This window comes from Camellia sinensis, chromosome 3 (genome assembly GCF_055761805.1).
Source record: "Camellia sinensis isolate YWXY chromosome 3, ASM5576180v1, whole genome shotgun sequence".
Taxonomy (NCBI): domain Eukaryota; kingdom Viridiplantae; phylum Streptophyta; class Magnoliopsida; order Ericales; family Theaceae; genus Camellia; species Camellia sinensis.
In genome coordinates this window covers 140,037,783-140,109,871 of record NC_138963.1, presented here as the reverse complement: position 1 = coordinate 140,109,871, position 72,089 = coordinate 140,037,783, and the positions used below count along the sequence as shown (strand labels likewise).

The window sequence follows — 72,089 nt, the reverse complement described above, 5'->3', positions numbered from 1 at the left end:
TTGCCAAGGCTGCCCTTTCTGGGTTTTCAACCTTGCGAGCTTTGTTCTTCTTTTCTTTTCAATTCTTTTCATTTCTTTTCTTCTTTTCTTTTTTTCATTCTTTGTATTTTTCTTTTTTTTGTTCTTTTTCTTGCTCTAACTTTTGCCTGGGTCGCCCTTCCGGGTTTTCGGCCCAGGGAGCCTCTCAAGGGTAAAAGTTTAGCTTTGTCCATGTTAAATGGTTTGAGATCTCGGAGCCATCTGAATCAATGAGAATGGCTGTTGTTCACTGATGATGTAGAAGTCCATCCAATGGAGGGCTGAATTTGCCCCTAGTGTTGTGGATAGGAACTCGGTTATCCTTTAGCAATACTTTCTTCTTTCTTCCCTTCTGGGATTTGGCATTCTTGTCGATCTTCATTAGCTTGAGCAATGACCCCATTTTTGACTTTTTGAGCAAATCTGACATTTTTGGCCCTAGTTCAAGGGCTGCTTTTGATCTAGCTTCGCAAGCTTCCTTTGATCACATCTGATATTCTCGCCCCTAGTTCATGGGCTGCTTCTGATCCGGCCACACGGGCCTTACATTGTGGTTGACCGTTGAGCATTCTGAATTCGGCCACACGGGCCTTACATTGTTGATGAAAGAGGTACAAGTTGTTGAAGACAATTTTACAAAGTGTTGGGTAAATTGTTTGGTAATTTTATGTATTTTCATTCTTCATAATGGATTGATTAGTGGTGTTTCACCCGTGATTTTTTTTTTTATCATAATTGGAAGTGCTCCAACTATGATTTTTTTCATGTAAAAATTGTTTGTGTCAATTTATTATTTATAAAATAACAATCTAAATTACTTTCGTATGTGCTAGATGATTTATATTGTTATTTTTTGATTATTTAAAAATTGCTGTAATTAAATCTGTTTCGAATCACGAAAATTTTCAAAAAGTACTTAGATTTACATTCCACTTGTTTGTTCTTGCCTTTTAAATATAACATAAAAATTATAATTATATTGACATGAAATCTTGGAAAAACAACAAAAATTTTACACGACGGTTCTTTAAAATTAAGAAGCAAATTTGACAGAATTTTGTTAATCATGAGATTTTTTTTGTGGGCTTAGACTACCACAATTTGAAGTTTGGGATTTGTGTGAACAAAATTAAAGCACGCAATGAGAAGCTATGGCACCACTCATTTGACTAAACCTTGCAATTAAATGTGGCAATGACTAAACATATATGAGAAAAGTGGTGTCCTCCAACATGTCCCCCCTATGCTTCATTGCATAAAGTTGATCTTAATTTTTGATGGTAAAATTGATGCCAAAAGCAAAAGAAAAAGCATTTTCAGTTTTAAGTCAACAAGGACTGCTTTTAAATGCAATTTATTATCCACGTGCCATGATTTAGGACCACTTCCAATCTATATATATATATATATATATATGAAACAATGTATTTTTAACTATAAAAATTCAAAAGCTTCGAAATTCAAAACCAATTTTGTTGATTTTTGGTTATTTTTTAGAGAAAAATATTAATAGGCTATTAAAAATTGAAATTTAAAATTTAAAATTTAAATCACAGTCAACAAATCAGTAAATAAATATTCACCTATGATTTAGGGATTCAAATTTCAAAATTTGCTACATAATAAAATACACATGGTTTAAAAAATTGCTTTCCATAATAAAAAAAATAATACTATATATATATATTACCTAAGCTAATTAGCCTCTTTTTTCAGCAGGAATTAATTTTTTTAATTTTAAAATAAAAAATTATTGGCTAACTCACCATATTAATTACTTAAAATTAAATATTATATGATGATTTGTGGAATTTGAAAAGGAAATAGAGTATATAAACTTTCTTACTTATGCTCTTTTCTACCTAACCTTTCTTCCATTACATATTTTGGTCAATTTCAAAACCCTACAGCATTATAACTTCAATACAGCCATCATAACCCTTAAACATTACAGTTTATTCATAAGGTATAATGGTTCTAGTTTAGATCTGACCCATTTCTTACTTTTGAATTCGAGAATCCAAGTCCTTAACCGTTGTTCATCTCATTTTCATCTTGTTACTGGTTGAGTTTTGTTATTTAGGAGTTGTGATTGCGTTTGAAACAGGTTTGGGAGTTAGTTTTTCAAAGAGTTGTTGCCTAGATTTTTGCCTGTTCGCTCGAGCAGTCTTTCTTTCGCTCAAGCGGTCTTTTACAGTCTGCAAACCCACTGGAAGTGTGGTAACTTCGCTCGAGCAGTCTTTTGTAGGTCTGAACTTCTAGGAGGGGATCATTGTGCTCTCGAGCGGTGTTTTTGGTCGCTTGAGCGATTTCACTTATTGTGACACTTGAGCGGTGTTTTGGTCGCTCGAGCAGTCTGTCCGTATATTAGTCTGGGAGCGGGCCATTTTGAGTCACTTTCTCATCTCTTTCTGTCTCTAAACATTTTAAAACCCTAAATCTTCACACTCTCTCTAGTTCTTGCACTCTAGCTCCAAATACTCCCAATCCCTTAGTTTCCTCACCCTAACCCTTTGGAAAAAAAAAGGTTGAGCATGCTGAGGGTTTCGTTCTAATCGGATGAGTTGTTGTTTTTGACTCTATCAAGCTTCTACCTTTTACTCTCTGTTGTCTTTTACTTTGAGGTAGGGATTTATTCAACCTTTAATATGGTTCTTAGCTTAGTTATTTGCTCTTTGCTCTTTGAAAAGGGGATTTGGGGATTTTTGGTTGAACCTAAGATTTGGTTTTGGAAAGTAAAAGAGGGGTTTTTCAAATAAATGTTTGAGAATGTTGTGGAAGGTGTATATTGTTGGGTTGTGTTGAAAATTCGGAAACCTACTCATTAAATGAGATTTTAAAGAACAAATGAGATTTTGTTGGAAAATCATTGATATTTGGTTTATAGAATTAAATAGAAAGATGTTGGGCTTTGAAAAGCTATGGAGAATGTATCCATTGATGATGAGAGTGGAGTCGAATATTTATTATCGCTTCCATTTTAAAATTTATGCGATTTTATTTGTTGTTGTAAAATTATTTGTTGAGCAGAAATATCTGTTTGGGGCTATCGGTAGTGAATAGTCTTAATTGTTGTAGAAATTGCATGAGGATTAGGTTAAATTGAAACCAACTTCTTATACATTATGCATCGAGTATCGTTTCATTCTTGAACATTGAAAATGTATTTATTTTTAAGTAAAAAAGGAATAAATACCTTGGTAAATCTGGTTAGGGGGTATGGTTTTGGTTTATATTGTTGGCCTTTGTATCCTGGGTGAAAGTCCAAAAAGTCACGCGGTTAGGTGCCGATCCTTCAAGTTAGTACTAGTAAAATGACTTTGGTAGTACTTGTATAGCCTACTGGCAACACGTACCTAGAGATTCGGAGTGTTTTGTATCCACTGCTCTATTTTCTGATATAAAAGGATTATTTTCATGAATTGATTAATAATCTGGCATTGCATAATTTTGAGATGAAAAATGAGGAATGTTTGACAAATAGCATACATGTGCATTCACATTATAATTTTGTTAAGTTTCATATATTGTGTTAGAGTATCTCTATTGGGCTTTGGCTCACCCTATGTAGAAAATAATTTTCAAGTGCTGATGATATGCCTCCACCAAGGACGTTGCTTGAGAGGACATGGAGCCAAGGGTTTCATTTTGTTTATTTGATGTAATTATTTTTGTTTAGGTCTCGAGCTTTAATTGTATTGAGTTAAACTCATTTTGTTGTACCTAAGCATCGACTTGAAAAGATATAGCGATTAGGGCATATAATTATTTCGTGTTACTTCTCCCTAATAATAAAGTTATTGATCATTGTAAAGAATGTCATGAGTTGGGCATTGTTATTATTTAGGGGTGTGACAACTTGGTATCAGAGCTACCGGGTTTGAATACTTTGGAATCGTGGGGTGTGGTTTTTATCACAATGGGTTATTTTGCTAGATGATATTAGAAATAGACCTAGTATATTATGTGATAACATGCTTATGTGACTAAATAAGTATGAGATTTAATTTCTTAGATATTGATTGGATCTATGAGTTTATAGAAGTCTTGTTAGAAGAGCACTTGATCACTGCTATTTCTAATTGGAACTCTGGCAATGTCGTGGGATGATCACTATCTAGAAAGGAAGTTCGTTTGTGTTTATGTGATTAAGTGCTTATGTGGAGCGAATTATTTGTTGTCCATCGTATTAGGACATGAGTGAATTAGCTTCGACACATTTGTAAATGTGCTAATCTATTGTGTTACCTTTATTAGGATGTCAGGACGTAGACGTAGACGTAGACGTAGTGGTGGTAGGCGTGGTAAGCTTAGACGGTAAGAGGTGTCATTATCGAATGATATTCTGGCGCAGGAAGAGGGAGTTAGTCAGGCCAACGTACCCGAGCCAATAGGTCAGCAAGCTATGGGCGCTTTGGCCCATGAAATGGTTGGAGCTTTATGGGAATCTATGTACATTCTCAAGGTTGAGAATCAAGTCCAAGCCTATGTTGTTGAGACTTGGCTGTCCTTTCTGAAGAAGGAGTTCCTCTAGTCAAATCTGGAAAAGTTTTTAGGGGATCCGAAGGAGCCACTGAAGGCAGATGAGTGGCTTGAGTAGATACTGAAGACATTGGAGATGCTTGGCATTGAGGACGACAGTTTGAGGGTGACCTTGGCATCCTTCCAAGTGAAGGGAGATGCGGGTCAGTGGTGGAAATATGTGAGAGGACGCATTGGGGGGATTTGGGAGGCCTTTGTTAACTCCTTCTAGGACAAGTTTTTCCCTTCCATTGCTAGGATGAAGTTGAGGGATCAGTTTTTGAAGCTCAAGCAGCTAAACACACTAGTAGCCGAGTTTGAGGCTACTTTTACTAGTCTCTCTAGGTTTGTACCAGAACTTGTAGCGACGGAGGAACGCCGTTGCATCAAGTTTGAGGAGAGGTTGAGGACCGGGCTCCTTTTCAAGGTAGCCTGGTCCACTTTTTATGTACCGAATTCTAGCTCAAGGAGATGTAGTCAGGGTGGGATCACTTGTTTCAAGTGCGGTCAGCTAGGCCACAAGTCTTCAGTTTGCTCACAGAGAAGAGAAGGGCAACAGTTTGCACCGCCTTCGGCTCGTCCTCAGAGCCAGAGTCAGGGGAGAGGACAGCCGCCTACCTCTTATCAGTGTGGATAGTCGGGGCACTTGAGGAGGTTTAGCCCTTAGGCAGGTGGCACATCTTGTGTATCTGGTTCGAGGTAGACACAGAGCCATCGACCTACCCATTCAACATACGCCTCGAGGGCCATTCAGAGAGCCTTTTTGGCTCAATCGTTGTACCAGTCTTATTCTCCGAGGGGTAAGCAGGTAGAGTAGAGACCCACAGGGAATGTGTATGCTGTTACCACACCAGATCAATTGCCAGCACCCTTTGTTATGAGAGGTAACTTTCTGTTATTCAATTCTATTACCAATGTGCTGATTGATACTAGTACATCTCATTCCTTAATTTTATCTACATTCGCATCAGTTTTACAGTTAGAAGTGGCTCCATTAGGGTCTCCACTTAGGGTAGAGTCACCAGTTGGGGATAAGGTTATCTTGGATTAGGGATGTCGTGGTTGTCAGATAGAGGTTGCCAGTCGCCAACTTTCTTTTACTTTTGTATTATTAGACATGTTGGGTTTCGATGTCATTTTAGGTATGGATTGGTTGTTTTCGTATCGTGCTGTTATAGATTGTTACCGTCAGAGAGTTATGGTGTGCATCTCAAGAAGTGATGGTCTTTATTTTTTGAGGGACCAAGCTAATAGAGTTTTGTTGCCAGTATATGACTCATATGGTCGGGGCGAGCTTAGTTGTCTTTGTGCAGCCTTCTTAGGTAATGAGAGTGATGTGGTCCGAGTTGATTTGCCGAGGGCAGTTTGTGAATACCCGGATGTCTTTTCAGAAGATCTTACTAGTTGCCACCCCACTGAGAAATTGCGTTCTCCATTGACCTAGTGCCCAGCACAGCACCGATTTCCATGGCACCGTATAGGTTTGCACCTGCCAGGTTGTATGAGTTGAAGATTCAATTCAAAGAGCTATTAGATAAGGGCTTCATTCGCCCTAGTACATCGCCTTGGGGAGCACCGACTCTCTTTGCTAAGAAGAATGATGGCACTTTGTGACTGTACATCAATTACCAGAAGTTGAATCGGATAACTGTTAAGAACAAGTACCCATCACCTCGTACAAATGATCTGTTTGACTTGTTCAGGGGGTCTTATTGCTTTTCTAAGATTGATTTGAGATTGAGTTATCACCAGTTGAGAGTGAAGGAGGAAGATATTCTGAAGACGACATTTTGTACGTGGTATGGCCACTATGAGTTCTTAGTGACGCCTTTTGGGCTAACCAACGCACCATCTTCATTTATGGATTTGATGAATCGAATCTTTCATGAGTTCTTAGACCGTTTCGTGGTTGTCTTTGTTGACGACATCTTAATCTACTCACCCTCCGAGGGGGAACATGAGGAACACTTGCGGGTCGTACTTGAGTGTCTTAGAGTCCACTATTTATATGCTAAGTTCAGAAAGTGCGAGTTCCGGTTAAAGGAAGTTAAATTCTTAGGCCATGTGGTATCTAGGGAAGGGGTGACTGTAGAATTTTCTAAGATAAAGACAGTGCAAGATTGGGAACAACCTAAGAATGCCTTTGAGATTCGGAGTTTCTTGGGCTTAGCTAGGTATTACTGACGTTTTGTGAAATACTTCTCTTGGCTGGCCTCACCATTGACTAGATTGACGAGGAAGGAAGTTAAATTTGTGTGGAGTGAGACTTGTGAAAAATCATTCCAAGAGCTTAAGGTTAGACTCACCACTGCTCCAGTATTGATTATTTCGAAGAGGGGTTTGAATTATTCAATTTATTGTGATGCTTCTTGAGAAGGTTTGGGTGGTGTGTTGATGCAAGAGGGGAAAGTGGTAACGTACAGTTCGCGACAGTTGAAAACACATGAGTGAAACTATCCTACTCACGACCTAGAGATAGCGGCAGTGATATTTGCCTTAAAGATCTAGAGGCATTATTTATATGGTGAGAGTGTTTTCCGATCACAAGAGTTGAAAATATTTTTTTTTACAGAAGGATTTGAATTTGAGACAGAGGAGGTGGATGAAGTTTATGGAGGATTATGATTTCGAGTTGTACTATCATCTGGGGAAGGTCAATGTAGTGGCTGACGCCTTGAGTAGGAAATTCGTAAGTAGTGTATCTTGTATTGACATCCGGGAATGTGAGATGTTGGGGGCTATTGGCGAGTTTGACTTACATCTTGGTGAGTCTGTTGAATCGACCGTTTTGTTCATTGTAGTTGCACAACCTACACTAGTGAGCCGAGTTATAGAAGCACAGCGGGGTGATCATGAAGTAGAGGCTATCTGAGGAAGGATAACTAGCGGAAAGGTAGAGAAGGGCTTGAATGTCTATTCTGACTTGAGTGTAAGGTATTTGGATCATCTTTTTGTGCCAGAATCGCATAAAGAGGAGGTACTCTGATAGTTTCACCATTCACTCCTTCTGGTACACGCGGAGGCACAAAGATGTACCACGACCTTAGCCATCAACTTTCGTGGATGGGGATGAAGAGAGACGTAGCTTTGTATGCTTGTGAATAAGTAAAGGCCTGAATAACCGCGACCTTCTCCGTTATTTTCTAGACTAATTCAAGACCTAAAAAAGATGCATCACCCTCCTCTGGCCAACATATTGTAGACCTACACAGTCGGCCATAAAAGGCCTAAAATGGTGTCATACCAATACTCACTTGGAAACTGTTATTATAGGAAAACTCCAGCAAAGGTAAATGCCTCTCTCACGACCCCTTAAAGTCAAAAACACAACCCCGAAGCATGTCTTCTAAGATTTATGTGGTTCACTGAGACTGCACTTCAGTCTGAGGATGATAGGTGGTGCTAAACGTCAATCTAGTACCCAAGGCATTCTGTAGGCTCTACCACAACCAAGTCATGAAACGAGGATCTCTATCTGAAACGATAGTAATAGGGACCCCATGAAGTCAAACTATGTCCCTAACACAAAGGTTAGCAAGATAATCTACCGAGCCACTTGTGCGTATAGGTACAAAGTGTGCTGATTTAGTTAACCAGTTGACTATCACCCATACAGCATTATTATCTCGTTGAGTCCTCGAAAGACCTACAACAAAATCTATCGTGACATGCTCCCATTTTCACTCGGCTATAGGTAAGGGTTTCAACAAACCCGCTAGTCGTTGGTGCTCGACCTTTACTTATTCACAAGCTACGTCTCTCTTCAGACGTAGCTTTGTATGCTCCCATCATGACGTGTTTCATATTTGTATGCTCAAGAAGTACGAGCCTGATCTTTCACACGTGTTGGATAGGACCGAGTTAGAGGTAGATGAGGATGCCTCGTATGAGGAGAGACTGATACGGGTTTTAGATTCTCGAGACCAAATCTTGCGAGGCAAGACTATTCCATTAGTTAAGGCGTTGTGGCGACACCATGGGGTTGAGGAGGCGATTTGGGGGCATGACATAAGCTATTTACTATCATTTCTCACTTTATTTCTCGCTTTATACCTACACAGTAAGAACAAATCATGGCAAGGGGAAAATAACACTGTAGAGAGCAAAACTAAGGAAGGTGGTTATTAAAAAAATTATCATATTATTCTATTTTAGAATTTCACTTAGTATAACTTGATACCTACTCAATCTCTTACCCCATTATGAACTTTGTTTTACTATTTTTGACAATGACAATGTGTACAATTGTTGAAAAATGAATTTGTGAGTAGTAGGGGTGATCGCGGATCGGGTTGGGTCAAGTGGCGTCGCATCCACCATCCATCCAAAATTAGGTAGATTGGAAAAAGTCAATCCGCATCCGTCCACCGATTTGGTGAATGTAGATTAAATTGGCCAAGCAGGTTGGCAAATGGATGTGATCGGTTTGGCAATTTGGACTTTACAAATTTTAGGAATTTTTTAAAAATTATAATTCATAACTTTTATAATCTCTAATAACTAATAATTTGAAAAAATATGTATTATTAGTCTATAATAGGCCATGGCACAACGCATGCATATGTTTAGGTTATTGTTTTTTATTTTCACAAAATATATATTTATTATTTCTAATCTATGTTGTTACTCGTTAGCAGTTTTTTTTTTTTTTGGAACTTCATTTTCGGGCGGATCGGGTTCATGTGGGTGTGGGATGATTGATCCGCCATCCGAATCATATCCGTGAATTTTGAAATATTTCATCCGCATCCGCTTGCCAAAGGCACGTATCCACCCAAAATCAATTGGGTTGGTTCGGTTGGGTTGGACAGGTTAGCCAGATCGATGATCACCCTTAGTGAGCAGTAAATGGATGTATGTAATTAAGTGTTCAACTTTTAAACAATTTTTATTTATTTGTTTTGATTTTCTATTCAAATTGTTTTTAATTGGAGTTGTATGAATTCCAATATGAGAGTAGTGAATGGAGGTATGTAATTAAGTGTTCAACTTTTAATATTTTTTGCTTTAGTTTTCCATTCAATTTTTTTATTTTATTTTATTTATTTTTTATTTTTTTTAAGGGTTGTATGAATTGTAATATGAGAGCAGTGAATGGAGGTATGTAATTAAGTGTTCAACTTTTAAACTTTTTTGATTTATTTATTTTGATTTTCTATTCAATTTTATTATTTTTTTAATATATTTTTAAGCTCCAAAATTTCAAACTAATTTTCTTATTTTTTTATATTTTTAAATAATTAAAAAAATTCTATTGGTTAACCAACTATAAAAGAACTCTAATTATCCTTTAAATTTAAATTTCAAAATTCAAATACCATACTAATATGGAAAATCATTGACGAATCTCATTTATTTGCCTCATTCTCAACATTTTCAAGTAATGCCAATAAAAAATAAAGTAAAATTTAAAAATATAAAACTTTAGTCCATTTAATTATATCTAGGGTTTCAAAATTTTAAAATCTTAATATAGAAAGTAAAAAATAAATAAAACTAAACAAGAAAATTTCGAATATATAATTTCAAATTTAAAAATATTTATTTCAAAATTTTCTACTTTTATTTTTGAAAACTAAACAAAACATGCGGTATCTAAAGAACTAATAATTTTTTAGGCATCAAAATATTTATTGCACATTGTAGCTCGACTTTTTCGCACCCCCTTTCGGAAGATGAATAAGCCTTACAGTATCAGACTCCTGCGTTTCTGAATCTAATCTCACAAATGCAATCCGAAATAGATAAACACCAAAGAGTCCAAATTTGGCAAATCTTTTGAAAAATCAATTTTGAATCAAATTGCAAAAAATGGACTGCTTTGTTAGATATAGGGTCACCACCTAAATATTTTTTGAAAATTTAGGAAACCCATGATTCGTGCCAAAGGCCACGTATCTGTCACCACAAAGATTGTCTCGGCTCGGGAACTTAGGTACAAGAGGGGAAGGTCATGAATTGAGCACCCCTGCTCACCCAATCAAAGATCGGCCTCTACTAATCATAATATGAATCTTATTTACATTATATGCTCTTATTCTGGTTTTATTAGACTAACATTACTATGTGATGCGCACACACACAAGTATAGACTAATTTGCAAGAATTGAAACCTCTCGATTCATGTTTGTTTGTAAAATTGTTTCGAATATGTACCACTTAAAAAAGTGATCGCATATGAACATTACTCAAATTATTCCAATTCAAGCAGCTAGCCTTCATCCACAGGCATTCAAACAATTTATGAATTAAGCACTTAACCTCATGGTAAACATGCTTTGACATGGCAACACTAACATACGAATGCAATATGCTAAAACAAAAATATTCGCCTAGTACTCCAAGGCAAGCTAAAAGAAAAGAGTTAGAAAACTGCTTGCTCTAACTAATGCAACACATGTGATATGAAATTAATAGGCTCGGCTACTAATATGGTATATGAATCAATTTGATAGCTTTCAAAGACATATTTTAACTAACAATGCAAGTTAGAATGATGAACCGAGCCTCGGTGCATGCAATAAAAGTGGATGCAAACATGCAGAGTGCTAAATAAAACATGATGCCCCTAAACTAACCATCATAAACTAGTAAATAAAAGGAAGAAAGACGTGGGGTTGGAAGACATACACATTATTACAACATTGCGCTCTCACGAAGGAGAGTCTGAATAAACTAAGTAATTAGCTAAACTAATTAACTAGCAATTACAACAACAAATGAATAATTTAGCTATACTACTTAACTAATTATTACAAACTGAATTAATTAACTAATCTAGCTAATTAAAATAATTACAACATGAGACGAATTAGCTATTCTAACTAATTAATTACAAAGCCACTATTTTAATCACAACACCAATATGCTTATAACACGGATCCCGAGGATTGATGAGAGGGCTCATGCATGAATGCGGTTTCCAGTTGAAAAAGTCACCGTTTCTGCTGTTGAATGCCTCTGTTACACAATAGAACATTTAAGCTGATTTCCACCTCCAGACCAACTCTGTTCTACTGGGGGAGTACACTATTGGATTTTACATTGGTGGCCAGCAGAGGGCCTGCAGTCCACTGATGATGGCCTACCGGCCACTGGTGACTGAACTTCCTTGCTATAACAGAGAGCAAATAGAGCAGAGACAGTGCATTCTCAAGGATTTGTTTCCACAATTTACCACTCCTTATCATTTGAACAGCTCAAAAGAGTAGTAAGCTTTGATTCACAAACCATCAATCTGAGCAATTTCATTGCATGATCGCTTATGAACCAAGTGTGCAAATTCATTGAATGCAACAAAACAAGACCCTCAAAACCACATCCCTATCGTGAAAGATCAAGGGAAGTAGTTGACAATGACTCTTGAACAGTTTTCATCACTAATGAGTATGAAACGACTTAAGACTCAAGGGTTCAATTAATGTCTGATTGAACCCTAACCAATTATTATCTTATACCTTTTTTAGCCTCAATTTTATTACTCCATTTTAGATTACCATCCATTCTTTAATCAATTGAGTCCAAGGGTGAATTTAAGTCCTCTAATAGAAAGATGGCTCAAACCAAGTGTTGCTTTGGACATGAAAGAGACATTATACCATTCGTAATAAAACCCCAAAGGGATTAAACCATTAAGCATGGCATCTCAATTTCATGCTTAAACAAACAAGTAGTTTGAAACTACTTTCGAAGCAAAACAAAAGATAAGAAAGGAGAGGGGTTGTAGAGATGATTAAGAGTGATCACAAGCATGAAAAGCCATAAATAAACACTATCAACTCAAATAAGATGATGTCTAAGGCCTAAAACACCAAACTCATGTGGACAATTACACTACAAGCATGCAAAACAAAGCTCAAATGCAACAAACACTTAAAAACAGTCCTAAAATAGTTTTAAATAAGTCCTAAAACATGCTGGAATTAAGACAAAAATAGCTAGAATAATAAGCTAAAACATGGATCATGCTAGGCTAGTAAGCAAAACACAAGGAGGGAAGGCTAACCCCACCAATTGTGGACTTCACACCATGGTTTTAGCTAATGAAATAACTCTGAAAATGAGTATTTGAAAGCTCAAAAAAAAGATAATGTAAAGGTGGGAAACACAAGAGTCAAGGCCTTGAGAGCAAGGTGTAAAGAAGGGTGAGCCACCTCTAAACCTTTATTGACCTTCAAACCCAAGTTTCAGCCAAAAAATACAGAGTTCTTACAGCCCAAACATAGTTGGAAAATAGCAAGAAAAAGAGTAGATACAACAAGTAAAGAGACAAAGCTTTATACCTCTTGAAGAGGAGATCACTTCTAGGCAATAAAACAAGGCAAACACACCCTCAAGAGTCCAAACAAGGCTCACAGATACCTCAACTCAAAGATGGAGAGGTTTGGTTAAAAGTGTATAGGCAAAGGTTAAGAAATTTGCAAGAGAGAGAGAGAGAGAGAGAGAGAGAGAGAGAGAGAATTGTAGAGAGAGAGGAAAAAATTTGTTCTAAAATTTTTCTAACCCCAAAGCAAGAGGGGAGGCCCTCTATATATAGAGAACCAAATAATTCCCTCAAAAACATCTAGGCATACATGTGGGAGCAAATGCAAGCATCTGTGCAAACAGTTGGCTCAACTGTCACAAACTATCTGCAAAACACATTGGTGGCTGACAACCAAGAGCAATGGCCGACAGCCTAAAGCAGTGGCCGGCAGGCCACCAGAGGTTGCAGGCTTGAAAATCACTAGGTTTGATCCAAAACAAGGCAATAGGGGTGCAAGGTTTGAAAGGCTCAAAGTTGTGGCATTCTGTTGAGGACTTTGAGCACTTGACAGGCATATGCACCCATCATTGGGTGTGTAAGCGATGATGTCCAAGTCGCAAGGGTCGTCAAAAATGGGGTGTCTACCCACATCTATTAATTAAAAAAGAAATTCCCATAGCACATGTAAACATAAATTAAAAAGGTCCATGTGTCGTGTTTAAAAATACATATATTTTTAATGGTATATTTTAACCCATCTATTAAAAAAAAATAAAAATTTAAAGTGTTTGGCATAAGATATATATGTATAAAACTACTGGTCTATCTAATCATTTTTTTTAATTTAAAAATTTGTAGATGAAAAATTAAAAATATAATTTTAATCATATCTAAATTGCATCTAATTTGAGGTTTAAAAGAAGAGTCCAAATAAAATTTATTTATTTTTAATTTAAAAATATTTAAATAAAAAATATGAATGAAATTCTTAACTATATATAATTGGACAAACTCTAACATAGAGTAAATTGAAACTGAAAAACTTATTGTAACGCCCTAAAATGATAATGACAACCCATCTTATGATATTCAATAGAAACACATGCGAAATAATAACCTTTCATTTGTATTCTTTTACGATACAAAAGAGGACATATGCGAGTATACATTCATAAATCCTAGATCTTGAATCTATAGTATATGCCACATATGAGTGAATTGAAATAAAAGATTATACAGACAAGTTTATGTCCTAGTGGTTACATCTTTCCAATATGATACTTGGGTACAACTAAAATGAGCTCAACTCAATACAGTTAAAGCCCAAGGCTTGTACAAAAATAGTTATAACAAGAAACAAAAATGAGCCTTCAGCTCCACGGTTCTCCCAAGCTAAGTCCTTAGTGGAGGCATATCATCACCCTCAAATCCTTATTTGTCTTCAATATTAGTTATAGAGTCGAAAATGCGCGCCAACCAAAAATTCGAAAACCCCAATTAAACCTAGAGCTCAGGAATCATTTCCAAAACCCTAATAATAATTAAATTAATTTTCTAATTATATTACACGCACAAAAATCCTAGGTTTCCGGTTCTTAGTATGATTCACTGTTTAATTCGAAATAAAGAAACTTTAACCGAATTGAATTTTCAAATCCTAATTAAATTAAATACTACACTTAATTAAATGTTCCAAGTCATAAATTAAACCCAAAGCCCTCACATTTTTATTTAGTTACTAATTGACCCCAAATTAGTACTATTATATATATACAAACACTTGTACCTTTAAACCTATTTTATACACTTGTAGCTTGCTTTTCGTGCTCCTCGGAGGGTTTACTCTCCTCAGATACGATAGCCCTACAGTTCGGAATCCCGTGATTCTGAATCTGTTTCACAAGTGCAATGTGAAACGGATAAACACAAAAGAGTCCAAATCCGACAAATCTTTTGGAATATCGATTTTTAATCAAAAATGTGAAAAATGGACTGCATTGCCAGATTTCAGAATCGCCACCTAAATATTTTTGAAAAATTTAGAAAACTTGTGACTCGTGCTAAAGGCCACGTGTCTGTCATCACCAAAGTGTCTCGGCTCGGGAACTTAGGTATGAGAGGGGAAGGTCATGAATTGAGCACGCCACTCACCCGATCAAAGATCGGTCTTTACTAATCATGATGTGATTTTTATTTACATTATATGCTTTTGTTCCAATTATTAGGCTATCGTTACTATGTGATACACACAAGCATAGACTAATTCACAGAAGTTGTAATGCTTTGATCTCATGTTTGTTTGAAAAGTGTTTTGAATATGTGTCACTTTGAAAAAGTGATCTCATATGTACATTAATCAAAATTATCCAACTTAAGCAAAATAGCCTTCATCCACAGGCATCCAAACAGGTATATCAACTAAACACTTAGCCTCATGGTAAACATGCTTGACATGGCAACAATTGTACGCATGCAATATGCTAAAGCAAAATGCTTACCCCAAATATCCGAGGCGAGACAAAAGAAAGAAAATAATTAGAAAAAATGCATGATCCTGAACAATGCAACATGACTAATGCAATGCATATAACATGTGATTAATTGGCTTGGCTACTAGCGTGGCATGCGAGTTAATTCAAGGAACGCGATAAAAGCACGTATTCGATTAAGGAAGTTGAAATTGACATGGATTAGTATGATAAGCCAAACTTTATGCGTGCAAACATGGATATATACATATGGTAATGATATGAAAATGTAAAACATGATGTTACCATTATAAGAAGGGAAATAAAAGGGAGAAAATATGGGGGTTGGAAGACATACATGCATTATTACATATTTGGTCTCGCGCAGGAGGGTCCGAATAAATATCTGAATTAAACTAACTATTACAAGTCCAAATTAACTAATTATTACAAGCTCAAAGGAATCTAAGTAATTAATTACAACACACTTCTATAGCACTAATTTCACGAGCCACCAAAAGCAAAGAATCGCACATGCATGAACATGAATTTCCTTCCAAACACTCTTCTATTTTGTTACCAGAATTATTTTGTTTTGCAGGTAGAAAATTAAACTCTTTTCTCCCCAGCCTCTACTCTATTTTGCTAGGAAAATACCACTGCTTGCTCAACAAAAGGTGGCTGGCCGGCTAGAAAAAGTGGTCGGCCGGCCACTAGTTTGGGGGTCTGCCCTTTTATAACAGAAAAGAAACAGAGCACAAACAGAGTATTTCTAGGAGATGTTGGTCCTTTCTGCCTCTCCCTGTCATGAAACAGATCAAGGGAGGAGGGAGACTCAATTCACAAACCGTCAATTGAAGCAAACTCGTTGTGTGATGATCTATGAATCGATGGGACAAAGTCTCAATAAATGGAAAATGAAAACCAACAAAACCTCCTCCCCATCATGGAGTTACCTCAAGGGAGGTGGCAGATATTGATTCTTGAGCCATTATTATCACTAAAGAGTATGGAATGACTCAAGACTCAATGGGTACAATTAACGTTCGATTGAACCTGACTTGATTTTATTACTCTTGTTACCATTTTAGTCCAATTTTATTAGCCTCTTTTAATTACCTTTCCATTCTTTAATCACTTAGTCCAAAAATGAGAATTAAGTTCACTAAATGGAGGGAAGTGTCAAATAAGAAGTTGTTCTTGACATAAGAGAGATGTAATGCCTTGGTAATGAACCTTCGAAAAGATTAAACCATTAAACATGGAAGGGTTTCTTTCACATTCCTTAAATAACACTCGTTTGAAATGACTCTCAAACAAATAAAACTAAGAAAGGAAGGAGGATGCAGAGATGGTTATTGCAAGTATGAGCACATGTATGAAAAGCATCAAATAGAGGCTATCAACTCAAATAGGTTGGTGTCGAAGGCTTAAGCCACCAAACCTATGAGGACTACAATATTACAAGCATACTATATAAGGCATGAATAAAGTAAACACATTAAAATAGTCCTAAAACTCACAAAAACAGTGCTAGAATTAGTATGAAAAAGCTAGAGAAAGTGAACTAGAATAATGGAGAAATGAAGCTAGCAAACAAGCATAAGGAGGGGTGGCTAACCCCTCCATTTTTGGGACATCAAAATCACATTTTTAGCATCTTAAAAACTCTAAAAAAAAAGAAGGTAAAAAGTTAGAAAATAGATGAGAAACACAAGGACAAAAGCTTAGAGAACAAGGTTAAAAAAAGGGTGGTTAACCCCTCCACCTTTGATAGCCTTAAGTCATAAGTTTTAACCCATAAAAATAGTGTGAAACCAGTACAAAGATAGCAGGAAAAGATAAGGGAGAAGCAGTGTAAAGAAGGCCAAGGTTATACCTCTTGAAGAGGAGTAACTCTTTGATTCACAAACTCACAAGTAGGCACCCTCATGAGCTAAAATTTAGATGGAAGAATCTCAGCAAGGAGAGCTAAAATATTGGTTTAGGAAGTATAGGTAAGGTGTATGTGTCACACCCCAAACCCGGGTATGACCGGTCGTGGCCTACAGGGCCTTAGCCCAAGGCGCACGTAAGCTTAAATACGTAACCATACACATTGAATAACTATAAAACAGTCCATTAATAAATAACCAAAACTCAATCCAGTGTCATGCCACAAGTATAAACGGAAAAATCAACCGTAATCAATACCATCCAAACTTATGGGATAAAAACAACCCACATATCAATATAATCCTAAATGAACCTCAATAAAAATAAATATAAATATAAATATAAATATCCACAAACTTGACATAACAGTCTAAAACAAAATAAATGAATGTCCTAGAGGTCCATGCAATTGAGTCCCCACTACGCCATGAGTCCACTCTAAGTCCTTCTAACACCTGGAAATGGTAAACAACTAAGTCAGCTGATAGGTCAGTGAGTAGCAACATGGATAGTATATACAGTTTTGAAAACAGGGATCAATTCCAAAATAAGATATATATTACAGAAACTAGATTGGCATACGGTTTGGTAAAGATAATTTGTTTCACAAAAGAAGGTTCCACAGTTCAACAGTTAAAATACTCATATCTCTCGAGAACATGATAAATGACATTTTTCACTTAAAATAGATTACAACATGAACACCAATGATTTTCTGGATACCAAGAAATAACAAGTAACATGCCACATAGTTCTCAAGGCTATAAGCCTCGTTGGATCCAATACCGAACTAAGAGTTATCCTCAGGGTGGCAACCTGGGCCTTTTCTCTAAGACGATCTGATTGAAGGTCACCTAGCTTAACCTAGGTTTTTTCCTTACAATCGTTGAGCACTAAAATCATCATGGCCTGACCTGGATCTGTTCCCTAGTGGCCAGAGTCACCACACACAGTGGAATAATTTCCCTGGACTAAATACACATGTGGTCCCAATAATCAATACACATCAGTTTCACAAAACATGGTAGTTCACCATTATAAACATGAGACCAAAACAAATAGTTTACAGTATGCCAAGTTCACACATGTTTCAGAAATAATTTGATTACATTGACAATATAATAATTTATCAAAACAGTTTAGTCCTGAAACAACAATTAAATTTTCCAACAATTCAGGGTAGGGGAACATTTATAAAAATATGTAGCATGAAACTACTCACCTGGAAACGAAATAATGTAATCCTCGAATAGAGTATAAAAGTCCAACTAGTGCCCTGAACCAAGTATAGAAACTACACGTCACTATTAATTTAAAATACTAAAGAATATGAACTAAGTAATCTCAACTAAAGCGCACTAACATGGCTCAACCCAACTCACCGTTACTCTTAAATATTACCTAAATTCATGTTCTTCAAGGTCTAAAATCACCCAAGACATGGGTTTCGGTCGAAACTTAATTAATGTGACTTTGAGATAAAATAGAATTTTTGATAGGTTTTCCCAAACTGTTCACTAACTCTGAAAATTAAAAACCCACTCTACACCATTCGAAAAATTCCAAAACCCTCCAGATATCAACTAATATATCCTAAGTTTCAAATCCAATTGGTTTTACTTGATTTTCTTATCAAAATAATTATTTACAATTAATTATGCCCAAACAGGTTGTTTTCTGTAACACTTTAAATAAATTAATGGTTCTCTTAGTATATAGGAGCAATCAACACAAGGCCAAAAATGTAAGAAACTAGACTCGTAAACGGTTCTAATGACGCTAATTTGAAAATTTTCAAATTCATACCCAAAGAGAACAACACCCCCGAATTTACTGTTTAAACCAATTTTCTGGACAGATTTGAACGCATCAGTTTATATGGATTTTGACTCCCAAAAATTATGAAAAAAAATTCAGATATGCAATTCAATATGCAATTGATCTACTGTAAAAATGTTAGTTCAAAATTCATTTGTTTGATATGGTTTCATGATTTCTAAAGTTTGCTGGCAGATTAATATTCTTAGGAGCAACATTATGAATTCAATTAAAATTTCTAGAATACTATACCAATCTACCAATCCTTTCCTTTTTCTTCCACCAACTCACAACACCCAAAAGCACCATAACTATGTAAACAACATATTATAATAGAACAAGAATAGATTGATTAATACCTTAGAGAGTTGTTGAGACACAAGGGTGCTTTCTCTCCCTCTCTCTTTTCTATCTGTTGCTCTCTCTTCCTCTCTCACATTTCTATTGCTGCTGCTGCTATAGTGTTGATTAGGAACCCTAGGGTTGTTATATATATATATATATAAACAAAACTCTAAATAATTATCCCTTGTTTTATATTATTTTTTTCTCTCCATTAATTTAAATAAAATACAAATATTATTAGATCAACATATGCTTACTAATTTGACACTTATTTATTTATTTATAAATAATAAATTTTGCTTCTAAATTAAAGACTTTCACCATAAATTTATTTTAGGTTTTAAAATTAGTTAAACGACCCTCCAAATTTTTAATTTGCACTTTATGATTCACCATCAAAATATTTGAGATTGTAATATTATTATTATTTAATTATTTACTAAATTTTATATTCGGGTTCTCACAGTATGTGCATTGCAAGATAAAGAGAGAGAGAGAGTTTTTGAGCTTTTGGAATTTTTTCTAACTTAATTTCAAGAGAGGTGGTCATGTATATATAGAAAAACCAGTGCCTCTGTCGAACACAGCTGTATAGAGACAGTTGGTATAATGCATACACATGGGGGGACAACTGGCAACAAAATATCTGCCAGCCGAGAAACATGGCCTGCCGGCCAGCTATGGGACGACTAGTCACCAATTTCTGGCCAGCCGGCCACCTGTTGGCCTGTAGGCCTCTGGGTGGTTAGGCTTGGAAAAAACAGGTTTGGAAAAAAAAAACAGGTTTTGGTCCAAAGGTGGTACAAGATTCTCCAAAGTTGGAAAACCGAAACTCTTTTGCTGAGGAACTTGCACAATTTGCACAACGTAGTACTTTATCATCGGGTGATCAACTTGAGGCACCAAAATCTTAAGGACAGTAAAAAATGGGGTGTCTAGAATACTGTATTTTGAAATTTCCAACAATTGTACACAAAAGAAAAAAAAAATCCCCTCAAATCATCATCATGTAGTTGGCCATACATATATAGGGACTGTTTGTTATAGTTTTTTGGGGGTGATTATAGCTTATTTTGATTTAGGAGTCTGTACCAGACTGTTTGGTGCAGTTTCTGTTTATAACTTATTAGGCAACCCAAGGCATTTGAGACCTCAGGTTGAACGTAATTCGGCCTTAACCAGGGGCTTATGAAGCCGAATATACGAATCGGCCGTATAAGGAGCCAAATGGGAGCCAACACTCAATTGGAAGGCTGACTAAATAACTATGTGGGAGATCAAGAGTGGGCCCAACCCTTGGGCCCGGACGTAATATAAAAAGAGAGGAATGTCAACGAAAGTGAGGTATGTAAAAAAAGAGATAACTTGAGAAAGAAGTAAAATTTGAGAGAATACTGACTTGTCCGTCAGAGTGCTAATTCCGGCACCCATGACTGGAGTGTTCATCCATTTTTCAGGTAGCAATCAAAGGATCAAGATCGTCTAACTGGATCCAAGAGTATTTCCAAATCACTTCACCACAGGTAGAAATATCTTAAATAAGCTGAAAAAAAGATGATTATTTGAAAGCTAGGGTAGGGGTGCTTTTAGCTTATGCTTTTTGATTATCAGGCTTTAACTTAAAAAAAGCTCTACCAAACAGGGCCATAGATACAATAGGTGTACTTTTTAAAACAAACTTGCATAAATTAAGGAAGATCTTTCACCTAGGTGCAAACCTTATATATATAGATTCATATATGCATTGTACTTGTAACTAGGATAATTTGATTAAGATAAAACCCTAACAAGATGACACTTAGGTAATCAATTAATGCCTCTAATTGTCCACTATTCCATTGAATTCAAACTAAAATCAAAATATCCAATCCATTTCCAACCAATGGGCAATTTGGACATTCTACACCAATTTTATTATAAATACCACCTCTTCCTTAGCATTTTGGACACAAGAACACACACACAAACACCCTATTCAGCTGAGAGAAACAGAGGGAAAAAGAGTAATCTTGGTGGAGGAAAGGAGAGAAACAAAAGTCTTGTTAGCAAACCAACCAAGCCTTAAGTAAGCCACATCACCATCTCTCATTCTATTTTCTTTTTCAAATACATGTTATTAGAGATTTAAAATCATATTTTTAGATGTGTTGTAATGGTGCTCTTGTGTTCAAAGTTGATGAATTGGGCTTTGACATTTCTTTTACTCATATTTCCTTTTAATAGATGCAAAACTACATTTTTCTTCCCATATCCCACATTATTTTCAAAGGCATACCACCACTCTAAAAATCTGAGTTATTAATACATTATTCAGTATGTTTTCATCACAAAAGAAGTGAAATTTTTTCCTTAGTTGGCCTCTTTTCTCACCAATCTTCTTATTTTGAGTATTGTGTATGAAAAACCAGTTTTATAACCAACTTTCAAAAATTCTATAAAAATATAGAAAATTCATTTGGACCTCAGTTTTATGTCAAAAACTTCCTTAAAGAGTTAAATTTCATGAAATATTGGTTTCATTGAAAAAGAGTGAGCGGTTTTGTAAAAAAATCTGATTTTCGTAACGGTCAACGAATGTGGACAGCACTGGAGTCTTTCTTAAATAACTAAAAATCTAGAAAAGCTATTCCATTTCCAAAAAATGTTTTGAAAACTAGATAAAATTATCTACGAACCATAGGAAGGCCAGGCTCGAGAAAAATCTGAAATGGTTCTTTTGATTTAATCTTTAAATGGTACTGAACCCGAAAATTTAGTTTTGCATTGGTATTCCAAGCTCTTGTCTTCATGAATATGCGTATTAGTATATATAGCGATCCCGGTTATCCCTTTACTGTTCAGTTGTTTTTCGGACGCGGTTCCGTGGAGTTAGCAGTTGTACCTATCGTGTTGTCAACCTTTAAACTCTTTTGTTTGAGTTTTAGAATGTGTTGGGCTCGGTTGTTTCAGGTTGGTAGAGCTTTAGCTCCCATTGTTGTTGCCCAGTTTTTGAACGGTCCGCTCAAGCGGGTCTTCTTGCGCTCGAGCGGGGTTTTCACAGTTTCAGTATTTCGTGCCTCTACAAAACTTCTGCAGATGTGTTTTCTATGCTCGAGCTGGTTTCTTGTGCTCGAGCGGGTCGCGCTCGAGCGTACTTGTTAGCGCTCGAGCGGGTGGTACTTTTTGGTGTAAGTTCTGGGAGGGAGAAATCTACGCTCGAGCGGACTGGTTTTCCCGCTCGAGCGGATGTACTTTATTCTTGTGCCTTGGCGCTCGAGCGGGCCTTATTGCGCTCGAGCGTACCTAGCTTTTTGTCCTTGACGCTCGAGCGTTGTGTTCTCCGCTCGAACGGGAGAGTCGTATATCAGTTGACAGCTAGGCTATTTTAAATCACTTTTTACATCCACACTCTCTCTCTTACTTTTCTAAAACTCCATTGGAGAGCTTCTCTCACTAGAAACCTAACTTCTCTCTAGGGTTTGATCTAGCTAGGGTGTTCTCCTTACCTTTGGTCTTTTTAAAAGTTGGGTTGATCGTCGAGGGCTACCTTTTGATCCGAAAATATTGAGCTTTGGAGCACGTTGAGTTTCTTCATCTTCCCGTTGAGTGCCAGCTTTTGAGGTAGGGATAACCTACTCCATCTTATGAACTTTGTCTTTAAATTTTAGCATTTTGATATGTTGGGGGTTGTTGGGTAATTTTGAGAAAGGTTGGGCCTTTGTGTAATTTTACAAAAGTTGGGGTTTTAAATATATAAACCTATATGCATGTTAGGCATAGAGAAATGAGATTAATGTTGGGACATTGATGGAAATGGAACCTTAGGGTTGTTTTGTGAATTATGGTAATTTGTCCTGATTGGTTTAATTAATTAACACATATAATTAATTGAAGAAAACGAGGAATTGAATTGAGAATGTTGAAATTGGGAATGTATGGGACTAAAGAGTGTAGCCGAATCTTTTATTGCTCATCTAGTCGAAATGTTGATGTATTATCCATTTGTGCATTTATTTCCTACTTAGAAATAATTGCTTGGGGCTACCGGTGGAGGGTAGTGTTGATTGTTGTAGACAATGCATGATGATTAGGCAAACTAAAACTAATCAATTGGATGTGTCATAGAGTATGACGGTTGATAGAATACGTTAACTTTTTGTATTGATTGATTGCGTATGTGATTCTGTGTTTATATGCATTACTTGTGTATGGGAGGAGATGGGGGATGTACTCCACGATTTAGGGGAAGATGGGGGGATGTACCTCTAAACCGGTTAATGGTTTAGGGGAAGATGGGGGATGTACCTCTAAACCAGTTTATGGCTAAGGGAAGATGGGGGATGGACCCAGGGATGCAGCTCATATGCTCTCCCATTGTAATGTTGAAGTGTTGATACAGCTCATATGCTTATCTATTGAAGTGTTGATACAACTCATATGCTTATCTATTGAAATGTTGATATAGCTCATATGCTTATCTGTTGAAGTGTTGATACAGCTCATATGCTTATCTATTGAAATGTTGATATAGCTCATATGCTTATCTGTTGTAGTATTGATACAGCTCATATGCTTATCTATTGAAATGTTGATATAGCTCATACGCTTATCTGTCGTAGCATTGATATAACTCATATGCTTATCTGTTGTAGTAGTGATATAGCTCATAAGCTTATCTATTAAAAAGTTTGTTTGATTTGATATAGCACTAAAATGTACATCATTATCGTTTGTGAAGTGTGGAAGTAGTTTATGTGTTATTGATACAACACCAAAATGTGTATCCACCTTGATTTTCGAAAGTATTCTAGTGATGAACTACAATCTCATCAAATGTTTTGGCCAGAGTACTGAGCCTTGTTTTCAAACTCAAAGTTGAATAAGAAATGAAAAGTGAATTGTAATATAGAATTGTTTGTCATGGAATTATAATAAGATGTAAATGGAAGTGTAAGTATTGACCATCCATCAGTTGCTAATCTTTTAGGTATTGTTCATAGTCAGTTTAGTATATTCCTACTGGGCTGCGGCTCACCCTTTATGGGAACATCATTTTCAGGTACAGGTAGCATGCCACCTCTGAGGACATAGCTTGGGAGGCTAGGGGCAGACATACTTTTGTTGCCTTTTTTTTTTCTTTTGATGTATTACATGTAAATTCAAGCCAAGGGCTTAATGTGTAACCGAGTCAGTACTCTCTTTTGTAACCAAGTGTTAACTTGGAAAGTTGTAAGCCCGTAGGGCATTTGCTTTTGTTGTTAACGTGTAATACTTTTGTAATGAAGTACTCTGATGAATTGAGGAAATGTGGATCTATCGTATATAAATGTATGTTTATATTGATGGGTTTAAGTTATTTTTATTGGGGCGTGACAGTATATGATCATGTCTTGGTATGATATCGCATGTGTTATGGTTATGTTCCTTATCCTCATCATATAATGATGCTCATGCTTATGTGGATATTACTATCTTGTTAGGTTGTTCTAACTTTAATTTAAGACATCTAACTCAAGAGGAACCTTAATTGGAGTGGTATTGGGTTTTCGATCACTTGAATAATGAAGAGATGTGTTATGTATGGAATGATGGGATGTGCTCCCTAATTAAAGGATAAGTCTTGTGCAAGTAGTTATCGTGAAAACCCTAGAATGGAACGGATTTATTCAGACTCTTTGTAATGATTTGATTTGGTGAGATAAGGTTGGGTTCAGATGAGACACTCAGGAGGATATAACTTTTTTGGAAAGATAAGGTTGGATTCGGGATGATAAGACCTTTTTCTTTTCGCCGTCCCTTTTGAGGTCCACCGGCGCTGCGCGGTATGTAACCGTTGCAGGCATCTGTGGGAAGGTCTGCAAAGCAGCAAAATGGGGAGTTCTGAATAGTCTGGTGTCCAATTCTTGTGGTTGGGAGGATGAAATCTCTTTGGGGGATTTCTAGATTACTAAAATCTAACCTTGTAATCCTTTATTATTGAATGATTATTATGCTTCATTACTTACTTGTTATAATTGTGATGGTGTATTGGATTGGGAAAAAGAGACGGGGTGTGTGCGCGTTTACTGGGCATTTAAAACTCCTGGCATTTCATGCCAGGTATTGAAGGCTATTAGACCAGTCAAAGGCAAAGCTGAAGTATTTTAAGATGTATGGTTACCTTATGAGAGTTAAGAACTAGTTTTGTAAACACATTTTGGGATTGTAAGTGATTAATTGCTTATTGTAATTAAGACATGATTTTGTAATTATTATATATATCATTTGTAACCTATCTTTATAATCCGTCAACTCATGTAGGTCTTGTGTTAATACTTTGTCAAGATCTATCAAAAAAGTAGCTTTGCTATCTAAGGTGGTGGACTTAGAAGGGAGGCTATATTGACTCCTCCGACCTTCCTGGGATGTTGTTTGGTTATTAGCCAAAGGACTCATTAGTGACGTTTCCTACTCTTGTAACCTTAGATAAACCCTGTATTTACTTGTTAATATATTCTCTGATGTTCCCGATTTTTTGGACATCACAGCCAAAGCCCAGTAGAGATATTCAAACACAACGTATAAAGCTTAACAAAATCACATGGTGAATGCAATGCAATGCCATGTTATTTTTCCAAAACATCATGCTTTCTCTTTCAAAATAATGCCATGTTTCAATAAGATGTGATTCTGTTCAATGATGATACTTTTCCAGTTAGAAAATAGGGCAGTGGATACAAAATACTGGGAATCTCTAGATACGTGTCTCCAAGTAGGCTATACAAGCACTATCAAAGCCATTTTATTGGTACTAATCGGAAGGATCGATAGCTAACCGTGTGAGTTTCTGGACTTTCACCAAAGACACACAGGCCAACATAATAACCACAACTGCACCACATAATCAGATTCACCAACGTATACACCTCATTTTCTCAAAACAATACATTTTCAATGTTTAAGTACGAAACATGCTCAATGCAAGATGTATGAGTAATTGGTTTCAATTAACCTAATCCTCATGCAATTTCTGTAATAATCAAAACTATCCTCCACTAATAGTCCAAAACAAGTATTTCTAATCAATAGATAGTTTTTCAACAATAATTATAGTCTCATAATTCTTCAAATGGAAGTGATACATATATCCAACTCCACCCTCATTATCAACATCACATTCATTTCTTCCTTTCAAAACCCAACAACATTAATTTTTCTTTCATAAATCAAATATCATTTTCAAATCACATACCTTTTTCTTCCAAAAATACTTTTAAAGAAGATATATCCAACCTTTCAACATAGCTCAACAATAAACATATTCCCACAACCTTTCTCAAGGACCCATTGGAAAACCTCTCTTTTATATTTCAAAATCTAAACCCTAAAACCAAAATCCCCATTTCCCAAATTTCAATACTTGACAAAGAACACATATTTAAGTTAAGAATCATACTAGAAGGTCAACGAAATCCATACCTTATGATTAGAAGAGGAAGAGAGCAAGGATGAAACTTTGATGGAACCGAAAATGAGATATTCTTCGATTAGAATGAATCTTTTGACGAGCTCTACCTTTTTCTCCAAGGAGCAATGGTGGAGAGATCAATGGATGATGGAGTATTTGAGGTTTTAAGTAATAACTAGAGAGAGAAAGTGAAGAAATTAGGGTTTGAAAGGTTTTAGAGAGAAAGAGAGAGGGGAAATGAAAAAGTGATTGAAAAATCCCATTTCCCGAATTGATATATGCGCTAACTGCTCGAACGACCAAATCACACTGCTCGAGCGACCAAAACATTGCTCGAGCGCACAATGACCCCTTTCCAAAAGTTTGCTGACTGACAAAGACCGCTCAAGCATAAGAAATACCGCTCGAACGAGGATACCTTACTCCCAGAACCTTTGGAGACCTGCAAAATACTGGGAGATTTCAAAAACCGCTCGAGCGACCAAAACATTTTGCAGGTCTCCCAGTATTTTGCAGGTCTCCAAAGGTTCTGGGAGTAAGGTATCCTTGCTCGAGCGGTATTTTTTGCGCTTGAGCGATCTTTGAGATCTCCCAGTATGTTGCAGGTCTCTAAAGGTTTGGGGAGTAGGGTATCCTCGTTCGAGTGGTATTTCTTGCGCTTAAGTAGTAACACTTCAAAAAAACTCAATTGAAGCAAAAATCATAGTATGAATTTAGATATTCATAAAAGGTGCCAAAAATTCGAGTTTAGCTTCAAAAAAACTCGATTGAAGCAAAAATCATAAATTTATCAATAGGACTTAATGAGTAACAAGTTTCAAAAGTAGGACATATTGGTAATTTAGATATTCATAAAATACCATCTTTCGATTGAAGCAAAAATCATAGTATGAATTGAGACTTGTGCATAAGTTTATTAACATTAAACTATAATTCATTCTTAAATTTTAAGAAGTTTCAAAATTATCATGAACCAGTCAAATTAAACTCATTGATAGAAATGTAAAATATCTTTATAACTAATCTAGTTTCTCCTACCTAAATCAACACTTAAGCTAAATACATTTATAAAATTGAATTGTTTATTAAAATTACAAAGAAATTTGAAATAATATACTACGAAATCAAAATTAAGATATCAAGATTCCAAAGAATATTACAATTGCTAGCCATAAGCCCTCACCGCTCATAATAAATTTTAAACTAAAATTTTGGATGAAACACCAATCAATCTTAAATATTGATCTTATGAATTATTTGGTCCTTCATTTTTTCTTATAGAGTTATTTTAGAATGAATTACATAAATGGCTAAACATAAATGCCCGTGTGTCATGTGTTAAGGAATAAATGCAGATTTTCTCATAATGTTAAAATTACTAACGTAACACTTCAAAAAAACTCTTTAGTGTACTTTTCCCAAATATAATACTACAACAACGTAACACTTTAATGCAACACATTAAAAAACTCTTTAGTGTAATTTTCTTAAACGTAACAATATAACATTTCAAAAAAATTCCTTAGTATACTTTTCTCAAACGTAACACTCCAATCAATGTGGCACATAAAAATTTCATAGTGTATTTTTATTCCAAATGTGACACTATGAAAACGCAATACTCCAATGTAACTAAAAACTCTTTAGTGTATTTTTCTCAAACGTAACACTCAAAAACTTCTTAATGTACTTTTTTCAAATGTAACACTCCAAAAACTTAACACTCCAACGTAACATACTAAAAAACTCGTTAGTGTACTTTTCTCAAACGTAATAACGTAACATTGAAAAAAAAAAAACTACTTAGTGTATTTTTTTTTCCAAATGTAACACTCCAATCAATGTAACACACAAAAACTCTTTAGTGTAATTTTTCCAAACGTAGCACTTTAATGTAATACTCTCATGTAACACCAGAAAATCATACTAACATAAATATAGATTTTCCCGCTCGACAACCAATACTTCAGCCACAAATCTCTCAAAAAAAATCTTCCACATCTCATCTTTCCATTCCTATCCCAAAAACAAATCACAAAAATTGGAAATATGAATCACAAAAGGACATTCACTTAAACTCGAATAACACCAAATCAAATAAATACAATTTTTCAAAATAAAAAGGACTAATTAGTTCATAAGAAAACTCTTAGAACTAATGAATCAATATTCCTCCATATAGGATTTATGGGTTAATTTTCCTAAAATTTTTACACAAAAAAAAAAACACTAAATTAATCATAATTAAATGATTATGTTACTTAATACCAAGCTTGCTAATTAAATCATATTATATATTATATTAAGGTAATAGAACGATAATATTTGAAATTTAATTTCTTTGTTATGACAAGTTTTTTTTTTTTTGTTTTTTTGGAAAAGGTTTAAACCCATGAACGAGGGTATAAAATCAAGGAATAAGTCCATACACAAGTTTTAATTTAATCAATTTAGTAATAATTTGTTTGCAAATTAAAATTCATTATTATAAACTCTTTTTCTGAATATAAATTATAGTACAAGATGATTTTATTATCGATAACAAGAAATTAAATTTGAGAAATTTTTACTTTATTTAGTGTTATGTAATGTAATTTTAATTGACATAATTGTGTTAGTATGATTGATGAGATAAATACATAGTTTTGGACTTAATTAATATTTTTAAACTTATCAATTTCATTAGTTAAGATTATGTTTGACACATTCTTTATGATAACTTAACCTATCATACTATTTTACTTGTGATTAAATAAAAAAAAAAATTACTTTCTTCATATATAAAATTGAGTTTATCTTAAATAAGATCACTATTTTTAAAGGAAGCCAATCAAAGGCATGTAATATCTTATCCATAGTATAATATCACAAATAAGGTTAATTTAAGCATGTAGCGATCCCAATTTCGACCCTTCTTTCATATTTTGCCACTTTGACTGGGCCGGTCGAGGATCGAGCTGCCCGATCAGCTCGCGAGGTTCGAGGAGGCAGCGCCCCTTGGCAGGTTAGAGGGCAACGCCCTGGCGGGGTCGAGGGCAGCGCCCTCGAAGCAAAAATGCAAAATACATTCGAAGTTGCTTGCCCGCTCGAGCGGCCGTTTATGCGCTCGAGCGGAGAATGTTTGGTTTCAGAAGTTCGACCTGTCTGCAAAAGTACTGGGTTAGTGTATTTGATGCTCGAGCGGGGCTTTCCACGCTTGAGCGGACCATGTTATATCAGTTCGTGAATCTGATATTTCAGATCACTTTTTTAGTCCTCTCTCTCTCTAAAACTCTCCAGAATTCCAGATCGGGAGCTTCTCTCTCTAGAAGTCATCTTCTCTCTTTGATTTCTCCAAATTCATTGGGATTTAGACCTAAGTTTTTCACCAAAGTTGGTTATCATCTCGAGGGCTTCGTTATGTGCGGTGAAGATCGAGTTTCGACACCGTTGATTTTGCGGGTTTCATCTCATTTCTTCTTCAAAACTTGAGGTAGAGATTTTCTTAGAGTTATATATATATGTTTTTGCAAGGTCTATATAATTTTCGAAATTATCTTTCGATAGCTTTGAAAATTGATTGTTGATTCAAGAAGTTGAACGATTTTGAAAGTGGGTTTGTCTCTTATTCTTTTAAATGATCTTATGAGTTTTGATCTTCCTTGATTGAAGAAAAGACGATTTTGGAAAGTTTTCTTTCAAAAGTTTTGAGTTGTATAGTTTTGGTGAGAAAACCTAGAATTTGGGATTTTTTTTTTAAAAGAATGAAAATCTATGAATGATATTGTTATATTTATTTTGTGTGTCAAAATAAATGGATCTTTGAAAAATTTCTTATTTATATTTATATAAATGATGAATTTTAGGGAATATGAGAATTATTGTTCATTTTAGAAAATTATTGTTCAAAACATTGAAATAGTTCTGAAATAACTAATTGTTGAGGATACTTGAGAAGAAGGAATTGTGTTATTCCTTGGATAATGAATTGGAATAACAGTATTTATATTCATCCTGCGTTATTGGCATATCAATTCATTTGATTACATTAAACTTTGAAAGTTGATTTGAAAACTGGCATTGAGAAAAGAATGTTGAGAAACAAGTTTTCATGGAATGGTTTTGGGATAAATACATTGGTAAGTCTTGATAGGTGGTATAGATGATATTGAATAAGTTGGCCTGAGAGTCTGGGGTGAAAGACCGAAAACTCGCCCGGATTGGTGTCAAGACTTCCGGTTAATACTGGTAAAAATGACAAATTGATAACACTTGCATAGTCTACTTGCAGATATCGACCTAGGGATTTCCAGAGTTGTATTTACTACTCTTGAAATGAATTGTTAAGTTTTGAAGAATTGAAATTACATGACATCATTGAGCATGATGGTTTTCAAAGATGAAGATGTGATTTTCTTTCAAAAGGGCATAGGATGACATGTGTATTTCATCTCTTGAGACTTGTATAAAATGTATATACTTTGTTAAGGATGTCCTACTGAGCTTTATGCTCACCCTATGAGATTTTTGTGTAGGAAAAGATGTGGTAATGCCGCCTAACTAAAGGCGAGGAAATGTGCATTGAGAGTACGAGACTCTCATTTTGCGGTGATTTTGTGTGTAAGCCAAGGGCTGTATGTGTGAGAGTTTGAATAACCGTTTTATGTAACTAGACTCAAGCCTTGTAAACTTGTAAACCCTTGGGGGTATTTATTTGTTTATTTCTTGTTGTTGGATTAATGTATTGTTGCATGAAGAACTATTGTATCATGTAATGTAAGTTTGGAGATTTATATTCGATTTTCTTTGAAAAAGCTATGATTGTTGTATTATCATTTGGGTTAGAAATTTGGGGCGTTACAAAGTAAGTATGTGATAAAGTAAAAATATTCAATCGAAATTTAGATGTGAATACATAGTTCATTACATTTTTTATATTAGGAACATTTTCATAATTGAAAAAATAAAATTTTTAAGTTAGATTAGACTTGAATATATTTAATAAAATAAATAAATAAAATTCAAGTAATGAATTAATAATGCTATTTTTTAAATAATTTGTAATTAGTAGAACTTAATTTTTTAATATTAAATAAAGAATGATAAATATTTTATTAAGATTTAATATAAAACTCACATTGAAGTATTTTAAACCTTTAGATGAATTTTCAATGTATAATTAAGGATAAATTACAAATACACCTCTCGGGATTTGCTTAAAGTACAGATTGCCCCATATGGTTTGAAAAATGACAAACACCCCTTTGTTATAATTTTTTATTTAACAGAATTAATTAAAAAAATAAAATTCATAATTACTCTCCTGTATAATAATAAAATTACCTAAATTATTAATTGAAACATATTTCTAACATTATTAAAAATTATTAATTGACTTGATGATTTATTAATAAAAAAATATAATTTTTTATGATATTAGAAATCTCATAGGGTGGAATGTAATTTTTAGAACCACAAGAGACGATTCATATTTTAATTAAATCTTAGGGGGTGTATTTATAATTTAGTAAGTTTTTAAACGCACTAACACTACTTTCAAATGTTTATATTAAAATGTAATATTTATTTTTGCAAAATAATTTTTTTATTACATTAATAAATTAAAAAAAAATTCTTAACAACATATAAAATATTCTACATAAATTATATTGTTAGTGTAATGTTGAAACATAAATAATATAGCACTTAAATTTTTATTAAAAAAAATATAATTAAATTTATTATTTTTATCCCGTGGGTAGTATAAATATATACAAAAATAAAGAAACAACTCCTTTTTTATGGTAAAAGGAAATAACTCTTGATTAATACCAAAAACTACAAAATGTCAAGGGTAACCCTTATAACCAAGTCTCAATTTTTTTTTTTTTGGGGAGGGGGGGGGGGGGGATGTCCATGTGAAATCGGGTGTTTGAATGGGGATAAGTTTCCCTCCATAACTCTTCATATTCTTTTTGTAAGTTTCAATTCGAATCCGCATCGATAATCTAAATCGTTTATCTCGTAAATCCCATAATAAAGGTCATTCATGTAAAAAATCAATTTCATCATAATATTATAAATACAAAAATAAATTGCATATTGTTTTATACAATGAAAGTAAATATAATTAAATTTAAATAATCGATTTTATAAAACAAAATGCGATTTGTTCCCATGTTTATAGTCGTCCGATGAAGCTAATTTTTAGCATGGATGACCTTCAATATTGCGAGGGTTACAAGATAGACGATTTAGATCATCAGTGCGTGTAAGGAGTATAAAGAGGTATGGAGAGGAGCTTATCCAGTTTGGAGTTTGCTTTTTTGGTGAGTTATTTTTCACATGCGAGAATTACATAGAAAAGCCTAGGGTTTGACTCTTGTAATAAAATAAATATTGAATTTTTAATTTTATTAATTTAAATTCAATTATTTATTTATTTATTTATTTACTTTCAACCTAAACCAACTGACTATTTTTGCTAAGTAAAATTAATATTTTGGTTATGAACTCAATGAAAATGATATTTTAAATATTTTATATAAACGTACATTGAATTTAATGGTTAAAATATTTCTTTTTTGTTGGTTTTACTCAACAAAAATAAACAGATGGTTTAGATTGAAAATAAATCAAAAGATTAGAGTTTAAATTGATAAAATTTAAAATTTAGGGTATATTTGTTACAATGATCAAAGTTCAAACCTTGAATATATATATATATATATATATATTTTGGGGTGTAATTACCCCTTTTAACTTTAGTGAACTTTTTTTAAAAAAAATTCAAAACATTTTAGACTTCTAGATTTTGCTTGATGAGACAAATGCAAAAATTATTTTATTTTATTTTTTGTTTGAAAAAGTCTAGAAAAGACAAAAATAAGCAAAAAAATAGTGGACCATTTTCGCTTATCTTTGACTTTTTCAAATTTTCTTTTAGTTTATTTTTTTATATTTATTTTAGATTCATTTACAAAAAATCAAAAATTATAAAAATTTTAACTTCAAAAAAAAAAAAAAAAAAAAACGACTTGCATGCCTTGCCGCTTATAATCTAAAATGTCACCTCAGTTATAACTTGGGAGAAACAATTATCTTATAAGATTGTAAAAAGACAAAAATACCATTGCGAGAAACGTTTAATTCATGATATATTAATAACATTCCATATTAAAGGCTTCCCTTGGCTATTCCATTGAGACTAAAAAAAATATAAAAGACAAAATAAGTTAAATAAATTGATAAGATAAAATATCACAATCAAATCATATTCATTTCATTTTTTTTCTCATAAAGAAAAAAAAAAAAACCAATTTAAATGAACTTTTTACTCCTAAACAAAAAAAAGTCTCAACTCAAAAAGTGAATTAAAAAAGTTTTTGCCAAATGACAACTAAAAAGTTAGTAGATTATTTATAAGTATTAAAAGATTTATATCAAATTAGACAATTAACTTTATAAGGAAGTTTAATAGGACAAATCCACAAGTTCAATTCCAATAATCACTATATCAATACAAGAAAAAGTCTTATAATAAATAAATAACTAAACGAAGGCTCTGTAAAATAGAACATAAATAATTAATATTGGTGTTTAATAAGGATTGACTCTTGACCGACCTTTCAGTTAAGAGTGTATAAGAGTGACAAACTAAACAAGTCCAATTAATTTAGAGTAAATTACTGGATTGCCGGAGGAGTTTATTAGTTAACAGATTATTTAATTAGGCCTCGACACAGTTTTGGCCAGCGAGTCTTTTCCTTACATTATTTTTAAACTGATAAGTGGTTGATTATTTTTGAAATGAGAGAAATCCTTCAAGGCAGATAGGAATTTTGAGCTATTTCCATATTCTTTGTAAAAGAAGAGATTAGGTCAATTTTGATACAAATGTATTACATCTTTTTGTCCCCTTCCTTATTATTTTTTTGGTTAGGATGTGAAGGTATATAGGTCCTTTTGAAGAAAGAAAAAAAAAAAGAAAAGGTTTACAGGTTCAGATATTGACATAAAGCCATGTCTTTAAATAAGAGAATTAATTAGTGATACATATGGTGGTTGACTTCATTGATAACTTCCCATGAAGACTCTTGCATTTTCAAACCAGCCTCTATTTGGGTTGTGCAAAATATTAAACAACATTGTGCATATGCATTAGGATCCAACTAAGTTTTCTAAGCTTTATTAACTAATTTCATTAATACACTAATTAATAAAACCCATTTACATTTTTCTTTTGGGGGGCTCATGACTTTGCCCCGACTATTTTCTTGAGTACATTTAATCTTTCATCTCACATATATCACATAATGATTGAACAGAAGGCTTGTGGTTAATCTCGAGAGAGTGAAAAATAGAATATTTAATGTTATAATAATGCATTTGGAGTAAGATTTTGCTACTGAAATTCAAAACCAATATAAAAAAAAAAAACATTCAGTGTGTTTCGTTAGAGTTTTTTGGATTAAATTTTTTAAAAATTGAGTTTTTTGGTTTTCGTATTTTTTTTTGTTTTTGGTGAGTATTTTTAAAATTTTAAACATTTTTTTTACTTTTTTAGATGCACCTTATTTAGATGTATCTAAAAAGTAAAAAATTTATAAAAAAATATTTTAAAAAATTAATAAATACATAAAAATATAAAAAATATACTGAATTCTCATTTTTTTTGTATTTTTAGTATTTAGTGAATTTTTAAAAGGTTTTTTTCACAATTTTTTTTACTTTTTAGGTATATTTATGTTAAGTATGTCTAAAAAGTAAAAAAAAAAAATTGCTTAAAATATTAAAAAATTCAGTAAAAAAAAAAACGAAAAATAAGAAAATAAAATTTTTTAAAAAGTGTTTTTTAAAAAGTGGGACCAGGCAAAGTGTTAAACTTCGAATGTCCAGCCAGAATGGAACTAAAAGGACATTGATTTTAGCCCAAAATTTGTTGATGCAAACCAACAGCAAGTGGTCTCAACAAATAGTTGGTGCTTATGAGCTAAGAAAATGACATAAAGCTGTGCCTTTAAATAAGACAGCAGTGATACCAAAGTTTGGAAGAGATTAATGCTCATCTTCTTTTGCACTTCTGGCATATCCAATTTCTTTTATGGCTCTTGTTGATGACGAGTTCAGATCCTCTCCTTGCAAAGACTTACGAGCATGCGTCCTTGCAACGGCTGAGATCAGCCGTTGCACATCCAACGGCTGAGATTAAAAAAAAAAAAAAAAAATTCCCATTTCTATTCTGTTCGTTCCCGCCCGTCGCTATAGTATGAGAATCACTCTCACTCCTCAGTTTCACTCCGCCTTGCACTCCTCCCACTCACTCGTCCCCCTCCACTGAATCTACTCTCACCGGCGACCAGTCCCCCAGACGGCGGCACCGGCGACCCACTTCCAGGAATTGGGTTCTGAGACCATAGAGGAAGCAGTTTAGTATTCGAAACTCTGAACTGAAGATGTTAGGATTGTGTGATTGAGATTGAGAAAATATGTTTTAAATTTGAAAATTAGGGGCTTCGATGTCAGATTCGAACAGAAAAAACTGGTTTGATTTGGCTTTGATTCGAATAGGGATTCGAACAGAAAATAGGGCTTTGATTTGGGATTGAGAAATTAGGGTTTTGATTTCAAATCTCTGAATAGGGCTTTGATTTGGGATTGAGAAATTAGGGCTTTGATTTCAAATCTCTGAATAGGGCTTTGATTTGGGATTGAGAAATTAGGGCTTTGATTTCAAATCTCTGAAACATTGACATGAATAATAAAAATCAGTGTTCATTTGGGCTTTGAATTTGCTTTCAGTGTTAATGAGTTTGTTCTGTGTATGAAATGTTATGGCAACTAATTCAGCATGAGTATTTGCTTTCAGTGTTAATTAGTTTGTTCTGTGTATGAAATGATAGTTGAACTAATTATCTGATTATGGCAATATGATAGTTGAAGTAATTATCTAAGTATGGCACATTTTGGTTTAGCTGAACCATTACTTAAAATCATACATTGTAGCAATAATCAGTTAGATAGGAGGAAAGTAATATTCAGTTACCTATCAAGTGGGTGAAGGAATATATTAAGCAAGTAGATAAAGAATTCCTCTTGGTTTGAAGTGCTATGCAAGTAGATAGGAAGCTCAACTTGTTGCATCCCACCCCTAGACTCTCGTGTTCAAGTAATCACAAGTAAATACTCATTTATTCATAGAAATATAGATATTTTGCAAATAGTGAATCACAATTATGAATGAAAGTTATGGGTGCTTAATAGTAAAATAACAGTATGGATGGATGGAATGTGAGAAAGTTATGGGTGCTTAAAGGCCGCCTCAGGGGTCCTCTCTCTGAGTGTCTCTCTCTCTCTCTTCCATACACACACAGGAGAGAGATGGCAATTATGAATGAAATGAAATGAAAGAAATAGTTGAGAAATATGGAAACGGGTTACGGAATTTGATATAATTTTATTTTATTTTATGAGATGAATTTAGAATCGAACACAATCTTACCACGCTAAGTGAATTATATATTTTTATAACGCTTACATGTTAAGAAGATTGTATCTGATTCCGTCATTCATTTGAGTACAAATTAAAAAAACTGCGAAATGAAAAAGTAGGGGAGGGAGGGTTGGGTTAGGGTTGTGGCAGCTGGACCAGATATGTGATAGTGAAATGACTTATGTCCAACTGGGCATGAATGAATAATATGATATGAATAAATGGGTGTGGAGAGGAGCTACATGTGGGTTTTTTGTCACACCCTTTGTCAGATTTCACCTTCTTCCACAGGTGTTCTCTTTAGGCAATTAGCCACAGCTAAACCAAACCAAACCAAGCCAAACCAAACCAAGTAGAAGAATATTAATGAGAATGAAAGGGTATATCCCTGAAACTGCTAGGAACTACCATGGTTCAAATATTTTCATCTTCCACAGGTGTTCTCTTTAGTCAGATTTCACCTTTTCCTCTATGGAACTACCATGGTTCAAATATTTGTCATGTATGCAGATTTTGAAAAATGGCATCTTCCTCTAACATTAGCAACATAAGACTACAACCAAGAGTGTGCAATTGTGGAAGAACCGCTGCCATACGTATTGTAAAAACCAATGAGAATGGAAATGAAGGACGTTTGTTCTTTGTTTGCCCATCAAGATATGTAAGTTTGTAATTCTAGCTGTTTTCTTCGTTTAGTAGTCAAATTAATATTTGTCTTCTTTGACTAACTTATTCTCATGCATTGCAGAGTAAGACTCCCACTCCCCATTGCAATTACTTCAAGTTCGTGGATGAAGATGATGAAGACGTTACGTCCAGAATCCGTACGAACTATACAGCTTGTGATGGTATAACAGTACAAGACTTTAACGATGTCAGGACGAGGCTTCATTCCATGGAAACGAACTATGGTCGAAGGCTTCAAAGGATGGAAAGGAATATCAAAGCGATGGTGTACTTCATTGTATTTGCTACGATTTTCTACTTTATGATGTAACTTGGAAGTTTGTAGCATTTTGGCTTGTATGTACATGAAGTTGTTAGCTTGTTATCTATTATCTATTTTCCTCAACTTGTGGCCTCAACTTTCGAATGAATGAATGGAATGAATTTTGGAATGAAGTATGGTACATTTTCGAATGCATGAATGGAATGAATTTTGGAATGAAGTATGGTACATTTTCGAATGAATGAATGAATTATCTATTAGCTGCTGAATGAAGTATGGCATATTTTGGAATGAATAAATGAATGAATGATGGAATGTTATCTGTTATCAATGAATGATGGAACCAATGATGGAATGTTATCTGTTATCAATGAATGTACCATATTATCTGTTATGAATGATGGAATCTTATCTGTTATCAATGAATGATGGAACCAAGACAGCTCTGTTACCAACCATGTATGGCATTTGAACCATTACTGTTATCAATGAATGATGGAACCAAGACAGCTGTGTTACCAACCATGTATGCCATTTGAACCATTACTGTTATCTGTTATCAATGAATGTTATTATCTGTTATCTGTTATCATTATTATCTGTTATCATTGAACCATTAATGTATGGCATTTGAACCATTACTGTTATCTGTTATCTCTTATCTGTTATTATCTGTAGATGATGTAGACCAGACCAGACCAGAAGCAGACCAGAACCAGAACAGTGATGCAGACCAGACCAGCAGAGTAGCAAATGCAGAGTAGCAAATGCAGACCACAACAGATGCAGACCACAATAGATGCAGAGTAGCAAATGCAGACCACAACAGATGCAGACCACAACAGATGCAGAGAAGCAAATGCAGACCACAACAGATGCAGATTCAGACCAGAGCAGTCCATTCCCAACAGACCAAAGCAGACCATTATTTATGCTATCTGATATTATTTAGTGCCAAAACAGTATTGTTGCTATCTGATACCTTTTTGTTGTATAACAAAACCATTATTTATGCTATGTAATACTATTTTGAATTGTATCAAGGGTTGTGTTGAACTATAGCAGATGCAGACCAGACCAGTCCACAGTAGCAAATGCAGACCAGACCAGACCAGAGTAGCACATGCAGACCAGAGCAGAGCAGAACCAGACCAGAGTAGAAGATGCAGACCAGACCAGCAGATGCAGACCACAACAGACCAGAACCTCTCTTATCTGTTATTATCTGTTATCAATTAAGGTTATCAATGAACCTATCTGTTACTATTTCAAAACACAATCACAAACCAATACAGCATTGTTGAGTGCAGATTCAGAACAGAAGCAGACCAGACCATACGAAACCAGACCAGACCAGACTAGAACATAGCAGAACCTCTCTTATCTGTTATTATCTGTTATCAATTAATGTTATCAATGAACCTATCTGTTATGGCACATTTGAGATGCAACACAATTTGTTTGTTTCACAATTTGTTATGGCACATACGAAACCAGACCAAACCAATAGTTTGTTTCACAATTTGAGATGCAACACATGTTATGGCACATTTTGGTTCTATCATTAGCATACCATTCCCAGCAGTCAACAAGCCATGAACATACCATCAGAATTTTAACACAAGCATTCTCATTAAACTAAATCAGAATTTCAACACACATACAACAGTAGTTTGAACACACATGTTTAACACAATTTCAATAGACATTGGAGTGGAGTTTGAACAGCAATTTCAACATTACTTCTGAGCAACATCAAAATTTGTGCACCAATTCAGCATGAGTTTGCTTCACAATTTGAGATGGTATCACTTCACTTTGCATGCCATTTTCATCTACAGTTTGCTTGTCTTTGTGCTTGTCCATGGCCTGAAATGGAGAAACACAGAATTTAATTGGAAAAAAAAAAAATTTCAAAAAAAAGCTACTTCAAATACAAATTTCAGCAACAGATTCAAAACACATCAACGACAAACCTGACTCCACATTGGACTGTTTGATTCTTGAGAATATCGAAACCCAATGTCATATCCATATGAACCTTGAAGTAGTGACTGGAATGTTGGTTCAGCAGGATACCGTTGCGGCATTAAATTTGGCACTGAATTATGCACTACGTACATGTCCTGCAAATTGGCAAAGAACAATGTCATATATTACGCTTCGCAATTACGGGTTGAGTCACATATTATATCCATAAAAAAACATACATATATTGTACTAATACTTACATGATATGTGGGATTCATCAATGACGGAGGAATAGAATTACCACCCATGGGCAAAGATGGAGGAAAATGACGACGGGGAGGAAGAGGTTGAAGAGGAGGAACATGTTGACGAACATAGATCTCTCCTCCAATAGTAATGGAGAAGGTGCAACTGTTGGACTTGCAATAGATTGTGACGAAGCGAAGCTGTTAGCACGGGATTTTTTTTTGGAGTTCGCTATCAGCGCCACTTCGAATCCACCTTTTACCCTCCTTTTGCCCTTACTAGTTGCCAGTTTTTTCTTAAATCCTTTTGGTTGCACAACATGATTCACATCTTCGCAATCCACTTCAAAGCTTTGGGTGTCATGATCATTACTTACTTCATTTCCAGCACCAAAAAGAGCACCTAACTTGCCTTCAATATTTGCACCTAATGTAGCAAGGTGTGCAACACAAAAATCATAAGTTTCTTCAGTTTCAGCAGCTCTACTTGCTAGTGCTCTAAATGCGGTCATCAATGTCTTATACCGCGAGGCTTGCTGGAATTTCACATCCACTTGAATGTCATTCCCCTTAATGTCCTTCACAGTTTCGGCTCTTGCTTGTTTCGTCCACCTCTTTAGAATGTATTGTGGAGGAACCTCTTTCATCTTCAATATGTCTCTAATAACCTTCAATGAGTGACAACACAAGATTCCTTCCCTTTCAAACTTTGTACAATTACAACACAATGACCCATCCCTCTCCATCTTCACTTTCCGTGCATGTTTGTTACCAACATCAACAACTGTGTAAATGGTACTAGCCTCGCCATATTCAATTGCTTCTATGTCCGATTCAATTGATCGAAAGTACTCATTTTGAAATTCTTCAAATATCTTTTTTGTGTAAACATTACCCATTTGAATTAACATTCTTATTGTTGCTTTCACCTTTGGCAACCTTTGGCACAAAGCATATCCTGCTTCTAACTCCTTGTATCGCTTCTCGTAAAGTACCCTTTCGAAATGCATGAAGAATTCATTTAAGTTAAAATCAGAACGAATGTAATCCTTCAAAAAAGCATTAAAAGATTCACTAAGTTGTGTGGTACTCATTCCCGCAACCCATGTTGATCTAACATATGGCCAACCCCATTTTTCTTTCACCGCAAATGTCAATTTTAACCAATGGTTTTCATGCGCATCATATTTATCAAGCATTTCTGCCCACTCTAACTTCCATTGATTTGCATCTTCAATGTCAAAGAAGAACTTATTTAGTACACCCTTTACTCCCTTATCTTGGAACAAACAATTAACATGCTTCAATGCATTTTGCATCAAATGCCAAGTACACAAACGGTGACTTGTGTCCGGCATAACGATGGGTATGGCTTTAGCCATTGCAGCATCTTGATCAGTGAACAGCGTTTTTGGTGCCTTTCCTGACATAGCCTGTAGAAAATTTTGAAACAACCATACAAACGATTCGGCGGTCTCATCATACAACAAGGCTGCACCAAATATAACTGTTTCCCTATGATGGTTGAATCCCACAAAAGACGCGAAGGGTCTATGTTCTTTGTTTAACTTGTAAGTAGTATCAAAAGTGACAACATCACCAAATTGGGCATAATCCATGATCATTTGTGCATCAGCCCAAAACATATTCGTTATTTGTTCTTCATTATCTAACTGGAAAGCATAAAAGAAGGAAGGATTCTGCAAAGATTTTTCTTTAAAGTATTGCAATACATTGCCTACTTCCCCATATGCTAAACTTTGTTGTCTTTTGGTTCTCAAATAATTTTTCTGATCTAACTTTGTAAACCCAAGACATTGCCTCCCACCAGCTTCCCTACCCATGAGTTCAAAAGACTGGCCTAAACGAAGACCAGATTGTGCCGCCAAATCTAACTCAATTGCTTGGGTAGTCGATATCTTTCTTTGTGACGGCAACATGTGGGCACACTCGGGTGATACAAGATCATGGTTGTGTTTTTCTTTGAAATCAGTGACAACATATTTCCCAGTACCCTCATCTAATTTGACATAAAGTCGAGCCTCACAACCGGTCCTAGTTTCAGCTCTTGGGTTTTTTGACAATGGGTCTCGTTTGTCACCCTTCCAAAATCCCTCCTTGTTGCAAACCAAAAGTCTACAAATAAGTTGGTTATTGATCTTGTTCTTCCTACAGAAATCCCTTCTTATGCTAAACCCCATTCTTCCTCCATATGTATTATAAAAATCATACACACATTGTTCAGAATCGAATGTCATTCCCTGTTTTGGCTTCCAAGCACAATCATTCTCAGGTTCCATATCCATATGAAAATGCAACTGAAAACCCATATAAATAAAATCTTAGCTACATAAATAAAAAATTCATCACATTCCAGTAAACACCTTATCTGTTCACATGACTGATTAAATAACTTATGTTACAAAATCATTTGGCAAACCTCTGATTAAATAGAGTAATCTTCAAAATCTGTGTTACACCAATGAAATCAATTCAACATATTTACTTTATAGAGTGCAGATCAATTATATTTCAAAATCTGTGTTAGAAACAAAATAGAGTGCAGATAGTGCAGATGTTGAATTAATTTTGGACATATTTAAAAACCCTATTGATTACATAACAATGAATGAGTGAGGATTTGCTGCTAGCCTACTCACAATTTTTGAATGTTGAATTAAAAATAGGCAATTTTGATGAGGATCTGCTACTAGCATACTCACAAATTTTAAATGTTGATTACATAACCACGTGGTAACATACCCTATTGATTTCATTAACACAGATTTTGAATTAAAAGTAAAATCTGTGATTTCAAAATCTGTGGTTTAACACAAAATAAATTAACACATTTGTCCATTAAAAGTAATCTTCAAATACTGAAACTAATTAAATAGATTTTGAAACTGATTAAAATCTTAAAATACAGAAACTGATTGAATATTCAATCTGTAGATCTTCAAATACAGATTTTGTCTCTTAACACATTTGCCCATTAATTTTTTATCTATTTTTTTTTAATCTTAACAGATAGGTTAATCTTAACAGATTGGAAATCAACCTTAACAGATTTGTCCATATTTTTTACCCGTTAAGGTTCATTTCCATTACGCCGTTAGGGTTCATTTCCATTACGCCGTTACTATTTTTTTTATCAATGAACCTATCTGTTAAGATTAAGCTTCATAAGGAAAAAACGCAGCAGTCTGGAGAGAGTAAGTCTGGAGAGTAGTACAGTATTAAGCTTGATATACATTAATTTCTGATTTACAGAGGCAAAGGGGAACTGACCTGTGGCGTCGTCGGTCCTTGCAACGGCGTGGAGACTGGGTACACTGGGTCGCCGCCGGTATTGGGTCGCCGTTCAGTCGCCGTTCGGACAAGAACCACTGACTGTGTTCAATGAGTATGTGTTTTCCCACGAGTTCAGACCAACTCTATGTTTTGTTTTGGGCGGGAACGAATAGAATAGAAATTGGAATTTTTTTTTTTTTTTTTTTTTAATCTCAGCCGTTGGATGTGCAACGGCTGATCTCAGCCGTTGCAAGGACGCATGCTCGTAAGTCTTTGCAAGGAGAGGATCTGTACTCGTTGATGACACGAGATCTTATGTTCTAAATCAATGCATTCTTGATTATATAATTGTATTATGAGATTATATTATATTTTGAAATTCTCATCATATGGCATGGCTAGAGTGTACTAAAGGAATTTCTTCTAATTTGGGGGTATACTCATGAAACTGATTTGGACAGCTGTATTACTAATTAAGCACATTGAAAATATAATAATCTTTTGCAAATTGAAAAAGACAATGATCTTTTCAGTTAAAGAGTGCTTAAACTATATATCAAATTTGAGAGTCTGAATCATTGGGCACCATGTCTCTTTCAAATTTGTTTTAATCTAGTCTCTGGTTAAACTGCTCAGTCTTCAAGTTCTTATCTAAGACACATACATTTATCGCGATTAGCTAACAACATGATAAAACTCACTTTGGATTAATGCAAAGTGTTGTATGGACAGTTCGATCCATTGCAACAACACATCAAATAATAAACATATTTAATATTAAAATTTGAGTAACGTTATATAAATATAATTTGAATATAAAAAAATCATACATAATGGGTTTCATTTATGTCCATTTATTGGAAGTCAAAATGACCATTACAAAGATTCATTATTACAAAAATATCATTGTCATATCACATTATTCTTGTCTTAATTTCTATATACATATTTTATTTTTGTAAAAAAAATTGGTTATCACAGCATTACTTTAATTTAAATTAATAGGCATATAGTAATGTTTCCTTTGATTGTGCATTGTAGTTCATGCAGTTACTAATTTCATTGGAACCGATTAGCCTATAAAATCCGAAATCTACAAAGCAATTTGTAAATTTCTATGTTAGTGTTAGTATAGCTTGTGTTAAGTTGGTTATTTTCAATAAACAAAATCTCCAATGTCTATATTGAGTTGATAGGTTTTTTTTAGTTGAGTGTGTGAGATTGAAGCAATTACTTGGATTTAATTTGAAGGCTTAAATTTTGGAGTTTAGGCACAAATACATAAATGCTTAGAATTTCAGTTACAAAGACTAAAAAATATTTGAAGGCTTAAATTTTAGGGCTTAGATCGATGCATTCAGAACCATTCTAGAGAGGCTAAACATTAATAAACTTTATTTTCTTATAGTGAGAGGTCATCTCTTATGATCAAGTTCACGTTTATAAATGTTTCGCCAAAAGAAGAACAATCTTTAGGTGTAATGGTATTTGTTAAAGAAGTTATGAACTCTCAAGCTTGGATACGAGATCTCACTTCCACTCTTAATTTGGTTTAACAAAGAAGAACATTACTTCATAGGTTGTTTTTGCCGATACTATTTTTTAAGATTACTGTCTAAAAAAGTCATGTATTTTTTTTTTCTCTCTAAAAAAGTCATGTATTTTTTAAGATTATAGTCTAAAAAAGTCATGTACTTTTTTTTTTTCCCCCCCCTCTTAGGAGAAGCAAACCACATTGTTATATAAATAAAACCAACAAAATTAGTTGTTCCCATGGATAAATTTTCAGTGAAAGGGTGGCTATTGTTTGTATCCATTTCATTCATGTTTATTGCATTGAGAACAATTTCTCTATAGTCATATATGTGGACTACACCATGCAATTTGTATATTTATATATATATATATATATATTTCTATTTCTAAATCATTACTTAAATCTGTGATCTAAATATATTTCTTTCATCTCGTTCTTGTCTTCATCACATGCGTGTGTGATTGGACCAAATAAAAATGTGCGATTGTGAGATTTGTTAGCTTGAATAGCATTATATTTCACTTAATTTTTCACTTCTCTTGTGACTTCTATGGAAGCTAAAACAAATCAGGCTAGGGTAGGACTGAAAGTCTTGGACTAGCAACCGGAAGGTCATAACACCAGCAAAATGGAAGGTTAGCCCAGGATAATTTGGGTTTGGCCTGAAGGCCCAGGACTAGACCAGGTTAGGAAATTTTAGGACAGAAAAAAGGCGGCAGTAAACACGCCTAGGAAGGGCGCAAACCTAATCAACCCACGTCCTCCATCTTAGGCTAAACCAACTCCTAGAAATTCGCATCTAGCGGAACATAATCCCTAAAGAAATAGTGTCAATGTGAGGAGTGGGAAGAGACCTAACAGCCCACAACAGCTAGGAGGAGCCAACTACAAAAGGGGAAGTAGTTAGCACCATTGAGGTAGACATTCACTTTGACCTAAACCCTATTATTAGAATCTAGCACCTTTGTCAACTTTATCTCTGACTTAGGCATCAGAGGGTTCCCAGGCTACTCCAGCTGCCCCTTTTACCTTTCTCTAAGTATTTTTCAAGTTAGGAATCGAGCTACATCCGCCGTGTCATCGCCGTTGCCTAGTAGTTCGATTTTTACCCACCACAATTTGGCGTCGTTTATGGGAATCCTACAGCTAAAAGCCTTGCTCCATCTGCTAAGATTCCAGTCTATCTATGACGGCAGAAGACGCCAACCAATTCACCAAAGGCGAATATGATGGAAACCTCTCCCAAGCCACCAGAGGCGTCCTTTGAATGCTGGAACATCGCAAGAACAACGTGAGCAAGAAGAGAGGAAGTTACTCACCATTGAAAGCTTTGAAAACAACAACTGGATGCAAGAATTGACCAGTCGCGACCAAACCATATGCATTATAAATTAGCAGCTCAAGGAACTCGCCAACCAAGTCAAAACCTTGAAGCAGGCCTATAACCAACCATTGGCACCTCAAGGACTGAACAATGGAGTCTCATGCCCCCCTAAAAAGAGGTACACACAACGGTCCAAGGAGATGATGTGTACTGAGGCAATTCCAAGGTGTAGACGTCCCCGAACGTCCCGGGGGGGAAATCCCGTTTTGTTCATTATGGGCTCACTACAGTTTAGGACTCAAATGTCATGAAAACTGTATCTAATCTCGCAGAGTGCAATGCAAGACCGATGAATCATCAAAGAGTCCAAATCTGGCAAATTGTTTTTGAAAACAGATTTTTTTTTTTAAAGAAGTGCCAAACATGGACTGCTTTGCCAGATATAGAGTCGCCACCTAAATATTTTATTTTGGGAGATTTAGGAAACCCTGACTCGTTTGCCTAAGGCCACGTGTCCGTCATCACCAAAGTTGCCTCGGCTCGGGAATTGGGGTACGATTGGAGAAGGTCACTTCGTGAGCACCCCCGCTCGCCCGATCAAAGATCGGCCTCTACTATCCATGATATCAAGTTTTGAAAATATTATGTGCTCTTATTCCGGTTATTAGCTTAGATTTACTATGTGATGCGCACAACATACAAATATAGACCGGATCGCCTGAATTTGAACAAAACATCTCATGCTTGTTTCAAAAATGGTTTGCTACTCGCAAGTAGGCTAAAATACAGATTTTGCCACCCTCGGGTGGGCTTAGAAAATATGATTTTGCCACTATCTAGTGGGCTTAAAACTCACAGTCAATGCATTATTCCAATTCAGATAACCCAACCTTCACCCACAGGCATTCAGGCAGGTATATCACATAAGCACATAGCCTCATGGTAAGCATGCTATCATGGCAGTCACTCACACACATGCAAGGATGCTAAAGCATAAACACTTACCGAGTACTCCAAGCCAAAATAGAAGCCATGTTAGAAATCCATGCATGATTCTAACTATGCTGAAATGCCTAATGCAACACATGCAAGAATGCAACTACAATAGACTCGGCTATTCTAAAGACGGCATATGAGATGCTATAGCTAACACGTATTCAACTTGGATTTGAAATATGATGCAGTTAGTATGATGCGCCGAGCCCGGTGCATGCAAGATAGATGAATGGATGCAAACATGGGAGCATAAGTATGCTAATTGAAACATGCCCTAATCTAACCATCATAAGCTGGTAAATAAAAGGGAGAAAGAAGTGGGGTTGGAAGACATACATCACACTCACGCACACTTATTACAACATTGCCCTCGCTCGGAGGGTCCGAATAAATAATACAGTCCGAATAAATAATTACAGTCCGAATGAATGATTAAATATTACAAAACCCTAATTAATTAACAAATTAACTAGGAAAGGAAATAAACTAGCATGCAAATTCATGGACCGCCTCAGCTCTGTTCCGAATGATGAAAGATGCATGCTCGAGTTGCCTTGCGCAGAAATCCATTGTGATGCCCTAATTCGCCTCTGTTTGCAATTAATCCCAAAATGCTGTTCAAGGCTTTAGAAAGTTGTTGATTTCTAATTTGTTGCAACAGAGAGCAAGAAAGGGGCATGACAAAGTATTTTCACATATGTATGCACACCTCGATCCTCGTGCCACCAATCATGCATCTCGATGCACGATGGCCGAGGAGTCAAATTGCACGAATCAATGTGAAATGAATGCACATAGAAACACAACAAGGCCTAGACTCCATCATGGTTAATCCGGAGTGTCGACGACCGGGAATTGAGACACGTTCCGTCACTTGGAGTACGAAACGTCCCTCGTTTCCTGTGCTCGGGCTAACTCCTATCCCAAACACAATGCAAATGAGATGGCACACACAATGTGACTAACATGTAACCTAGCATACGCAATGCTATGGACTAAAATGGCATACACGATGCACGTGATGTAACATGGCATACACAATGCTCTAACATGCAACCTAGCATACGCAATGCTATGGACTAAAATGGCATACACGATGCACGATGGACTTACACCAACATGAGTGGACCTCATCCACACTCACATCAGTGGCCATATGATGGAGATGAGACAACCGAAACACATGCAAACATGCACGATGCAAGGGATCGATCTTAAGGCATCAAATGCCATTCTACCAAAGCATGAAAAATGATGCAATATGGCATACAAACACACAAATTCTAGCTCTAAAACATGGTATAAAATGGTCCCGAAACATGCAAGCATGGCACACAATGCAAGCTAGGGGGCCCGGGTACCGAAACTAGTGAAGTGCGTTACTCTAGAGGTACCCGAAACAATGCACTAATTGAAAAATCAACCCCAAATAGACCCTAGGCAGGTCTGAAACAGTGGGGAAATGGCCTAAAATGATGGCTCGGAATGCAGCGAAATGGAGCTCATTCAATGGTCGGTAAATGAGGCATACAAGCCCGACTCTCAAACGCATTTAAAGAGTATAAAACATGACAATATGACATTCAAACAAGCTCTGAAATATGATGTATAATGGGTCCAAAACATGAACACACCTCAGTATATTCATGTAATGGACCCCGAAACTCAAAGCTAAGCAAGTGTATTGAACCACAAGCATGCAAAACAAACACCATTCGACCATGAGACCCAAAAACAGAGCTAGGGCAGTCCAAAATATGCACAAAATCAATTTAAGGCATGGCCAGAATGTGCTAGAATCAAGGGTCAACAAAGCATGCAAAGAAAGCTAGTGAACCATGATTTACACTATAGCTATATAAAGTACATGAGGGCTCACCAAACCATCCAAAAATAGAAGTATGCCATGCTAAAATATGCCCAAATAACCACTGAAACTCAGTCAATGCATGTTAGAATGAGGTGCTCTTTTGAGAGGCCAATAAGAGGGTTGTTCAACACATGTATGATGGACACACAAAATGGCAAAATGGCCTCTGGGTAGAGGTTATTAGGGTCCTAAAACCCACCAAAAAGACCTTGAAATTAGTCTAGGAAGCATGCAAATGAAAGCCCCTTTGAAAGGCCTTGGATGGGATTGCTCTACACATGCAAAATAGACACTTCATATGGAAAAATGGGCTCCAGACAGAGCCAAGGAAGACCTTAAAACTCACCAAATAGGGCCTGAAATGTGACTTCACAACATGCAAGTAGGAGCTCCTTTGTAAGGCCAACAAAGCTAGTAAAGAGAACAAGGGGTGAGAGGGTCACCCCTCTCTGATTTTGAAGCTCAAAGACACATGTTAGCCACTGAAAATCCACTGGATTTCAGTGGCCAAAAGGCCAAACCAAGACCAATACAAATGCTCTAATGCATAGCCCTAAACATGAGGAAATGAAGCATGCAAAGGAGAAGATGACCCCAAACAGAAAAAAAGTCTCACACAAACATGTTTATAAGCTCAAAAAAAAACTTTTTTCAATTTATGTCAAAACCCAGAAATGCTTGCAAATAAGGCTAAAGAATGAAGCAAAATAAAGCTACAAAGAGGGAAATGGTAACTTACCCTTGTAGAGAAGACCTCCAGCAACTTTTGGACCAAGGTAGGAGCTCTTCAACCTTTGAAAATCAGCTCCAAGGTGCTTAGGTTGATGATGAAGGTGTTGTGCTTGGAGGTGTAGTGCAGTGGGTGCAAGAACAATGGAGTTTGAAGCTTGAAGGAGAGAGATATGGAGGGAAGTGTATGTATGCTTGAGGCCAAAAATTCTGAACCCTAGCAATGGAAGAGGGCCCTTTCCTTGATAGAGGAGAAGGTCTAAAGCTTCTCCAAGAAGCTTAAAACCAAGCCTAAACATCCTCCATACATGAAGGATGCATTCTGAGGCTTCCAGCTGGCACAGCTGGCTTCAACTCAATGAGACAAAAAAGCAGAAAGCTGGCCGACTAGTCTAAGTGGTCGGCCGACCACTCCCCCTGGTCAGCCGACCAAGGGTCAAAAGGGTCAATAAGAAAAGGTGGTCGGTCTACCCATATTGGTGGCCTCCCAGGTGAATGCAACTCAGTGGTATGGTGGGAGACCAGAAATTGTGGCCCAAAAGTGAGGGAGACCAAGGGGTTAAAAGGGTCAATCATCAGAGGTGGTCGACTTACCCGTATAGGTGGCCTCCCGGATGAATGCAACACAATGGTGGTATGGGAGACCAGAAATTATGGCCTAAAAGTGAGGGCGACCAATTTCCCGACAAGAAAACTGGCTGGAGGAGAGAGAAAAGTGGTCTCCAAGGAGAAAGCTGGTCTCCAAGAAAAAAAGGTGGTCTCCCACCCTACTACGACCTTCCTAACCATGAAACTAGGGTCCATGCCAAAAATGAACCCACACCGATGCAAAACGAAGGTTCATGGGCCAAAATGCGCAGTCGGGTGCCCCGAAAACTGACTGTTAAGCATCGAAAGTGGCGTGCGACCACGAAGGTGGTCTCCTGGGCCACAGTGTCCCTCTAAGGAGAGGAAACAAGGTGTGTGCCAAAAAATCGGAGCAAACAAAGGTAGTTAAGCGGTCCCGAATCGAGGCACACGGCCGACGGCTCAGAAAACCATAAACTGATCTCCAAACGGGAAAAATGGCCTACGATCACGAAACGTAGCCTACGGCCACTGAGAGATGGTCTACGAGACCTCTCCCTCCCTTTAGGACGAGAAAACAGAGAAAACGGGACCTAGTTCACAAACCGAGGTAAGGCACGAAAAGGTTTCGAAACCCGAAGGCAAGGCTCTCAGCCGAGACTTTGCAACCTCAGAACGAGCACAATATGCAACATCACCGAGCTCTCAGTTGGTGACGTCTGAGTCTTAAGGTCGATCAAAAATGGGGTGTCTACACAAGGCTTGCACTAACCCGTAGAGCAGGTGTAGACACCCCATTTTTGACCGTCCTAAAGACTTGGACGTCATCGTATGAGTGCTCGATGATTGCGTAGGTTCACACTCGTTTGGAGTTCCCGAGGTTTTCGGTTGCGCGCCTTGCCCCTGAGTCTCTGAACTTTCTTGGTTTTGTGCTTGTCTTAAGCCAAACCTTGGTGCCCCCTTATTCCTAGAGGGAGAAGTAGGGGTGTAGACCACTTTCTCCCCTACCAGCTAGTTTTCTCCCCTATAGACCACTTTTGGGTGGTCGGTCAGCTAGGGTGGGTGGTCGGTCGACCACCTCAAGTGGTCAGCAGTATGCCACCACCTTCTCCTCTCTTGGGTGACCCCATTTTTTCCCTGTCGACCATGTGTCTCTCCTGTCGACCACCTGAGGTGGTCGGTCGACTAGGTGGGGTGGACGGTCGACCACTTTGAGTGGTCAGGGGCCATTTTTCACTTTCTGCAGATATTTTTGGTGCTAGCTGTGCCAGCTGTTAGGCACAGAATGCATCCTCCCTATACGTGTAGGGAGGGATTCAAGCACGCTTTAGCTTGCATTTCTATATGAGGGAAGGTGCTTCCCCTTTAGAGAGGGTTCATAATTTTAAGAGCAAAAACTCTCTCTCTCTCTCTAGAATTCTCCCTATCTCTCCATATTTGTTTCTTAAAGTGTTATTTCTTTACCCTTTTGCACACAAACACCTACCCAAACACCACCATCATTGAGCTGAGGTTCTTAGGGGTCATATTTGAGCTTCAAAAGGCTGGTTTTTGGCTCAAGAAGTTGCTGTTTTGCTGTGGTTCTTCAAGGGTGAGTTATACCCTCTTTACAACTTTGTTTTGGTTGCATATTTCGCCACCTTTGCATGCTATTTTAGGCTTAGATTTCAACTGCAAAAATTTCTATTTTTAAGTGTTTAAAATGGTTGTTTAAGGATTTATTTGAGGTAGGGGTGGTTTACCCCCTTTGGTGGCTTGTTTTGCTTTGCTTCTTGCCATCTTTTAAGGCCTTTGGAACCATCTCTTTTTGGCCTTCTTACCACTGAAACTCAAAGGAATTTTAGTGGTGGAAAAGTGGTTTTGAGGTCCCAAATGGGTGGGGGTGGTCCCCCCATCCTCTTCTCTTGTTTGCATGTGTTGATGGCCCTCTAAAAGAGCATGTGTTTCTACTTCTTAGAGGCTTTGTTTAGGCTCATTTTTGTGACTTTTTAGACCTGCCATAACTCTGTTTTTGGCTGTCTTGGTCACTTCTTGCATGCTTCTTATACTTGTAGTGTAATCCTACTTGTAGCCTTGCAAAGTAGCATGTCTTCGTGTTTTGAATTGGCTCCATTTCAACATGTTTTTAGCCATTATTTGCCATGTCATAACTCTGATTTGTGTTGATTTGGTTGCCTCTTGCATGCTGCTTGCACTTGTAGTGCAATTTTGTTTACTACCCTAGTGCATTTGGTGTTTTAGCCTATGATCTAGCATGTGTATGCTCTACTCCAGCACATTTTTGGCTATTTTTTAGCATGCTTTAGGTCTGATTTGAGTGATTTTGGTCATGCATGCTTGGCTTTGCATAGCTATAGTGTATTTGGCTTTACTAGCCTTGTACTTTGGGACCCCTAGCATGCTATTTGTGATGTGTGCATGATATGGCTTCATTTGATATGTAATTTCAAAGCGTAAACTTCTTCCATACTCTCATGTTTATCACTCTTTCATTGTGTTTAAGAGTTGTGCCCTTACGCCTTGTTTGTGAGCTAATACGGAAGCATATCTTTCTTGCCATCTATGTTACAAGTCTAGCATGTTTTTGCTACCATTTTGACCTGCCTTAGGTCTGTTTTGAGTGCTTAAGGTCATTTGAGCATTGCTTAGTATGGTTGTAGTGTAAAGCCGTTGACTAGCTTTGTAACTCAAGCCTCTTGGCATGCTTTTTTGAGCTATTTGCATGATATGACATCACTTGGCTGATTTAGAGTCAAGTTCTCTAAATCCCCGCAACCGAGCATGCATATCTCCCTTGCCCGCGAGGCCATTTATCGCTTTTGTTAGCTAGTTGTAGTTAATTACCTGTGCTGTAATTAATTTAGCTTAGTGCTTTGTAATATTCTAATTAGCTTAGATTAGCTAGTTATTCAATTTGGTTTGTAATAATTAATTAGCTGGAATAGTTAGTTAATTAGTTTGTTTGTTATAGTTAGGTTAATTAGCGTAGCTAGTTAGCTTTTATTTTATTCGGACCCTCCGTCGAGAGGGCCAATGTTGTAATAAGTGTGCGTGTGTGTGTGAATGTCTTCTAACCCCACGTCTTTCTCCCTTTTACTTATCCGCTTTTGATGGTTAGTTTAGGGCATATTTCAATTAGCATACCTTATGCTTTGCATGTCTGCGTCATTCATTCATATTGTATGCACCGGGCTCGGCGTATCATTCAAACTGCATTGAATCTCAATACTTACTTGAATACGTGTTTCAAAGCATGTTATCAAGTTGTATGCATATGCGATCTTAGCTAGCCGAGCCTATTTTAGTTCCATTTTGCATGTGTTGCATTAGGCATCTTGTATAATTAGGATCATACATTGATTTCTAATTGGTTCTTGTTTTGGCTCGGAGTACACTGTAAGTGTTTTTGCTTTAGCATCCTTACATGTGTGTAAGTGACTGCCATAATAGCATGCTTGCCATGAGACTATGTGCTTAAGTGATTAACTGTATGAATGCTTGTGGATGAAGGCTTCATTACTTGAATTGGAACAATTCATCAAAATGTGCATTTTAAACCCACTTGGAGTGGCAAATCATGTTTTAAATCCACTTGAGGGTGGCAAATCTACATTTTAGCCTACTTGAGGGTAGCAACTTCAAATCATTTTCAAAAGACAAACATGAGTTGTTTTGTTCTAACTTGAGCGATTTGGTATATACTTGTATGTTGTGCGCATCACATAGTAAGCTAACTAATAATCAAATAAGAACACATGAGGTTTATAAAACAACATATCATGTTAGTAGAGGCTGATCTTTGATCGGGCGAGCGGGGGTGCTCATTTCAGGACCTTCCCTTCTCGTACCCAAGTTCTCGCGCCAAGGCAACTTTGGTGATGACGGACACGTGGCCTTAGGCATGAGTCAGGGTTTCCTAAATTTCTCAAAACAAAATATTTAGGTGGCGACTCTGAAATCTGGAAGCAATCCATGTTTGGCGCTTTTTGATTCAAAATTGATTTTCCAAAACGATTTTCTGAATTTGGACTCTTTGGTGATTTATCAGTCCTACATTGCACTTTGTGAGATTAGATTCAGAACCGTGATAGGAGTCCGAACTGTAGTAGCCATGAACCCAAATCCGTACCCTCTCCGAAAGGGGGGAACGCAGAGCGATTTCGGGCAGTCTACAGTTTCTAGAGACTCTTCTGGGGATTTAGAGAACTTGACTCGAACATCATGATATGTTGTTTTGTTCACACTTATGTGTTTCTTTGCATTACATTTACATTGGTGCGCCTAGGACATCGTGTTTGCCATCTGCTATTCCTGAACGGTTTGTCGGAGGCTTGCTTAGAAAAGCGTGCCATAAGGCTGACCGGTTATGGGCTTTTCCACGATGGGAACACAAACCTCAATTTTCACTGAGGCACCCTTTTTGACCATTCGACCTAGTTTTATATCGGAAGCTATAGTGACCATTCCAAACTAGGATAGGTTGCTTACCCGAATGTAGGTTGTTTGAAACTGCATGCGTGGGTAGTGAAATCCTAACTCCTGACAAGATATGACAGGGAAACCCTATCCTACCATAGGGGTGTTTTGGCTCTCACTTGCTTGCTACGTGCTTTTAGAGTGTGTCTCTACAAGAATGCATGTATCAATTTGCAAGCTTGGGTATCAATTTGAGAACATCAGTATTTTGGGGGCATCAGATTTGAGACAGTGATTTGGGGACAGCGATCAGTGTTTGAGAACAGTTCTTTTAGCTTGTGATTATTAACTATGTGTTGTGTTTATTTAAGCTGAAATGCTGTCCGTTTTTCTGCTTGTTGTTTCCTTATTTTGCTTTGTTTATCTTTTGCAAGGCAGTATAGCATCATTGCTTCCGAGGAGGGAATTTCCCCCAAAGCACTCTGGGTTAGAGGTAGAAGGCTTCATCGATCTGAGGATCTAGTTGACGAACAAGCAGTGTTCTTTTCATTACCCCCGGTTACAAGGCAAAGGGAATATCAGTACAATAGTCGTTGGTTCAGCGATCATTGTCCACCCCACCAGTGAGCAGTCGGGCTGAGGTTTCCGTTTTTACCACAGAGAGAGATACACCTATTCAGTTAGATCAGCACCTTATGATAGGTATGGAGGACATGATGCGTCAGCTCCAGGAGACCATGCAAGCCATGCAGCGGGATGCTACCTGCCAGGCCTAGGTTACTGGACGTCAGGCAGAAGTGGTAACTCAACAGGCAAAGCTGATTGCCAGACTTCAGTAACAGCATCAACCACAACAAGCCGAAGCATTTACTTCGCATCCAGCCCCACCCCCACCCCTACCCCCACCCCCACCTAGAGTTCCAACACTCAGGGATACTGCAAACGTCCAAGAAGATACGAACGCTCCAACGGGGCCAGTCCCGTCACCAGTTCTACCACAGACTTCAAAGACACCAGCCTTCTCAACAGATACACTGTTTGAATCTGAGATGGACCCAACCGCTCAGAAGATGAGTAAGCTTGAAAAGCTGTTTAAATGGGCCCAGGGGGTCAATTCCATTCCAGACATAGAGGATGGTTACACTGATTCGGCGGTAACATTGCCGGACAGATTCAAGATGCCCCACATAGACCGTTTTGACGGCTCGGGCGACCTTATGGTTCATCTGAGGTTGTTCTCAGATATTTTATGCCCAATGGGCTTAACGAGACTCCAGAAACTATCACTCTTCGGCTGGACCCTGTCGGGTATTGCGTCCATTTGGTACGCCAAGCTGGAGGACTCAGTGAAAAGGAGCTGGGAGGAAATGACTGAGGCCTTCGTCGCACAATATTCATACAACACCCAAATTGAGGTCACAACCCGTGATCTTGAAGTGACCAGGCAAGAGCCGAAAAAAGGCTTTTCTAACTTTGTCACTCGATGGAGGGCTAAGGCCTCCATGATGACAACTCGGCCACTCGAGAAGGATCAGATAAGGATGGTTGTGCGTAACCTCCAACCCAAGCTGATGCAGAAAATGATCGTCTTACCCCTCCCTACCTTTGTAGACTTACACGAGATTGGGGTACAGATTGAGGATGCTATGAAGCAAGGTTTGATAGACCACGAGAGAGAGCAGCCCAAGAAGGCGTTTACCCACGGTTCGAATGCAGCTACCAACAATAGTGCAGCTGCCAGAACTTCTGATGTGGGCATGGTCACCACCACCACCCCAAAAACTGCCACACTTTTCATCGGTACGTCTAGAACCACCTCTCAACCAGCAAACTATCCACCCCGAGGCAAGAGGGTTTTTACCCCACTTTATATGCCTTTGTCTAAAGCTCTAGGGGTCCTATTCGGGAAAGGACATCTGAAACCGTTAGAACAACGGCCTTTACCCGATCCTCTCCCTCCAGAGCATGACCCAACTAAAGACTGTGCATTCCATCAACAACAAGGTCACGACACCGACTTCTGCTTTCGACTACATCATGAGAATTCTGCTTTCGACTACATCATGAGATTCAAGATTTCATTGACAACAAGGTGATTGCACCTCCTGACAAACCAAATGTCACCACCAACCCACTCCCACCAGATAACCAAGCTCCACCACCCAAGCACATCAACCTGATCCAAACTGCGGCCATTCCATATGACCCAAGCATATACATCACACCCTCCCACCTACCCAAGCCTGAAGTGTTCATTCCAAACAGCACGGACTTGTGCATGTTGAGCATCTCCCAAACCCAACTCAAACCAGTGGTGGTGATTGTCGAAGACAGAACTGGGATGACTTCGGAGGCAGATGAGAATGTTGATTCAGAGCCTGAGGAGTCTGGGAGCTTTACATACAACCCAAGTGGTTATATCACATCAACAAACCTGGCTAAGCCGAGGGTAGAGTTGCCAGTTGGGGTAGAAATCAGTGTGGTTCGAGAAAATGGACCAAGTTAGGGGTTAGATAACCTAGCAGAGCTGGAAGAGGATATTACCAATTTGTAGTTCTTTAACGAACAGGACCCGGGAGATGTGAGCATCAACTCGTTCGACTTGGATGGATCGACAGAGAATACGGGGTGGCTAAGCGACGAGCCAGATGTTGTTGAGGCGCCTCAGCCAGAACAGGGGAAATCAGAAGCTGGGATATCAGCAGTGGCCGGAATGGCTGAGAATCAGGAAACATCACCGGGGAGGACCGGTGCGAAGAATTTTGCTCGGGATTCGAGCAGTTTAAGTATAGTAGACATTGAATAGGAGGCTATATTGAAGCGACTTGAGAAAGAAAAGATCGAGGATCTTGAGAGGGCTAGGAAGGCCAAAGCCCCTGCGGGGACGAAATGTGCTATGAGCACAGAAACAATTACAACGGAGCCGGACAGCTGTCTGTCGGTTGCTGACGGCGTGTGGTGGGAAGACGACGACTTACGTCTTGCCCACATTGATGAGGATTGGGGGCAGAACCAACCAGATGACACCTGGTATATTGAGGAGGTTGAGCATATGACCAAGAGTGGGTGGTATTTCAAGCCCCCACACTTGGACCATCCGGAGGCGTCCGGGAAGGACAAAGAAGCTGAGAGGCAGAAAGAAAAGTTGCAAGAGGAGGAAGCTGTGCTAAAACAGCTAAAGAAAATTTGAGCAGACATCTCCATTTGGGGACTGCTTATGGCCTCGAGGGTTCACAGACAAGCCGTCCTTACAGCCATGGATAGGGCCAAGCTTTCAATTGATACAACTCCTGAGCAGTTGGTAGGGCTGGTTTTCCCGGGAGGAGTTTCGCCAACCTTGACCTTCACCGACAAAGAACTACCGCCCGAAGGCTCAGATCATAACAAACCACTCTACATCTATGTGGAGTGTAGAGAGAAATGGATACCGGTGGTCCTGCTCGACACGGGGTCTGCAATCAATGTATGTCCGTCGAGAACGACATATGCTATCGGGTTGAAGCCCGTGGATTTCGTGCCTACAGCCCAGGTGATTCGGGCCTATGATAATACCAGCCAGGAGGTGATAGGGACCATACAGATTAAGACTCAGGTTGGCCCGGGGCAACAGGACATTGAGTTCCATGTCTTGGATGTACCAACAACCTTCAATCTACTCGTTGGGCGGCAGTGGCTGTACCAGGTGAAAGCCGTCTCTTCCATCTTATACTAGACGCTGAAGTACCCCCACAGGAAGGGGGTAACAATCGTTTTTGGAAATTCTTCAATACATTCGCCGCCAGAGGTTTCTACACCAATTCTGAAGATGGAGCATGGCGCAGAGGATGTATTTCTGTCAGGATTCACCCAAGCTGAGGCCCGGGTTGTACAAGATATACTAGCTGTTGATGAGGGGCTATACGTCAGCGCACAGTTGTAGACGCGCCCGAATGTCCTGGGCTCCGCGCGTGAAACGAGAGCAAAATCCGTTTCGTCCATTGGACTACTACAGTTCGGACTCAAATGTCACGGTTCTGAATCTAATCTCGCAAAGTGCAATGCAAGACCGATAAATCACCGAAGAGTCCAAATCCGAAAAATCGTTTTGGAAAACTGATTTTTATAAAGAAGTGCCAAACATGGACTGCTTTGCCAGATACAGAGTCGCCACCTAAATGTTTTATTTTTGGGGAAATTTAGGAAACCTTGACTCGTTGCCTAACGTCACGTGTCCGTCATCACCAAAGTTACCTCGGCTTGGGAAGTTAGGCACGAAAGGGGAAGGTCATGCAATGAGCACCCCCGCTCGCCCGATCAAAGATCGGCCTTTACTAAGATGATATCTTGTTTTTGAAAACACATGCGTTCTAATTCCGGTTATTAGCCTATAATTACTATGTGATGTGCACAACACACAAGTATAGACTAGATCGCCTAAATTAGAACAAAACATCTCATGTTTGTTTGTTTGAAAATGGTTTTGAAGGTGCTACTCGCAAGTAGGCTAAGGCGTGGATTTGCCACCCTCAAGAGGGCTTAGAAAACATGATTTTCCACCCTCAAGTGGGCTTAAAACTCGCATTTCAATGAATTGTTTCAATTCAAGTAATCCGACCTTCACTCACAGGCATTTAGGTAGTTATATCAGTTAAGCAAATAGCCTCATAGCAAGCATGCCGTCATGTTAACACTCACACTCATGCAAGATGCTAAAGCATAAAAGCTTACCTAGTACTCCGAGCCAAAACAATAGCTAGTTAGTAATCAATGCATGATCCTAGCTATGTTAAGATGGCTAATGCAACAGATGCAAAATGCAACTAGAAATAGGCTCGGCTATTCTAAAATGGCATATGAAATGCAACACTTGATAACATGTATTCAAGTAAGAATTGAAATACGATGCAGTTAGTATGATACCCCGAGCCCGGTGCATGCAAGACAAATGAATGAATGCAAACATGTATAGCATAAGGATGCTAATCAAAACATGACCTAGAACTAACCATCGTAAGCGGTTAAGTAAAAAGGAAAAAGACGTGGGGTTGGAAGACATTCACACACTCACGCACACTTATTACAAAATTCGCTCTCTCGACAGAGGGTCTGAATGAATAATATAAGCCAACTAATTAATTAACTACCCTAGCTAATTAATTATTACAAAACTCTTAACTAATTAAACAAATTAATTAAGTTACAAAACAGACTAAGTATGAAATTAAAGAGGCTGCCATAGCTCTGTCTCGGAATGATTGAATGATGCATGCTCGATCGCCTCACTCGGAAATTCATTGCCATGCCTCATGTTGCCTCTATTTGCACACTTGTGCTCCTCTAAAAACTGTGAAAGTTCCTGTGATGCTTCTGAACCACCTCATGGTCACTGTGAGAGGCCATCGGCCAAAGAACAATGGCCATCGACCACAATTGATGATATCGGCCAAAAATTGTTAGCCAATCGGCATTGAAGATAGCCTACCGGCCATCTCTTCCTGCAGAATACTCCTTTTGCTGTAGCAGAGGACAAACAAGGGCATGGCAATACATTTGCAAGAAAATGTTGTGCAACTACACCCTTTATCATGTTTGGAACTTAAAGGAGTGTAGTGTTCGACCCTCGGGCCATCAATCACGTGTTTCGATGCATGATGGCCAAAGAGCCCGAATTGCACAAATCAATATGGAATGAATGCACAAAAACTCATGAATGCCTCACACTCTATCATGTTGGATCAAGAGTGTCAGCGACCGAGGATTGAGGCACGTTTCGTCACTTCAAGTACGAAACGTCCCTCGTTCCTCGTGTTTGGTTTGACACCCCAAACCAAATACAATGCAATGCAAGCATATTAAACATAATGATAATGGCATGCAAACCGTGTAATGCAACCTAAGCATGTAAACAAGCTAATGTAACAATCATACACAATGCAATGCAACCTAAACATGCAAACATGTAATGTGCCAAGCATGCAAAATGCAATGCAACCTAAACATGCAAACATGTAATATGCCAAGCACGCAAAATGCAATGCAACCTAAACATGCAAACATAAAATGTAATAGGCATGCAACAACAATATCAACAACAATCATGCAACAACATGCAATGCGATAAGCATGCAACAACACACAAACCGCATGATCTATGGACTTATACTGAAAATGGATAGACCTCAGCCATACCAAAAACAGTGGCCAAAGTGATGAAACGATGGTATGAAATGCACATACAAACATGTATGTCAATTGGCCCAAGAATTAAGGCATGAAGACACCAACTCTTAAAAGCAATTAAAGAGTGAAAAGCATGCAAGCGTGACAACACTACAAGCTCTGAAATCATGCTAGGAATGATGCCAAATCACACAAACAACACAAGTATGGCATGCAAGAGGCTCAAAACTTGAAGATAGCAAAGGGACTTACATTAGGCTATGCAAAACATGAAGCCAATGGCCCAAGCAAACTAAAACAGTCCTAAAGCATATCAAAGTGAGTCTAAAACATGCATGGATCAAGGCCAAAACAAGCTAGAACAAAAGTTCAAAAGGCATGAGGCATGCAAGGCTAACAAGGGGTGTTATACTACACCTATTAAGACCAAACATGGCATGACTTAACCAATGAAAATCAGAGTTATGGCATGTCAAAATAAGCCCAAAAACCCACTTAGATGGCATCCCAAAGACCTAAACATGGAGGCATGCATAATGACACACTCTTAAGGCATAAAACACCAACTCTTCAAAGCTTTAAATGAGTGACAAAGGCAAGTGTATGGCTACACTATATGAACTGAAATCACATAGGGAATGATGCCAAATCATGAAAATGGTCCGAGTTATGCATGCTAATGACTTGGACACTCAAAGCCAACAAGCTAGATTGAACCAAGGCTATACAAAACAATGCATGCATGACTAAAACAACACCAAACAGAGCTTAAACATGGTAAAACATGGCTAAAAGTTCCTTTGAGTTGAGCCAAAATATGCAAGCATGATGGTCCAAATGCATGATGCATGTTAAGGCAAATGAGAGGATTGCAAGACAAGTGTATGATGCATGTAAGAGGATATCAAACCAACTTAAAACAGAGGTATATCATGGCCAAATAACACCAAATACTTGCTGAAATGAAGCCCAAACATGCTAAGCAAACATGCTACCAATATGAGCCATAAATACAAGCAAATGAGAGACAAGGAGAGAGGGGTGTCCCTCTCCTATACAAAACTCTAAAACCACTTCTCTACCACTGAAAATCCTCTGGATTTCAGTGGTGAGAAGGTCAAAACAAGATGGTTTCAAAGCTCAAACGGGAAGGCACAAAACAAGGCCAAACAAGGCCTAAGAGAGGGTAGACAACCCCCAACCAAAAAGTGACCTCAAACAATCATCTCAAGCGTGAAAAATCAGAACTTTTTGTATTAGAAAGCTAAGCTTAAAACAACATGCAAGTATGTCTAAAAGCTTAAGCAAAAATGGGAGTTTAAAAGGTTAAGAGCTCACCCTTGTAGAACCTCTTCAAGAACACACCTCCAACAGGTTTTCTAAGTTCAAACCAACCCAAGAACACCAAAACTAACTCCTAAGGATCTCAGCAACCAAAGGATGGTGTATTACTAGGTATTGTAGTGCAAAAGTGAAGACAAAACACCCTTTTAGGCACAAACACACACAAATATAGAGAGAGAGGAAGAAATGTAGAGAGAGAGGGATATATTTTCTATATCAATTTTCTAAACCTCTGGAAAGGGAGAGGGGCCTCCCTTTTTATAGAATATCAATTCTCAAGCTTGTTCGACAAGCTTGAGTCTTGAAACAAATCCTTCCATACACGTGTATGGAGGATGGGAATTGTGCCCACCAGCTGTCACAGCTGGCAGAAAATATCTGTAAAAAGCAGATGGAAAGGTCTCGGCTAAAAAATATAGCCGATCGACCAAACAAAGTGCCGATCGACCAAATAAAGTGCTGATCGGCCACCATTTTTAGCTGATGGCAAGAAAACAAGGCCGATGGCACAATGCCTTAGCCGATGGGTTGAGGGGATGGCCAACAAGCCACCCTCCTCCCTCAGAAGCAAAACCACAAGTCCTTGGTCTACAACCAAGCACAAAAACAAATAAGTTGAGAGATCCTAAGGCAATGTGCGCAACCGAGACCTTCGGGAACTCAAAACGAACACGAGCATGGATGATCATCAAGTGTTCAAATGATGATGTCCAAGTCTTGAGGACGGTAAAAAATAGGGTGTCTATAGTTGCCCCTCTTTGACAGAACTCGAAAGTCATAAGATGACGGGAGTGAATGTCAAAGCCCAGAGACGACCCATTTTCGACAAGGCCGAAGACTTAGACAAGCATACAAGATAAAAAAGATATGCGCTCGTAAGCAGGGGCAAGATGCAAATGACATGCACGATGCAGAACATAACTTATGATTATGCAAAGATAGCTGTAATGAAGCATAACATGCAACAATTTAAGCAAGTGAATAAGAATCAAACTACATTTCATACAGAAAGGATGTAAGAGAATTATATAATTCTCGCTACGTCTCACGCAGAGTACATACAATACCGTCCAGCTCGTCTGGTCGCACCAGCTTCAAATGAATCATACATACAATATCGTGTTTGTAAAAGAAAGAAACTTAACATGTACAATATCGTTAGAAATATGCATAGCAATGCAAGTGAAAAGTGCGTAATAGCGCAAGTGAAGGGGTGCATGACAATGCAACCTAAGTGTACGCATAACAATGCGAACAAAATGTGCGTGACAATGCAAGTAAGGTGTGCATGACAATGCGACAAGTGTGCACGACAACGCAAGTAAGGTGGTGCATAACAATGCGGCTGAAATAAGCATGACAATGCAAGTAAAACATACACGACAACGCAAGTGGGGGGTGCATAACAATGCAATTGAAATAAGCATGACAATGCAAGTAAAACATGCGTGACAACGCAAGTGTTGGGTGCATGACAATGCAATCTAAGTGTACGGATAATAACGCGAGAAAGGCATGCGCGACAACGCAAGCCATGGGATGCATAACAATGCAATTGAAACAAGCATAACAATGCGAGGAGGGCATGCGTGACAATGCAAGCCAAGTGGGATGCATAACAATGCAATTTGAAACGAGCATAACAATGCGAGGAGGGCATGCGTAAACACATGTAAGTAAAGCATATGCGACAACGCATACAATGTGTGTAACAATGCGAGAAAGGTGCATAAACACATGTAAGTAAAGCATACGCGACAATGCATACAATGTGTGTAACAATGCGAGGAAAAGCATAAACACATGTAAATAAAGCATACGCGACAATTCATACAATGTGTGTAACAATGCGAGAAGGTGCACAAACACATGTAAGCAAAGCATACGTGACAACGCATACAATGTGTGTAACAATGCAAGCAACGTGCGTGACAGCGCAAGTTAAAGAGGTGCAAGACAATGCGAGTAAAGTGCGTGACAGCGCAAGATAGATGTGCAAAACAATACAAGTAACCTGCGTGACAGCGCAAGATAGATGTGCAAAACAATGCAAGTAACGTGCGTGACAGCGCAAGATAGATGTGCAAAACAATGCAAGTAACGTGCGTGACAACGTAAGTTAAAGAGGTGCAAAACAATGCGAGTAAAGTGCGTGACAGCGCAAGATAGATGTGCAAAACAATGCAAGTAACGTGCGTGACAGCGCAAGTTAGATGTGCAAAACAATGCAAAAGAGATGTGCATGACAATGCAAGCATGACGTGCGCGACAATGCATATAGTGTGTGCATAACAATGCGAAAGAGATGTGCATGACAATGCAAGCATGACGGAGGCATTTTATTTGCGGTGTTGAGATGCAACATCAATACGAGACAAGGCACGCTTAATGCAAGAGCGAAAAGACATATAACAAACGCGCTTATTACAAACATGACAAAACATTATAATGTGACATATTCAAGGCGGTTTTCGAATCTCATAACATACAAAAGGATACGAAAAAGGATACGCCTCGCGTATATCGAATGCCGCACACAGAAGACACGGTTCGAGGTCAACATGAAGGCCGGTTAAGCTTCAAAAGTGTATTTTCTTGCACTTCCTTAAGAGATAAGGGTACCAATCAACACAACTGACCCAAACAAGAACATTGGAGGTGCATCGACCACAAGGGTAGGCCATCTGCCATCCATCAGCCACCAAAAGAGATAATCGGCCAAATATTTAGCCGATCGGCCAAAAATGGCAGTTTCGGGTCAGTTTTATTCATTCACCTTGGGTCTTTAAATATAGGGCCTCAAACCCCATTTCGTCACTCCCTTAAACTCGAAAAACATTCCTCTCTCTCTCTAGGTGATTTCCCAACCTTAGATCCGAGCTTTTCTCTTGTTTCCGAGCCTTTTACATCGTTCGATTCGCGAAACCCTCTTCGTTTTACACACTTTGAACCGAACAAAACTCGATTTCGGTGCCACATTTTCAATTTCCACCACTTGGGGTTTGTTTTCCCCAAGTTACCCTCAGTCTTCGTGCCTTTCCCACACTCTGACCTTTTCTCCCATTTTTCACTCCTCAGGGTTGACTTTTGGCATTCTTGCCCATTTTCCGCACCCTCAACCATTTTTGCACCTTTCTCGAGATGGCAGACGACATTCCATGAGGTGGGACTCCCCCGGAGATGGATATGGACCCTGAGGTCGAGCTCCTACCTCTTAGCATTTGACCATTCAACCCGGCGACATACCGGCCGGCGATTCACATACTACCTCCTGATAGCATCCATCAGTTCCGGAGCTACGCGCGAGGTACGCCATTGGAGTTCTTGCTACGCAAGCCAGAGTCGCATCTATCCTTTGGCGCCGCTGAGGTACATTCTCCCCTCTCTTTCATTTTCCGTAATGTAGATCAGATATCTTCGATAACCAATACTGTTCTTTAACTGAATAACCCAAACACATTGATACATCACATGTTTAGTTTACCGTGAGCACACCCACACATGATATCTGTTTAAACTTGAACGCATGCACACACACTGCATTTTCGTCAACATTGAATGCATTCAAACATTGTATATTTAATACTGCTTCGCATTTGTTTGTCTTTGAACACAGGGAGATTCCTATGCATTCCGGGGGTATGGAAATACCGTTGCCTGAGGATGGTACATGGAGTTTCCCGATGCGGTCCGCCACATCATTGATCAGGCCGGCTTCGGCACCTTTTGCATGGGACTCTCGCGCCTCACTGCGAGTAGACCCCTTCTTGGTGCTCTGGTGGAGAGGTAGTGGGACACCACCAATTCCTTCCACATTTCTGCTACAGAGGAGATGACGATGACTCCCTTCGACTTCTTGATGCTCACCGGTATCGGGGTATGGGGTGATCCGATTCCCTTTGACACTGATATGGATGAGTGGGACGCCGCCCATATGTTTTTGCTCAGCGCTTGGCCACCTCTCTCCCGGCCAGGGTTCGTGAGGTACTCTTGGTTCGAAGACCACTTCAGGGTACAGGCGCCTACGACCCAGGAGGAGGAGGAGCAGTACGCTCGCGGATTCATCATGTTCTTGCTCAGGACCACCCTTTTTGCCGACCGGGCGAACACTGTCGCCCTTTATCTGTTCAGCGCATTGGTGGACGTGACGCGGATCCACCGCTACGACTAGGGTGGCGCAGGATTGGCCATACTCTATGGATATATGAGCTCATCCTCCCGCCGCAGCGGACATTTGCTTGGAGGCTACTGGCGGGCCTGGGAGGTACACCTTCCCTTTCTGTTTTACAGTTCTGCTTTACACTATCTGTACACCACACACACTGCGCACACGCAATCTGCTTTACACTGGCTATATACTGCACACACTGCACAATACACTTCACATGCTGCACGATACACTGCACATCATTCTCTGATTTCTGCTTTATCTGCATTCTGCTTTATCTGATAAGCATACTCATATTTGCCCTGTTACACTCTGCAGTTGTGGGTGTATGCCTACTTTCCGAGGCTTACCCTAGTGCCGGATGCGGAGATCCCCCTCGGCGTTCCATATTCTCATCGCTATGACGTGAGGTGTGAGCGGAGGCCATGGGAGTCCTTCCTATTTTTCCGTAGATACTTCGACACCATCACTGTCGCAGAGGTATTTCAAACTTTACAGTTCATTTAAGCTTCGCTTTACACTGTACTTTCAACAGTAGATAACAAACTTTATATCCCATTATTTGTAGATCACTTGGCAGCCCTGGGCTCCGTTGCCTGACGCAGTGAGGGAGCAGTATGCGGGTGCTCAGGAGACTGCTCGGTTTAGGATTTTGCTAGAGGGCCTGGTCTGTCGAGTTTGGTACCTGGGTGAGCGCTTCCTGCGCCAGACCCTCGGCTTACCGGAGCAGATAGTTCCGAGTCCACCTCCTACCCATATGAGGCATAACAAGAGGTAAACCTTGGAGGAGATGATGGATTATACGATCGACTGGGACTCTGACCCCTTCAGAGGCGAGGGTGACTACACCGAGTTCATCTAGGCTTATCTCATGCGGCCTCTGACCGGTGCTCGCCGAGTCGAGAGAGAGAGGCCTGCAGCACTAGCGGCAAGAGCGGGAGCATCGAGGGCGGCTCAGGCCCGTAGTAGGAGTGGGTCTCGGAGGGGACAAGGAGTAGAGTGGCCAGCCCTGCCCACTACCATGACATGCCGAGGACAGGGTGGGGAGACTTATTAGACTTATTAAATACCCATCGCTCCTTCTCCGGGTGGTCATGAGCTTGTCGGAGTTCGCGGCTCGACCCCAGTATGTGCTTTATTTTGCATTCTGTACAGTCATTTCATTTCATTTAACATCCCACAGAATACTAATGATTTCAATCACTTTTGCAGGCTTCCATCGAGTACACTAGTCAGTCTCTGGAGCTGACGACCTTAGTGATGGGGATGCTGCAGAGGAGCATCGACCTGTTGACCATTTATGGCATCCTGGTGAGTTCTTTCAACCTCAGTCTCAAAAACTTCACACATTCTGTTCCGTATTGATTTGATACATCACATTATCGATAAAGCACTTGATACACTGCATTGACATACCACTCACGGCACTGATACACTGTACTCATAGCATTCATACACTGCTCACAGCATTGCCCACGACATTCATACACTGTACTCATAGCATTCATACACTGCTCACAGCATTGCCCACGGCATTCATACACCATACTCATATACTGTATTCGCTATTCATACCCTGCTTTGCACAGTATTACTGATGCATTTGCCATTTGTTCTTTTCAGGCCCCATTCCAGATACCGGCCGCAGTGAGTGCTCCAACAGGACCTTTAGCGCCTGCCAGAGCAGCTAGGGGAGCCAGGCAAGGGATGACGATCCACAGCCAAGGCAGACACAGGCGAGCTCGTGCTGCGAGTAGTTCACGGAAGCCTTTCCCTGATGATGATGAGTCCGATACGGAGGCAGAGTCGTCCCAGGGTGAGGCTGGAGACAACTCAGACAGCGGAGATGACGGCGGCGATCCTGGACCTTCGTCCAAGAAGAGGACGAGGATGGACCCCTGCATTTGAGGCGACCGACACCCATCCAGACATTTTGCTGCTTTTCTTCTTATTTTTTGCTTTATTTTTCTTTTTACTGGCAGTTTGAGCACATTGTACAACCTCAGGCAGGTTTTATTTTCTTCAAAACTATGTACTTTTGCAAAAGAAATGATGGAATGAAACAGCTATTTTTTGTTCAAAAAGTGTTACATTTGTACATTCTGAGCATCACATCGCATTACATAACAATGTAAATAAGATTGAACTTTGTTTTGAAAACTAAACAATCGAATTGCAATTAATCAGGTAGTGAGCCAACTAACAACAAAACAACTCGATAAGCAAAACAAAGAACTTGACAAGCTAACCAGATGTAAATACAACTCGATAAGCAAAACAAAGACTTAAAGAAAGCAAAATATAACTTGATAAGAAAAGGTACAACAACTCGATAAACAAATTGAAGTAACACAGTTGCGACTTCGCAAAATCATCATCGGAAGGTATTTGAAGTGGAACCAATCACAAGTTCTCAGCATATTCAACACATAGACAGCTCATACAACAAGAGGAGAGGCCATCGGCCACAAGAAATGGCCATCGACCAACATTACTAGCCGATTGGCCAAAAAAGATGGTCGGTCGGCACTCTTTTTGGCCGATCGGCCAAAAATGTCAAGCACCTCCAGAATGCTGACACCTGTCTTCCACTCAACACCTTATCTTCTACAAAAGCCTCAGCTTCGTAGTTTTCCTCATTTTAGCTCTGATTTGCACCAAATGGAAGAGTTTCTTATCCAAAATCTCACAAATTGGATTGCCAATTTGGATGGCTCGGAAAAGTTAAATTTCCAGGGCTTCGACATAAATGCACTATTCACTTTGAGTCGCACCCCGCTGCGTTTTCCGTTTCTCCATGCCACGGCAAGGTTTTGGAATCCAGTGACAAACGTCTTTAGCTTTGGCGGACAAGAGATGTGTCCTACTTTTGAGGATTTCCAAGCTTTGATGGAATTCGAGTGCGATGAAGAAGTCTTGCCTTAGCTTCGGTTCGGCCACGTCCAAGCCTTAGGACAGATGTGCGACCTTACTTTACACGACGCTCGGTCATTGATTCACGACAGAGAGCTGGACATTCCGAGCTTGGTTTGTCGGTTTTCTGATGCCGGTGATCGTGGCGATCATCATTGGAAGGGTTATCGGCGACATGCGTTTTGCTTGTGCATGCTGTCTCATTTCTTGCTTGCCCCAAGCTCTGGAGGGTTTAGCACTCGTTTGATTGAAGTCGCCGAGGCCTACGAGCTGATTGCTGCCATAGAGGAGGTACAAGATAAGAACCCTTGGTATTTCGATATTTGGAACTTCTTGGAAAATGAGGCATATCCACCAAGGGCAAATGCCAAAGATAAGAGAGAAATTCAAAGAATGACTGCTCAGTTCATCGTCTGCGGGGATAAACTGTACAAGAGGGGGTCATATCGGGATGCATAAGCTATGCGTCGATGCTGAAGAATCTAAGCGCCTAATAGAGGCCATCCATGGAGGAGAGTGTGGACCGCACATGAGCGGGGTGATGCTAGCCCGGAAGATCCTTAGACAGGGTTATTATTGGTCAACCATGGAGGAGGATTGTATTGGCTTTTTCCGGCGATGCCACAAATGCCAGATCCATGCAAACTGCATGAACATTTCGCCGTCGAAGCTGTACAACATGATTTCGCCATGGCCTTTTTTCAGTCTGGGGGATTGATGTAATTGGGGCTGTCACTCCAAAGGGGTCCAATGGGCATGAGTACATTCTGGTAGCGATAGACTACTTCACGAAGTGGGTTGAGGCCCAATCTTACGCAGTGTTGAAGGCATCGCATGTCGCTAAGTTCATCAGAAACAACATTATTTGTCACTACGGGGTCCCGAATGAGATTATTTCAGATAATGGTTCCCACTTCAAGAAGGAGATGATCGACTTGTTGGAGAAATACAACGTGGCTTTTCATAAGCCATCTACATATTGGCCGCAAACCAACGGATCTGTTGAGGCCGCCAACAAGAACATTAAACGCATTCTGCAAAAGATGGTGGAAACCTACAGGGACTGGCTAGATGAGTTGCCATTTGCTCTTTGGGGCTACCGGACTTCAATTCGAACTTCTACTGGGGCAACTTTGTATTCCTTGGTTTATGAGATGGAAGCTGTTCTGCCTATCGAAGTTGAGGTTTCGTCATTATGGGTATTGGCTGAGTGTCAGATAGTTGAGGCAGATTGGCAGCAAAGCAGGTTCAAAGAACTCATGCTCTTTGACGAGAGAAGACTGAAAGCACTGTATCACGTCCAGGGTTATCAACGAAGAATTGCCAGGGCTTTCAACAAGATGGTTAAGTCTAGGAATTTGAAAGAGGGGGATCTAGTGCTCAAAGACAACCGAGCTCCCATCCACGACTTTAGGGGCAAGTTCAGACCTAATTGGACTGGTCCCTACATCATCAAGTCAATCTGGTCGGGTGGAGCAGTCGTTCTGATGGACCTAGATGGCCTAGAGTTCTCCCAGCCGATCAACATGGACAAGTTAAAGAAATACTATTCCCGAGTGGCTCGCTAGGTCGAAAACCTGAAAGGGCGACCTAGGCAAAAGTTAGAGCAGAAAAAATTTGAAATAATAAAAAGTGAGCTCGCAAGGTTGAAAACCCGAAAGGGCGGCCTTGGCAAAAGTTAGAGTGCAAAAGGAGAGTGTTAATACATGAGTGAACTTGAACCGAACTACGTAAGGCTTGATTCCCATCTTTGGGATACGTAGGCAACTTCATTCTGAAGTCCAGCCATAAACACTTCCAAATTGACTTTGTCCATGTGATCATGTTGGTCATCTTTGTTTATTCTGCATTCAAGAGCTCGGTTGTGATCTCCAGTGCAGTGCTATTCAGACTAGGGGCAACTTTCTAGTTGTTTGGATCCAGGGTTGTACATCTCAGTGATAGATCTCAGGCGTGTCCAGTTTTGATCCATATCGAAAATGGTTTTGAAAAGTTTTAATAAAAGTTGATTTTACTCAAATTAATCTTTTTACGACTTAGACCATTTTTGGACCAAACGAAAAATTTTCGGTACCCACAACCCTCAATTACATTGATTTCAGTATAGAGTTCTCCTACTCTTGATTATAAATTGAAGTTGCTTTCTATTACATTCATAAATAAAACTTGAAAGTGCTGATTAAAGCAAATAAACTCAGGGCATAGTCAGGTGTTCCTGCGCCCCCTCCCAGAGCTTGTGGAAGCCTCTGATACCAAAGTAGGCCCAACCTGCGCCTCTTCATCGAGCCGAGCTATGCACTCATCAGAGAGGGTGCAACTGAAATTGGGAGCGGGGGCCAGAAGCTCTCTCATCCTCCATG

At 38.2% G+C, this 72,089-nt stretch overlaps 1 long non-coding RNA gene across 1 annotated transcript; it reads left to right on the top strand.

Moving 5' to 3' along the window:
* The first annotated feature begins 37,773 nt into the window (after nucleotides 1-37,773).
* On the top strand, nucleotides 37,774-38,369 carry LOC145821140 (uncharacterized). Its single transcript, XR_014363179.1, has 2 exons — nucleotides 37,774-37,908; nucleotides 37,996-38,369. It is a non-coding gene; the product is annotated as an uncharacterized LOC145821140 (long non-coding RNA).
* Nucleotides 38,370-72,089: the final 33,720 nt, after the last annotated feature.